The sequence below is a fragment of the Coturnix japonica genome, chromosome 8, assembly GCF_001577835.2.
Source record: "Coturnix japonica isolate 7356 chromosome 8, Coturnix japonica 2.1, whole genome shotgun sequence".
Lineage (NCBI taxonomy): Eukaryota > Metazoa > Chordata > Aves > Galliformes > Phasianidae > Coturnix > Coturnix japonica.
In genome coordinates this window covers 2,183,460-2,254,620 of record NC_029523.1, presented here as the reverse complement: position 1 = coordinate 2,254,620, position 71,161 = coordinate 2,183,460, and the positions used below count along the sequence as shown (strand labels likewise).

Here is a 71,161-nt window from a genome sequence, read left to right as displayed (position 1 = left end):
GCACCTGCACCACCACCACTCCATGACACATAGATTTCTTCTTTCTGCTTTTTCCACCTCCACTTCAGTTGAAGCTCAACATCAAAGTCCAACAGAGACTTAGGATTACGCCTGGTCTTCACAAACAGTGTTTTCATCCTTTCCCATTGGTGCTGCTAAGCCAAACGAAGACGTCAAACTTACACACGCAAGGAGGAAGCACAGACAATAACAGGACACTCAAAAGGAAAAAAAGAAAAACCAATCAGAGCCAGCACTGTACACATATTCCAGAGCTGGAAGATTTTGTATCCTACTCATATCTATTCAGCCCCCTAATGCCACAAGTTAGGAAGCTATTTCATATATTGCTTGTGAAATACTTCTTCATTTACTTAATACCCTTCAAAAGCAGCGGTGGTTAATGCCCTGGATTATACAGTGTTCTGTAACACTGTGCCTCGGAGATGCATCACCAGCTTCCTGGGCTGGAATTGCTTGCTATTTCCCACAGCAAAGACTGAAGCTTTTGATACATAGAGCAGATTTTAGCCAAACACATAATTGTTAAATCAGTACCTGTAACTTCTAACAGGGTTATAAATGCAAACACATCATTGTTTCACTGCCCATGTACTGCATTTGAATACAATGACATCTGAGATCTCACATCCTATTGGTGAACAAACCACTTTCCCATCAGTGCTATATAGTAAACACTCCTTTAGGAGAGCCTAGTGAAATTGAAACTATTTACCTCAAATTCATCTCTTGGCTATCGGTATTCAGAGGTAATCGGAGAACAAAGTCCCCCTCTCAGCCTGATCATGTACATTTGCAGTGCTTGCATTTTCCCACTAAGTCTAGTTGATACGCTGTAGAGTAAAAAAACCTCCAGAAATCTTGGTGAATAAAAACAAGTATTATGAGGTAATTAAACTTTAGAACTATTGATTTATATTTCAAACATGTTTTCTTTGCCTTCTATGATGTATTAAGTTGTTGTAATGGATCACTACTATTCTGCCACAGGATTATTAGTTGAGGATAACACAGAGCAAATGCTATAATTTCTATTTGATTATCATACATGACATGACTTGTAATATCCCCATGAAACAGATTAATCAAATACATACTGCTGGGACTCCAAAAAAAAAACCAAAAAAACACACAAATAACCAAACATGTTGGGGTTTTGGAACATCCATCAAGAAAGGTACTTCCTCGCTTCCCCTAACACTTAACTGCTTCCTCATCTAGTTCAGGTCAGGCTGTCTGTATCTGCTCCATGACTCACGCTGTGTTCTGACCTGCTGGCACGGAGCACCTGCAGTAACTGCTGTGCTAAGGAACGTACACTCCTCCACATCTCCAAAGCAACATTTACCAAACATAGGTCTAAATATATATATATAAATTAACTTTAAAAATAAATAAATAAATAAATACACTGAGCATTTCAAAACATTTCAAAACATCTCTCCATTTGCAGCCATTGTTTGTGCTGTTCTGGCACATTTTGTCCTAAGGAGGACTTTGCATCTCACTTGCTGAACAACGAATGCTTCAGGACGTGCTGACAACTAAAGCACACAGCTTGTGCTCAGCTGGATAACTCCTAGGGCTGATGGACCCGGGAGCAGAAGTAACATACATCAGCACCATGTTGCCCCATTATATTAAGATATAAGAGGAATGTACAGGATGCACTTCTGTTGGCTTTTAAGGCACAACATGAGCCACTCCAACCTGACTCCTACACTGCCCCATTGAGCTCCCAAAGGAAACCAGAACAGCTACACTAAGACCATGCAGCTCCTGCGCACAAATGTCATGTTTACGTAGCACAGACCCCACACCCAGGTCACCATACAGCCACAAGAACTCTCCAGGCCAGCTCTTCTGAAGTGACCACAGACATGGGCAAGCTGCGATCCTGAACATTGGCTTCCTGCAACTGAGCAACTGGGGGGGGGTTCTTAAGCATCAGAAAGTACATGAAGTACATCCACTGTTAAACCAGAAAGCCAGCGTGGCTGCTGGGTAACACTGCTGAAGAGAACACATCACAAAACATCTCCATCAGGATGCAGGATAGCACACAGAGCATTTTGCAGTGCACAGGAAAGCAGCGCCAGCCCAAGCTGAGCACATCAGCTTGCAGGCAGCTCTGTGTGAGCACAGCTGTCACTGCACGGGAGCTGCACAGAGCAGCATCCCACAGCTGGCACCAGCTCACCTGCTGCAGCCCATTCCAGGGGCTCTGAAACTCCCAGTAGCTTACTTATACTATAGTTTTAACTGGTTGAGCTCTCTGTTATCTCCAAAGCTGAAAGCATTTCTGTTTCATTCATTGTTGAATAAGCAATGCAAATTTCCTTCAACGACTGCAAGGCCTGACAAATACTGTAAGACAAAGCATTTTCTTTCGCTGGATCTGCCAGCATCCAGCAATGTCACACAGAATTGTTTATTGCAGAGGAAGATAGTGACCATTGCTGGCTGCCAGAGAACTCAAGGCATGCTGAATTCTTATTTTTGTTTGACAATAGAAAATGCTTTTGGCCAGCAACATATGTTTTTCAATCAGGCATTTACGGGCAGTTAACCCAAGCTCTTTTTTGGTGGTGGTTTTTTTGGGTTTTTTTTTAGTATGTACTGTGTTTCCATAGCACCGATTTCTATCACAACAACCCAAATGCAAGCAAATACATCATCAATAATTCCCTATAAAATACAGCATATTGTACCAAGACATGCAATTCCCTTTTTCAGTAGCTTCCTTACTGGCTGTACGTTACTTGAGCTGATGTTTCTCCCCAGCTGACACATCAGCATCATGAAGGCAGCCCTTGCAAGGCATTGCAGGGCTTTGACCTCACACAGGAGCAGATGCGAGCATGTGCATCCATTGCGTGAGGCAGGCCCATTGCCCGACTAAATGGATTTACTTATCAGCAACTCAATAGTCAGCACCTTACCAGTTCAGTTGTATCTGTCCTGGCACACAAGCACTTTCTCACCACAGCTACCTGTGACATGACAGTGCAGCTGAAATAGCAAACAATTCACCAGTCCTGAGGAAAGGTGGTCCCTTTTTGTCAGGCAGTGTCCACAACAGGAATAAGCTACCTACAAGGCGAACTCTTTCCCAAAGTCTTCTTCAGAACGTCCCATATTATGTCATGATATCATCAACTGTTTTCAGGTCTGTAAGTTACTGCATGAGATCAATCTAGTATCGTTACACAGGATCTTGTAAGTGCAACATGAAAACATAATTTATACCCAAATGCACTATGCGTTATAACCAGCACAGAGTACAGCAGTCTAACTTACCATTCTGTTTTTCCCCAAAAAGTTAAGCCTTGCTGCACAAACAGAAAACTGGAAGGCTCCAGCTACTGTTGAATCCATTTCCTCAAATAATAGACAGGAGTTCAGCACAACACAGAGGCAGCTCCAGCACCCTCAAGCAAGCAAGCAGGTCCAAAAGCCATCACAGAAGCGTGCCACAGGAAGCTGGCAGGAGACAGCAGCAACTCAGGCATCTTGTTTGTAGATCTGGTAACACGCTTATTTTAAATAAACAAACTCAACCACTTGGAATGAATGCTGGGAGACGAAACAACAACCACTGGATAGACTGAAAAGCCCAGCAGCTCCTGCTTCCTCAACACATGTGAGCAGCTTCCTGCTCGTGCTGGGCCAGCTGCTGGGTGTGTGTTGCACACAGATTCCATTGGCACAATAAATAAATCCATGATGTGACCAGCATCTGAAGGCAGATGAATAGGAATTTCTCTCTCCCTATTAGAAAACAAAATTAGTCACTCTGTCACTCTTTTCCTTTCTGAGTTTAAGGAAAAGCACAACAGTTACATCTACAGCAAAATACTTAAGCTATGATGATTATTCCTCCATTATGATTAAAACTTGACGTGAGCCTTGCAAGTTTGTAAAACACATCTGAAGTAAACACAGAAACCCAGGTGCTCTTTTCATATACAGTTTCACACTAGGAGCCAGATTATCATCTACAGCTGAGTACCCACCCAAATTTGAAAAGAAATTAGACCCATGTTCAAACTGAAACAAATGTCATCCAAGGGAGTTCTTCAAGTCCCCTTCCTAATTAAGAGTTTCATACTTGGACAGCACTGTTCACATGAGGATTGCAAGCTCTGCAGATGAAGACTGCGTGACTGAAGCGCTGCCTTGGCTTCCCCAACTCGGGAAGTCCAACACCACACCCCAAATCTTGTTCAGACTTCCTCCCTCCCAACACCACCAGTTCTGCTTTTTCTCTTCTCCTTCTACATTAAGTTCAACATCAACATTTTAATCTCTTCTCCTAAACCAGAACTGTAAGATATAAGAAGCCTTCATCTACACAGTTTATTAAGCTCCAAATGTAGAACCACACCTCCAAAATACATAGAAAACGTCAAAAGTAGCTGTCAGTTACTGCTTAGAGCATTTTTATATTTCCCATCACTCAGAATCTCCCATTTCAAGTATGTACCAGTAAATATCATGCTTTTACCTGGATCCTAGAGTTACAATGAGGTTGACTACTATAAACAAATAGAGTTTATTTACATGCTGCTGGCAAACAAAGCACTATGCACAGATTACATTACAACACAGTTATTTTAAAGACTAAAACTAGCACTACCCTGGGACAACTTATTTAGGCTTCACAGTTTTCTTTGTTTGGGACCCGCTTGTTTTCAAGCTTCCCATTAGCAGTCCACACAGCAGTTGTCTCCATTGTCCTGACCCGGTTTTACTGTATTTACAAACAGAATGAGCTTTCCCAAGCCATAAAACAAGCATGTGTGTACTGCATCCCCACTAGAATTACAAACAAGAAAGGAGAAGTAACTAAAGAGAACATAACTGTGAATCAGAACAGAAATCCCATGCTTCAGCTTTGTCAAGTCAGTGCTAAAGAGAGGCGTCATACGCAAAAAACACTACAAACCTTGAAAGCTTAACCAGTCTGCAAAGGTTTTTAGACAGATTTCAAACCCCTCACACATAAAAGACAAAAGCCATTGAACTCCATACAAGGACAGCTATCAGCAGAGCATTTCTTCTCAAAAAAATGACAAACTTTGGTGCAAGTGGGACCCAAGCACAGAGCGTGGGAGGGCAGCAGAATGCTGACATGAGCCCAGAAAAATTTGTGAACTCTTAACACTTGTAGACACAGACAGTTTGAAAGCCTGCAAACTGCCCCCCAGGCAGCCATCTCAAGCAGTTAAGTACCAACATGAAACTAAAATCAAAATCAAAATTGGAAAACACAGAGGAGTTTCAGCTTTTATACTGATGGACTGCATCACACAGTACCATTTGTCATTTGGGGTTCGTGTTTACTTTCAATACTACAGGTCAATTCTACTGAATTGCACACAGTTCTTGCAGCACATTACTGCTTATTCCACCACAGTTGGGGGCTTCCAGCTCCCCCAGCCCACCCGCCCACTCCAAGGGCTCCTCTCCTCAGCAAGGCATAGAGGCAGGGGGAGCACATCCTTGACCTGCTGTCACACTCACCAATCCCCCACCCACACACCCACATCTACACCCACCTCCACATTACGCACATATCCAAGAATATCTTTCAGTTAGAAGAAAAAAAATCCAAAGGAAATAAAGCACTGAAAAGCATCGACTTTCCTCCATGTTTTTGCTACTGCGAGGAGAAACACAAAGTTAGAATAACTAATCTTCCTTCTCTCTGCATCTGAGGAAAGAAAGAAAAGGAGATAAAACATCAAAACACCCATCTTTACCACAGATGCAATACTGAAGTTGATTTAATTGTATTTGATCACAGTTCTACAGCACCCACTCTTTGCTAGTCACAGTCCAAGCCTACATGAAGACATCGTTCATACTCTGAAGAATCTTCAGATTATAAGGAAAAACTTCAAGCCTAACAAATCAACTTATTTAGGCATGAACACAAAGCTTTAAATTATACAGACAATTGCCAGTCATTAAACTTTTACAGACACATTCCACAATTGTACATGAGAGAGCCTGAGCCACACTCAGGCTTACACACTTTAATACTGACAAAAACAATGCCCAAACTCCATCATTACACCTGCATCTGCTCTCAAAACACCTGCATTGTGCTGAACCATGGACTGAGCAACACTCATTGCTGGTCAGTCAATAACCCTGTGGAGAAAGCAGACTAGATGAAGTGCCCCCTTCCGAGCCTCCTGGCCACTAATACAGGAAAAATTCAACAGCAAAAATAAGAAAGCATTATGTGGAAGTGGCACTAACCTGAAAATCCAACCCATGAGTTTAAAAGGGGCACTGGGGTGGTTACATTTAATGAAATGGCTAACGAGTACAGAAAGGAAGCCTTCAGTTTTCATACAAAGTAGCTACATTTAGAACTATCATCAGATAGTCCCCGTTAGAAAATGGTGCCATACAAATTAAGCATCTTAACTACCTATCAGTGTCAAACAAACTTTAATGTGGTATGAAATATTTGAAAGTCAGAGTCTACAGATAAATAAGATACTGTTAAGAAAATTTATCCAATTCATAGCAATGTACCTTTGCTCTCCATAATCAACTGAAAAGCAAAACATATGTGAACAGTATTAGAAAGATCTAACTTTGGGTAGAAAAGGGTTGGCGATGCAGAAGAACTGAAAGTTTTAATCACTCTTAAAAAAGAAATACTGCAGGCTTCTCGATGCATTACACTGATAGAATTATCTCTCTAATCAGGTTTAAGTGATGCTCTGAAAAAAAAAAGGAAACACTGCAGAGGAAAAGAGTTATCTGATCAGAATGTCACACCCACAGGCTCACAGTGTGGTTAATAAACACCTCTCTACAGTGAAGAAAACAACTACTGGAAAAAAAACTAAAACAGTGCTTGCTCTACCACAGTCCTGCAATCAGTTGTGAAGGCACTTAATGAAAACCCTACCAAAGTAAGACAGGTTACCTACAAACTGAATGGCCAACCACATTAACCTTATTCTTCAGAGTCAGGACCTTCCTGGAACCACCTGTCATATTAGTGCCTTACAGATAACAACCCAACCCCATACAATGAACTCTGCATTTCTGGTCTAGTTACTGAACTTCATTTAGAAGGTGTAAAGGTGGTGTAAAGGTGGCTAATATAAAGATGTTGACCAAGATGGTGATAAATAGTCAAAGGTTATTAGTAAAGAAAACTCACCAATGTTGAGGACTTGACCAGATAGCTGAGGCAGTCTCCACTGGGGAGCAATCTCCAAGAGATGCTGCCTCTGTGGTGGTCAGCCCTTAAATGAGGTCTCAGAGGAGGTGGAGTCAAAGTCCATTACTCTCACCTGTGCTCCCACAGCTGACCCAACACTTGCCTCAGCTAATTAATCAGTGGTTCAAGCTGTGATTTCCCATACAGATGGTTATTAACTCTACCAGTACAGAATTAAACCAATTTCCATTGCTTTTCCTTGAAAATTCAGCAATAAAAGCAACTTCTAAAGAAAAAAAGGTTAAGTTCACTAACATTTGTCATTCTGGTACAGGCAGGGCAAGCGCCTTCACCAGAAATCACACAGCTAGCCATAGGGGAATAGGACCGCAGTATTTTAAGAGGAAGAGAAAGTAAAGCAATCAAATTTCAAACCTTGTCCAAACAAGGTTTAACAGAAAACAAACTGCTATTTCTAAAGTGTTGTTAATTCTTGAACAGCTTCAGTCAGGTCTAAAGAGTCCTGGACTCGGACTGAGACCGTCAGTGCTTAAATTCCCTGAATCTGAAAAGCACATTCACAGCAGAGTCTTTTCAAGCCTAGAACTCTCTCTGTTGCTTTGTGTACGTGCTACAATTGAAAAGAACAATGCAGCAAACTGTGCTCTTAACCACACAAACCAAAACCAGTTTGAGTCACTCCTTCTTGGGAAGGTGTGAACAAAAACGCAGAGCATCTTCAGTTCACAGCAGCTGTTGCATAGAGCCACCTTTCTACTTCTAGGTGCTCTACTTCTATTGTCTCTGTGTTGGGCTTCTGCAATCCAGCTTCAATGAAATCAACCAATTTTATAACTTTTCCTTCGTATATATATAAACAAAACACAAGTTCAGTTGTACACATGCATATACATACATATATATGTTTACACATGCATAAATATAAGATATTCCAAAAGATAACACTGGAATTATTACTCTGGGCACATCCCACATTAAGAACTCAGAAACACGAGTTTCCCAGAAATGATTTCCTTCCCACTATGGAAGACCACGTAGTAAAAATATAACAATAAAAGAGACAAAGAAGTCACAGGCTGCTTTGGTTAGCTAATGTGGAGGCTCAGGTGCAGTAAAACACTTCCCAAAGACAGGGCAGACAGAATGGTCCTGCTTTCCATGCAGCTGCCATACCATCGTGGACCAACAGCCTCACACGTGGCTACACACTCCAGAGGACTCTAAGAGTGCATTACTTCTGATTTTTAGGAACTACCATTCAGCCCAAAGAGCAAAGATGGCATAACTTCTTACCCCAGCCTAGACAGCAGTGCTAGTCTTAAAACACTCTAGTTTCTATATCTGCTTCCAAGCAGTCCTTGGGCTCTGTCAGAGACAGCTTAACAGAGAAGGCCAACTGCTGATGTTAGAACACACAACTACTTTAGCTGTTATTTTGCTTGTTGTTCTCCCAAGGAGAAGCGTAAGAAAGTCTTAATGAAAACTTGCAGGTGCCTGGGAGACGATGCACGACCTTCTGCTATACAGTGCTACCAATACTGCAGACCAGAGCTGTGGCTGCAGCCGTGGGCTGTCGGAGCAGCTCACCTTGCTGTCAAACAGCAAACAATAGTGAGCAGAGGTCAGCTGATTCCTAACTTCAGCCTGAGCTGCCTTACAGGTTTCCCAAAGAAGCCACAGTGCTCAGTTACTTGTGTTTCAACACGCCATGAATTGAGGATTACAATTTTGACCAGGCTGCAGAGAACTGGCAACTTTGACGTCTGCTATAATGTTACTTCCCCAAGTCTTATTTCCCCTGTTGGAGTACATGCTTCACCATTAAGCCGAAATGCAACTTTCAAGATTCTTAGAAGCGGAGTAATATCAAAAGTGAAAATAGAGTAAGCACCATCTCCTGAGCTAGTAAGGGAACCACATTCTGCTTTGTGCCAACAAAAAGCATTAAGCTCTCCTAATAAACTTATATTTTTACTTTAACACAAGCAAAGAACAGCGGATATCAACAGCAGCAATGTCAAAACCCACACTGTTAATTCAATGGAGCCCTCCGTCACAGGAACACGCATTTAAGAACCCCTCTCTTACCTCTAGCTCCACAAATGATTGTACTACTTCTACTCATTTAAGTCTAGCAGTATTGTGATGTTCCCCCACAGCTTAAAGAGACATAGCAAGAGAGCAGCCCCAGAGCATCCTCCACTGTCAACAACATGGTACTGAAAAATATATACTCAGCTAAGTAATGCTCATGTGGCAGAAACCAGACAACCAACACCAAAATGCTAACAATAGGTCCAGCTTTAACTAATGCCCCAATAGCACCATTAAGCCTATAGCCAACGAGGAGCTACCTGCCATGTGTGGAGCGATACATTTATGCAAGCCCTGAACAGTCTGCACTGAGTAGAAAGTGCTGTAAATCGTTAGTGGAATGAGTTAGGATCAAATTTCATAATAAAAATAAATGCTTCTATATTTCATGTATGCACGATCCTTTGGAGCCAGAAGAGCCCTGGGACATATTGTCAGCTCTGGAAAAATTAGCATTCTTTGAGAGCTCTGCTTTAATTATGAAGTTACCTAAAATTAGTCTTCCAAAGAGCATATTAATTTCAACTGCTAAATTTTTCCTCGTGTCCATTAATGCAGGCATACAGCACACTAATAAAAACATCATCTTACTCACAGCCTCACAGTCAGGAGAGCTACCACCATTTTCATTTGCTACAACAGCTAAAGACTGGCAAAGGGAAATTAAAATTCAGGAGAATGCATATTAGAGCAGAGCTTGAACAGAAAAGACTCAGAGATACATAGGTCATGTTAAGGTCTTCCCCTCCGCTAAGGCGGCTTCTCCTGCTGCTCGCTCATGTGGGGAGATCATCATTTTGTGGCTGTGTTATTTCCACGGCAACACTGATGACAGTGATGTCACAAATTCAGCCCTGACACAGCTCCAGGATCAAGTACAGGAGCAGATGGGATGCGAGGGAAAAAGCCCCTATTTAAACACAAATCTCTTTCATAAGAAATAAAGGCTTGAGCAAAGAAACAGGTGACTGGATCACGTCTTCAAGTATGATATATTCAAAAGATTATCCTAGCATGAAAATCTATTTAAAGGCAAGACCTACAATGCAGGGTAACTGTCAAATTTGTAAGGCCTTATAATAAACCAGTGCTGAAAGCTCCCTGTTTAGCATGACCAAGCCTCGTGCTCTGTTTCCGAAAGGACAGTGCAGACAAAACACTTGTATCCCTTATGCTACTCCCTTCAATAACTTCTATGTTAGGATACATTGATTTGATACATTACTGTGCTTGCACTACCACGTATAAATACAATGTCAGGCCCTCACTGGGAAGTTCATTACCTGAATTAGATATAAAAATAAAAGAAATTAAGAAGAATCCCACATGGCTCACCAAGTACAGGAGGATGGTAACCTGTACACCCTACCAGCACAGTCTGGTTGGCAAAAGAAAACCACACAGGTCCTCAGCAGAGGACTCTTACAAGACCCCATACAATCTCCAGGCTGTTGAGCCTCTCTCTGGTCACACAGCACAGACTCAGATGCCGACACCATCCCTCCTCATGGTCCCCCCACCACAGGCAACAAGGAGGGCTGAGAGGATAGTGGTCAGGGTGGAGTTGGAGAGGAAGTACACACAGCACAACCACAAAGGCAGCCCTGTGCCACACCAGCTCACAGCCACGGCTACATACAGGCCCAAGCTGTTCCATAGAAGGCAGCCCACAACCAACACAATGTGCCTGCCTGGGCAGGCAGGAGAAGCAATCCAACCTAGAGGTAACAAGGCAGTTCCTCACAGCAGTTGAGGCAGATGGTTATTGGTTCCCAAGAGGGAAGGACAAAAGAGAAGTCAAAAAAACCTTTGGTGAGAGGGTATCTCCATCTCTCATCTTGGAGTGACTCTCCAAAGAAGGATGTCAGTTAAAGGCACTCTGCAAGAAGCAATGCTACTAGGGGGACTAGGTTGCTCTCTCAGTCTGTTAATTTACCAAGGTAAAAACTGCAAGAGGAAGCAAGAAGAAAATGGCATGCACCATGATAGAAAACAACACAGCAATGACCCAAGCTAAGGAGACCAGCTTAACTCCTCCAAACTGTAACAGCAAATCAGTAAGGCGGGCAATAAGGAAGAATGCTGCTAGTCACAAAAAAAGTGAAAATAACTGAGGGTTGCAGCAGGACAGATGTTATTCCACAACTGAATGAGAACAGTGTTATGTGGAAGAGAAAATGAAAGAAAGAGCAAAGAAACTTGAGACATCAGTAACAGATAGTATAAAATGTAGCAGGTACAGAAAAACCAGTTGGGACTGCCAGGAAAAGAAGTAAATAGCCCTGATTGTTTAGCTTTAACAGAAGCATTCTTCATAGACATACTAGGCAGGTACCCTTTGTACCACTAATGGAAATGCTGGCTTAAGGGAAAAAGGGAAAAACAAAAAAATAAAGGAGCAGCTTCAGGTTATGTAAGTGTAGTGTGCAAGGGCTCCTTCTGGCTTCTAACTCAGTGCAGTAAACTCAGGAAATAGCATCCATTAGCACAGCAGGATAAGAAATACACTCAATTCAAAAGTGTAATTGATGGTACTTACAATTGTGATTAAGACACAACCATCACAGGCTAACAGGACTACAGCGCGACCCCAGCAAGACTGCTCTGTGTTTCCAAAAGGCCAACAACCTTGGATGATAACATGAACAGAGTTCCCCCAAAGCAAGTGACAGAGGTCACGTCCATTTCAGCACGAGTCACCTCCTTCCAGAATACGTAAGAAGCCTCTCTCAGATAAATCCCACAGTACAAGAGCTCCTCACCACACACTGGTAGAGATGCAAAACCAGTGACTAACACGAGCACATGCCAGTGCTCAATGCTGCTTGCAACACATGCCATGCCAAAGCATCTACCTAACACAAGCTACAACCAAGGTTTCTGCCTGTTAAGCAGGGAAGAGCTCACTTTGCACTGCAGGGCTGTGACAAGTCCACTGACAGGCAGCAGTCAGTTGTTCATATAAAACAAAGTTACACACAAAATCAACATTTACTTAATAACTGTAGCAGCTCCACTTCGAGCCCAAGCTTCACAAGTTAATCCCTCAGAACAAAAATACTCCATAACCAAACAACCAGAAGTGATTGTATAACAATCAAGAAAACGACAATAATAAATTAATGCATTAGTAGATTAAAAATAATAAAGCAACCACAGTCATTTTCTAACACAATCCAAATGTAAAAGCAAGTCATAATAATGAATAAAACTAGAGTGGACAAAAAAAACAAATAAGCCTTTTCCATCTCTCATTTCTATGATATATTGGCAAAGACCGTACGTTATTACCTTCATTTTCAGATGCTTGGCATTTCACCTTCAGTACCAAATCAAAGGTACGTTCTGGATTTTCCCTAGAAGAAGCAAACAATCATATAAGTGCTTCAGACAACATAAATCATTTCCTACAGAAATATCAGCACAACAGAAAGATGATACAAGAGCTATAATGCCAAAGGGACTAAATAAATAGAAAGCTGTTATAACTGAAGGACAAGAGGACTGCTTGCCCACCTCCAGCAAACTGAGCTCATAGGGCAAAACCTCACAAAGAACGGATCTCCAACCAGAGATCCTTCCCCATGGGCAGTCAGCCCTTAATAGGGGTCTAAAAGAGGTGCAGCCAGGCTCCAACCCTTCAGCTCACACAGATGAATTGCTTTCACCTGCACTCCTAGGGCCGACCGGGTCCTTTCCCCAGGTGATCAATCAGTGGTTCAAGTCAAGACTTAACACTTACCATATAAGCAGTGTTACATCTTTTCTATTCTATTTGTCCAGACAGCATTAAAATAAATTAAAAGTCAATTAAAATAACACCAAAAATCACATTGGTTCCTCCTTAGAAATAACAAGTCAGGCTTCCATGTACAGCCTTAAAAAAAAAAGAAAAACCAACCAAAAAACATGGAAGATCAATACACCAGTTAGCTTGTCTAACTGATAATGCCACTGCCTTGTACACCAACACAGTTCTTTGGAGTTTCTACCATACCATGCTAAACCCCCCCCCCCCCCAAGCCAACCCTGCAGCAGCCACCCACTCGTGCACCAATGCCTTGCAGCAGCACACACCTGACAGTAACAACTGCAGCACTAATTGCAAGGAACGCCCAACCTAATCCCAAACCAAGCAGTATAGAATAGCTCAAACTGTCATTACCGTACTATTGAGCTCTCTCTCTACCAAGCGCACTCCTATTTATATTAAAAACAAGTGGTATAACCGCACCCATATCAATTAGCTATTTAACCACATAAAAGGCTCACACTTGAGCTCCCTCCATGAGTAATGCCCCACTGAGGTCAGCTAGGGTCGTAGATAGATGAAAAATACAGGATTTGGGCCCAGGTTTATGGGACTTAAACCGAAAGGCACAGTGAATTAATACCCCGTTGTTTCTTTAAAGGGAGTTCTGACTAAAATCCAGGAGCAGAGTAGGGGGAAAACCTCAGCTGTCACAAACTAGTGGATTCAGGCCACGCTTTTACTGACTGCAGCAGCAGCATCAACTAAGATATGCAATTAAATTCTAACAGGATAGAGAGAAATAACCTGCCCAAAACGTGGTCTTTCTTTGCATCATTTTTTGAAGTATTTACATGGGAAGATCCTGCAGGCAGGAGAGCAAATCCTGCTCTGAGTTACAGAAAACCAAGCCCAGGATCTCAGAGCTGTAACCAGTGCTACAGCCAGCTCTTGTCCCTGAAGGTTTGGGATGGAAACGATGAGGCCTGGCTGTCTGGAAAAGCAGCCACAAGACCATTCCTATAAGAAAAGAGGCATTTCCTCACGATGATACCCAAGCTGAGGTTATTTACCCCTGCCCTGTTTCCAGGTGGTGCCAAGTGCAGGAAGCAGGACAGCACTGCCATGTGGAGTACAGCCTGAGGGATGCACCAGCAGCCACCTCCACCATCATCTCACACCGCACCAGCTGAGCCTCCCCAGAAGCTGCTGCTAAGTTTACTCTCCACATCCCACTATGCTCAGAAGTGTCAGAAACGTGTTAGAGCAATCTGAGAATTGTCAGACTGCCATTTCCTTTCCCGCTACTACTCCGTGCCCACTCATTCAGCATCCCCCCACACCCAGATTTTTGTCAGCTCAGAAACACACGCGTAACATCTCTCGGCTCCGTCTCTGCACAGGGACGGCTTCGGCGCAGGTAGCGGAGCAGCAGCACGGCAGCCCGTGCCCGTTTCTCGCCCTCCGCATCCACCTGCGGCAGCGCGGTACCAGCACAAAGGCCGGAGCCGCAGAGCGGATCGATGTCGGGCAGCGCGCGGGGCCTTTGTGCCCGTACGGCGGCACGGCGCCCCGCCACCTTTCCACGGCGGGCGGCTCCCGAGGGCACGACCCGTCCCCGGCGGCCGCCAGCCCGTCCCGGAGCCGCGGGGCGAGCCGGGGGCAGGAGCGGGGCCGCCGGAGGGGCGGAGAGCGGCGGCGAGGCCGCGGCCTCCGCCTATAGCCCCCCCCGCTCCGCTGCGGGCAGGGGGCCCCGCGCCGCCCCGCTCCCCTCGCCCCCCGCTCCCGGCCCCGCCGCCTCCCGCCCGCCGCTGTCACTGTCACTCAGCTGCCGCGCCCGGCCCGGCCCCTCGCACGCCGCCGGGTGGGCTCCCCCGCTCCTCCTCCCCCCGGCCCGGCGGCCCGCGAGGCCTAAACCCGCCGCGCCGAGCCCCCCCTTCGCCGCCCCCACTCACTTGAACCTGCTGTCCATGGTCACATCGCGGGCCCGGCCGGCCGCTCCGGCGCCCCCCCGAGGGAGAAGCCCCGCGCCCGGCGGGGGAGAACACGGCCCCTCTCCCTGCGGCCCGGGCCGGCTCAGCGTCGCCGCGGCGGCGGGCGGCGGCCCATGGCTGCTCCGCTCCCCCGGCTCTCGGGCCGCGACTGCACGGAGCGGCGGCACCGCCTCCTCCCCCCTGCTCTCAGTTCCTGTTGCCGCGGCTTCGGCACCCTCTGGGAACCAGGAAGCTCCGCGGCCGCCCGGGGAACCGCCGGGGCCGCCGTCAGCCGGACGTGCGGCCGCCTCAGCGCGCTGCTGAGCCCCGTGCTGCCCGGCACCGGCCTCGGCCAGGAGTGCGGGACGGGCTCGGAGCCACCGTGCGCCGGAACGCGGCCCCGTGTTCACGCTGCGCCCCGTGGGCAACAGCCGCCCGTGGGCCGGCAGCGTCCCGAGGGGAGAACGGGGTCACGCTCCGCTCCTGCCCGGCTGCCTTCCCGTCCTTCCCGTCCCTTTGAATTCGCTCCACTCGGAGGAAAAGTCAATTTCTTGGTGCTAAAGGTCATAAATTCTAATTTAACCCGCGGTAATTTGCTTGGCTTCGCTTCATACCGAGCTCTAAACGCTCTCCTGAACTGCTGAAGAAGTAATGCAGTGAGAAGAAGTGTTGGAGTGAAGGCGCAGTCCTGTAAACACAGATGAAAGGCTTTATACCCCCGAGTACTCCCACTAAGTTTGGAAAGGGAGAAAAAAAAACATTCTCCTTGAGTGCGTTCCAAGCCACATTCTCCTGCGATGCTCTGAGAGCCAAACTCCCACCGCCACCGGCTCCCCCAGCAGCACAGCAGCGAGCAGCAGCTGCCAGCAGCCAGGCCACAGGCACAGTGCTACTCACTGCACTGCTCCCCCAACAGCAATCCCTGCAACAGCAGTTTAAAAGGCAGGAAAATTCAGGCCAGTTCTCTATTAAACGTATAAAACAGCATTAATGCATTACTGTGGCTAAAAAAAAAATAAATTATATATATATATATATATATATATCTTTTTAACTCGAATAACCAAAAGCCAGGAAATTACATGTACTGGATTTTCCAAAGCAATATTGTCTTGGCTTCGTTACACTTCCTACACACCTCACAGGATATAGATTAAATAATAATAAAACGTGGAGAATGTGCAGTGAAACCAACTGGAAGCTCCAGCAGAAATCTCAGCGCGGGGAATTGCTTCATTTTCAAGCACTTACTTTCCCAGCTTTCCTTTTACATTAATTCTTGGCTACCTTTAACAGACAGCATTTGCAACAACGGCTGAAGTAGGTGAACAGGTCTGGGGCTTTGCATCCTTAACAAATCCTCAAGCATTTCATGTAGTTTTTGTTTCCACAAAAATCATCACCCTGGCACTGTACACCAGGAGGGGCCCTCGCAGCAAAGCAGCATTGGCACATGGCTGTAAAATTTAACTTCTCTGCTAAGATCAGTCTGGACTATCAGGCAAGAAGATGAGAGGTTGGAGGCCGGGAGCCCCAGGCTGGGACTCACGTGCAGAAGCACAAGGTGGCCACATCCTGTCCAGTGGGGAAGTGGGAATGGAGAGGATTTGAATCTTGCTGCATGTATTTCTTGCCTCCCTCCCAACCTACATCTCTGTCTCCACGTGTACTTCGAAGCATGCAGAATTCAGAACTTATTGCTGCCCAAAATAGCCAACAATTTGGTTAGATGGAATTTGGGTCTGGTGGTTACCAATACAGCGAGACATTTTGTTCTCAGAGTAACTCAGTTTTGGTTGCAGAAGAACAACAATACACTGTTTTCCAGGACATGAGTATTTTGGAAAACCTTAAATATTTTATAAGGCTGTTGTGAGTTTCTTTCTCTCCCCACCTAAGCCGATGCTGCTTCTAACAGGAGAAAGTTAGGGCCTGTTGGACGTCTGCAGTGAGGTCCTGCCAGCCACAGGACGGGTCTGTGCAGACATGGGCATCAGACCTCTCAGAATGGATTTTACTGTAATTGGGAAGAAAATAGGTAGGGTTTCTTTCCCAGAGTAAATAGGCTCCTTGACACAGAGGAAAATGACTGCACCCTCAGCAAGCATCACACTGTGTCACGCCCTGCCTGCCTGCAGGAGTGGTGAAATAAGCAAAGTTCACCTGCCAAAGAGAGGGCACATGAGACAGACCACTGTGCAGATGAGTCTCACATCTCTCCGAGCCATTATTTTGGGCTCTGTGAAAGCTGAAGGAGGCATCTATGCCCAGGGTACATTTGGGTCATGTTTTCAAGACTGTCTCACAGGCACAGCAGCTAGAGAGTTACTTTATTACAGTAATTTAATGAAAGACCATGTTTTAGGAGAAGTGCTGCTGTTCAAAACCACCTCTTCCTGCCTTGTTTGAACTCTGGGAAGGGGTTAAGGCAGAAGAAGAAACCGAAAGAAGACTGTAATAGCTATGCAGAGAATGTATGACTGCAGTGTGCTCTGAAGTTCTGAACATCCCCATTTACCTTTCTTTTTCCTTTCCAAATTAGAACACAAAACCAGCGATATTTGGGCTTTTCAGAGTTAGCGTTCTATCAGGTAACCCAGAAGACACAAAGTGTTTTCCTTTACACTTTGTATAACTCTAAAATGGCTGAACACTGCCTGAATTCTCCCTAAAAGGTCAGCATAGGGACTGCTGTAGGAGGGTTTGCAGAGGGTGGGGGAGGATGAGCATTGATTGTTTAGGTATGAGCAACTCAGCACTATACAGATTCCTACTCAACCTTAACTGCAGCTACCTGGTAGTGAATACTTATTATTCATCATCACAGTGCTGTGATGAAGAGGAGCAGCTATAAAAGTCAGAGGTGCATATAACCACAATTCAGCTCTTCTACCCCTCTGTAAAAGAAGTGTTGATGCTAATCAATTTGGACCTACAAGACTCAATTTTCTCCCAAAGTAGTTAATGCATCTCAATAAGAAAGAGCTTGCCTGAGAAACAGACAAAAACCTGATTAATCTGCATCAGATAAGGAGAGGATGGAAATGAGTCAGGGCAGCTCCTGCTCAAGGATCGACATACCCAAACGTATAGCAAGTATTTTAGTTTACAACCCAATTCAATATGGGAACAACAGGAGATGTAGTTGAAAAACACCAATCAAAATTCAAAAACAAGCATCCACATCCTTTCTAATACGGAGCACTCTGCCATTCTCTGCCAAATCGAAACCACATGCCTTTGGGTCTATAAAAGTTGTGCAGAGTGCAGTTTGGATCTCAAAAAGGGATATGAGAAACAGACAAGGAATGGCCACACATTGTGCCACTTGGGAATGGAGCAAGTGGGGAGAGCTACGTGAGAACCCCGCCACTTTTATGAAGCCGAAACCATTATATACACACAGTTGGTGATTTTATCTTGGCAGGGCAAAGGGGACAGAGAGAAGGGAAGAGATCACAGCCTGAGGAAACAACAAGGTCTCTGTTAGACATTTAGCATGGAGTGCATCTGAATCCTCTCAAAATGAACCACAAGCAAGTGTGCTTCATGGGAGGAGCTTGAAGGGAATGGAGGGAACAGGATTCCCCCTGCAAACTGCGGCAGTCCTGAGAAATGACGGGGAGGGGGGGTAGGGATCACTGCCTGAATCCAGCTCTGTACAGGTTAGATTCCCCACCATTAATGGCTTCGTGAAAACTTTATCATTTTCTTTTTTCCTCCATCCTGTTCTGAATTAAAAGTGAGCTCTTAATTCATTGTCTCTTACCATATCCATAAGCCAGAACACGTTTCATGACTCGAGGGATCCCAAATAGTACAGAAGCCTTCCTTGGTCAGGTGTACTTCATTCAACAGTAATACAAATTACTGCTGAGAAAAAGAAAAAACCAACATCATCAACAACAACAAAATCCTTCCTCTTAAATGTTACTGAAACCAATAAAGGGATTTCCTGCACAACACTGTCAGCAGAGCTTGTGAAAAATAAATAAATAAATAAATAAAATGGCCCCCCGAGAACATCATCAACAGGTTTGACAAAAGTGGTAAAACAGAAAAGGTAGAACTTCCCATTGTATGGTTACACCAAAACATTTCCTGGAACATATTTGTATGATGAACAGCATATATTATTGCACCAAGAATTGCTTCTTCATTTACCACAGAGCCTGTCTACGCAGGGATCTCTTTTAGTTTTCATGCCCTCACAAGGATTAACCTTTTTTAATGCTATCTCATCTGCTACCAGTGCATTTCCTAATGATGTCATCATCTGATCAGACCTCACAGACTTGGGAAGCATCTCTTAGAGCAAAGTACTAAGCTCACAGAGAGTTTGCTTTTCATTTAATGGGATCAGAGGTTATTTTCTCACCCCTTTGTCTGAATCTTGTGTGTACCCCTCCCAAATTGTAAATGCGGAGATGCTGCAATCTCCTTATGCAAAATCTTCTAAACCTGCAAATTCACAAACCGATTAAAATTCTCAACCGTGATACTAACAGGAGACAATAGTTGAGAGAAAATATTTTACTTAAGATGAATTAAAAAATCTACACCAAGTCATTGCACAATACAGCTTCTTCAAAGACAGGGGTGCCAAAAACCAGTATCTGACAGCAACCGTCAGCAACGCTACGTGCAAAGCCTGTCTGCTCCAACATGCTGCCCAGGTAAACAGAGTCATTAGTTAATCAGTGGGCACCCAGGGAAAGATCACTACTTAGATAGGAATAATGACTCCCTGCTTTGTAATCAATACGTCCTAGCACAGAACCCAAGAAGGCAAGTCTTCTTAATCAGGCCAACTGATCTAGCTGTCAAACTCACCATGTTACACGAGTAGGCCAGTTTAAAATGAGCACTTTCACCATAACTAGCTACAGACCAAATCATTGCTCAGGAACAGTCTGACCTCTATGCATTTTCTGTGCATCACTGTCATTTCTTTTGATTCTGAAATCAGAAGCTCCTATTTAAGTTGTAATTAGCAAAACTTTACATTGTAAGTTTAACAAAGAGGCTGAAAGAATTTGTATCAACTCAGACCGGAGTTTGAAGAGCTAAGATGCTCAAAAGGTTAAATGCTTACAATACAACTGTATTAACATTTGTTTACAGATAGTATTTTTAAATGCTCAATCTGATCTTTATAACCTTTTGTTATTAGCCCCATGGTCAATGGATAACATCACGTGTACATCTAGTAAAGCATGAATGCTTTAGCAGAGCAGTGGGGTTAGATGGTACTTTTCAACATGCATATATGCTGTAGAAGGAAGTTACTCATTCTGGTCATTTGCAAGTAAGAGTTGCTTACCAGCACCAACATATTCTTGCTGAATAAAAGCAGTTCTTCTCTTTAGGCAAGAATATAATCCTCACACTTGTCATACATATATTATAAATGTTGTCAGTTGTCCACTACCGGATTCATCTGGCACTCATTCAAACTACCATGGAGCAAGGTATTTTTTGCCATATTTGAAAAATATATTTGTAAAGCCTTTGTATGGCTTTCTACACTGTCTCTCCCACTCTCCTTGTAGGTAAGCTTAGGAAATGTGGAATAGATGAGTAGGTGGTGCAGTGAATTGAGAACTGGCTGACTAGCATGGCTCAGTGAGTTATGATATGCAGTGCAGAGACTAGTTAGAGGACCATAACTAGTGGTGTTCCCCAGGGGCCAGTACTGGACCTAGTCTTGCTCAACACCTTCATCAATGACCTGGGTGAAAGGATAAAACACATCTCAGCAAGTTCTGCAATTACGTGAACTTGAGAAGAGTGGCTGACACACCAGAAGAACATGCTGCCATTCAACAAGACCTAGAAAGACTGGAGAATTAGAGAGGAATCTGATGAGACTCTTCGAGCAAGTGCAGAGTCCTACACCTATGGAGGAATAACTGCACGCAAATTCAGGCTGGGGGCAACCAGGACAAACTGGAACATAACAAGTTCCTTATGAATGCGAGGAAAGCTTCTTTACAGTTAGGGTGACACAGCACTGGAACAAGCTGCCCAGATATGCTGTGGAGTCTCCTACTAGAGAGATATTCAAAACCCACCTGGATGCTTTCCTGTACAACTTGCTGTAGGGAACCTGCTTTAGCAGGGGGTTGGACTCAATCTCCAAAGATCCCTTCCAACACCAATGATGCTGTGATTTGGTAAAACACTTATCAGCCATAAAAAAAATTTATTCTGTTGTAATTTGAATGTGGCTTCTTGCAGTGAGGCCAAACTTAAATAAAATTAGGAACTGAGCTTTATTAAAATGAATACACCTAAGCAGCATGCTGATACTCTTCTAATGAGAACAAAATGACGACTTCATGTGATTTGTGAATTGTAACATAGAAGTATAGTGAACTTTCTGAAGAAGACTTCCTGCGCTTCTGTTGCTGTAACTCTTAGTTATGCAATTGAATCAAAAATGCATCACTGGAATAACCCATATGTCTTCTGAGCCTTTCTTCATACACATTTTAGGACAACAAAGAAGCATCTCAGGCAGATGGTTTTAGATCCCTATATATTTATTTGCCATTACTGAGTCACTAGTGGATCAGATACCAAATGCACTAAAATGATTGAGATTCTAAGCACAGCAGATGTAAGTGTAATCTCCAGTAGTTAATTAATACACTAAACTGTCACGATTATCTGGATACTTACTGATGATTGAGGTTAATAGCTGGCTATAATAAGATGGTCAGAAGGGCATGACAGCTGAAGAAAAGCAGGGCCAGCAGGACTGTCCTTGGGCAGTATGGCCTTGCAACGGACAGCAGGTAATACTGCTGGAACAAGTCCAGCTGCTTATTCTAACCTCTAGAGCTGTGGGTCCAGTATACGCGCAGAAGCATAGTAGGATTCCACACTACTTGGCATTTGGGAAGATGGTCTTGAGAGAATTCAGAAAGACGGCAGCAGATACCTCAGGGCAGCCACCCCGCTCACCATCTCATAGGGCTTCAACCCTCACCATTGGGAATACAGCCTGCTCAGCAGTTCTCAAGTGCCACTGTAAGGCTGACACCAGATCAGGTCATTTTGTTCTCAGGGACCCAGACAAGCACAGAAATCAAATCATACTGTCCTTATTTACTCTGCACAAAATTCTCCAGCTTTTCTAGATCATTCAATTAGAAAGTCATTTTCTTCATACTCTACTATATTACTAACAGATGCTGGAGCAGAATGCATATGAATTCCTAGGACAGTTAAAAGTATTACTGAGTGAAAACCTCATACTACATCAACCCATCTCCCTGCCATGTGAGATGCCACAGGTAGAAAGGGACCTCCAGAGGGTAGGTTTTGGTGGAGCAGCTGCTCAAGGCCTCATCCTGTTTGAAGTATCCCCAATGGTAAGGATACTGCAGCTCTGCCAGGAAACACACCGAACACTTGATCACCTCCACATGAAAACAATAAGTTCCTGTGTCACATTGGAATTGCCCATGTTTCAGTTTATCATCATGATCTATGTGCCCCACTCAGGAAGGTCTGGGTTCATGGGCCCTGCACCCCCCCAGCCCCTTGGTAGCTGCAGATGGGAGCAAGTTTCTCCCTCAGCTTCTTCTCCTGTAGGCTGAGCAAAAGCAGCTCCTGGAACTCTGCTCATCTGTCACGTTCTTGGCCCCACACTGCTCTGCTGTTCAGAGGCAGATACTGGTCACTGCTTACAGGCTTGATCCAGACCTCAGCACAGACTTGAGGTGGCAGCAAGCAGGGTATCATCTCCCAGCTGGCTTTCCTCAGTACAGCCCACCTACCCATTCCTGAGGCTGCAAAAGTGCAGGGCTTGGAGTTTACATTCTGGGTAGAGCTGGGATGCAGGCTGCATCATCACACCTCACATAGCCCCACATACACTTCAGGACAAAGAGCAGAACTCAGTGTGCACACTATAGCATCACCCAGCAGTACAGAGCAGGAAATGCAGCTAAAACCATTGTGCAACTACAGTCAACATGCCAGTGGGGACTGACACAGTGAAACAAGCCTTTGAGTCATGATATTGAGATATCAAGCAAGAAAGCAGCACCTTTCTAAGTCCTGTATGGGTTTCTGGCTCTGAAGAAGTAGCGTTACAATATCTTTCTCATCACTACCATCCTTGAAGCAGTTCATCTCTGAATGAGCTTTCTAAAACTGGCTTTAGCAGTAATATAGCCCATCAGTTTTCATGTAAAGGATCATTTTAAAACACTCATTTACAAGAATCAATTCTTCATTCTGTTTCAATATCCTGAAAAACCCAAGAAACACCCAAGAACCTTGCCCATATTAACACTGCACTGTATCAAATAGCACAACAGCATGTTCTTACTGCTCTACCAATGCCTGAGCTCCTTTGATGCTAGCTGTTAAACAGTGTTGTGTGTCCAGGCTTTACCTTACTTCTAAGTCAAAGAATTATTTATGAGCATTTCAAGAAGCATTGTGAAAGACATCATAATTCAGAGCCTCACATCATTAGCTCATCTCATCTGGCATTGATTATTAACGTTCAGTTTGTATAAGTTCATCAGGGCTGGGCCTGTTCCACAGAGTATGGATCAGTTGCTCTGAAATTTGCCAAGTGAAAATACTTTTGATAGCTTACTAAATATTCCTGGTACCATCATTTGTGCTTAGAATAAGCATATCCATTAATGACTCATGACACCACAAATTCCATCATTCATTCCACTTTTCATATTAAATTACAAACTATTTTTCACTCCATTTTTTCCCCTCAAGTTACATACACTGTGCTTGGCGAATGGGAAGACACAGGGAATAGTTTTACAAAACAATGTGCCATTTTTCTTTCTCGAAGAACACATCAGCCACCAGCAGACTCACGAGATCTAATCCATATGAGAGTTCCTTAAACGTGTTACAAATGGCAGGCAGAATCTTGCAAAAGAATTTTTTCTTCAAGTTATAAACTTGGGATAACAATTGGGTCTCATCTATCATTCATTATAGCTAACAGAAAAGAACTGAAAAACCTGAAGTAAAAAATCCTTTATCTTTTGCTCTATAGTAGAATTGCAGGATACTCCCAGGCAGTAGTTCAGTGAATGAAACACATTTGGAACTGCAAGATCTCCTTTAAGAGCTTCTAGCTTTGCCTGAAATAATGGTATACTGTAATTCTGATGCAACATAGCTCATTTCCAGTATATTAAATCTATGTGTAGTACAAAAAGTCTTATGCAAAATGTTAATGGACACAGCAAGAGGTGCTTAAAATACTCGGTGGTGTCCATATATTGATCCAAGGGGCTACACATTGCTTCTGCTGCTTTTGCAAGACTGCCTCTGTTGCATGTTATCAGTGAGCAATTAACATTTCTTATCATGTGATTACAGATATATATCAGCAGTAACCCAGGCCTACTAAGGAAGTCAGTGGGTATTTTCAACAGATCTGGGCATCTTCTGGATAACCAATGCAACTTAAACATACAAACAGATCCACATCCCCAAACTGTGTGCTGCCCCTGGAACAAGGCTGAAGGGGTACAGCAGTGCAGGCTCTGCTGCCACAGCTGCATTTCCATTGAACTTTCCCAGACATTACCCAGTCACCCATGCTGACACCAGCCAACTAACTGGGGATGAGTGAGGTGCTTCAGATAATTCCCTCCCCCATTTCCTGGCAACCGTTTCCACAATCAAGCATCCAAGAATAAGTATTTGCAGAACCGGGCCATGGAAATATCTGCCAATGGAGAGTCTTTTCCTTGATGCTGTAAAACTAAATCTACAACCTCCTCCCAGCTTTAGAAGAAGCTGTATTGAAAACATATGTACTGCAAGGCAAATAGGATACTGAGCAACTGGGACAACATATCTGACAGGCAGTCCTGCCCACAAGTTCTTTCTGTTGCCTTGCTTCCTTTGCTGCCTCCCTTCTTTTAGCAGAGGGGACTTGCAGAAACATCACTGAGAGAGTGGGTGCTTAGGAAAAAAACAATATGGCCTAAAGCACCAGTGGGGAGGGATCTATCAAAGCTCTCTAACAATAATAGTCAGTATGTTTTATATGGCAAGAAACAATAGTAATATGTGCAGAAGTAGAAAAACCCAACACATTATGATAAATCAATCCTAAAGAAAACACAAAAAAACCTGTCCTTAGCATGCCTTCAGATTTCACTATTCATTTCTGTCTACGGAATACTCACAGTCTATAAATGTTTTCCCTGCCTGTAATGTTCACAAATTAAATGGAGAAAGCCAATCAGCATTTTGTGCTTCATAGAATATTTTTCTTGCTGTTCAGAAACTATGCAGTATTGTGGGTTAAGAGGTTTACATTACCAGATTTCTTATGCAATCAACATTCAGAGAAGGAACCTTGATCTGACTGCATTCCATTTGGCCTTACCCAAGATATCCCATTTTTCCCCAAATATTGACAGTTATTTTCCTCAGCGCTTTTATTTCTTCCATATTCTTCTGCTGGCAGGTTACTCCTGCAGGCAGTTCCTTGTCCTCAGTCTGCCACTATTGCTCCTGCCATCAACTCTTTCTGGGCACAGGAGAGAAGAACACAGAGGTCTTTTCATCAAGGTTCCAAGAGACAGCTGCCTTTATCCCTTCTTGATGCTCAGAATGTTTCCCCTGGCCTCCCAGCTAAGGCTGCCAAATCTCCACCCCCTTCATATTCCATGCATCATCTCACTGCACAGACCTTTCTGCCCTCAGCATTTGTCTCATATCAGCTTTTACTCGCTGTATCCTTGCAGCCTAGTCCTGGGGAGTGGATCGCTTCACCCATGAGACGGCTGTTACACAGCAGGGCTGCCTTCCCCAGTGAATCTGATGAATTTTAAGATGAGGCTATGGGCTGTAAGCGTTAATCTCTGATCTTTTTGTGGGCAAAGCTGTCTGGTCAGATTCTGTCAGCAGGGAATCACAGCCCAAGTTCCCGTTGAAGATTATTGCTGGTTTGTTTTCTAAGCACTATAGCACCAAAAATAATAAACCTAAACTAAGAGGTCAACAGTTAAATTTGGCAACCCCCGTAGTTAGCTGTTAGCAACAGAGAGAGCACTCCAAACCAGAAAGCTGTATGTGGTTGCGCTATTCTTGTCTGCTGCACCTTCAGACACTGGAAGGTGTTTGTGCAGCAACAGGAAGCAGTTTGTGCTCAGATGCGCTGTGTTACCAAATTAGTCACTGCAGCCATCCTCCCTCCCTCTCCTGACAGAGGTTTGTTTGCCTGCTGTTTTCATGGTTTTCACTTTGCACACGAGTATGTTTTAACATCCACTTTAACACTGATGATATTACAATACTACATTGATAACATACATCTATTTCTCAGAGCAGCCTCATGGTTTTTATTTCAATTACCTTAATTTCAAGGTAACAGGCTGCACTTAGAGGCAGGACAGAGAACTGCTGAAGGAGTCCGATTTTGTCCCAGATCTACTACCCCCCAGATCTCTACCATCAGTTTATCTTCCCAGCAGTCAGGTGATTCATGCCAGCTGATGTTTTGGCTCTGCATTTTAAGCTTCCAATGAGAAACTACAAAAGCAATACTGACAGTGATCCAGAGTTATTTAAAAAAGACATTTTGAATTATTTTAAGATTTCATTTGTGCATTTTTGCACAAAACCCAAACTCTTACTTACTGGGTCAAGGCATGCGCCTATTCAGGAGCCATTGTTGAATAATTTGGCAAAATTCTCAGCTCTGCTGTAGTTAATAGCTCTTTCTGCCAGACCGCTCTGTCATTTTCCAAGCAGAGTGTATTTCTTGGACTCCTTGTCCTAACCGGCTTTATTGGATTCCACAGCTCACCCTTCCAAATCACTGTTCCAGCTCATTGATGATTCTATCCAGTGCTGGTTACACACCATGTTGCTGAAAATCGTCTTTCCTTTGAAAAGCCATGTGTTGACCAGTATTTTTAGTTGACAGACATAGTTAGCCAAGCTGACAATTTCCACATTTTCTTCTTGTGTTTTCTCCACAGAAGGCAACGAGCTGTTTTCTGGAATAAACTCTTCTGTTTTGCCCATACTTATGGCCACAATTCACACTCTAAATCACTGTCTACATTATTTTAACATAAATCCACTTTCAAATACCCTTCTAATTCAATGGCATGCTGTAAATCAAACGCACACTATTATAACTGCCTTGAGACTCAACTAGGGCTCTTCAAATATACTCTTTAAAAGCACTCAGTTTATGACAGTCTTCAGGGTAAATTTACAGCATGACACACAGAGACTTAGTCACAGGATAAAACCCTGCATGCAGGAAAGCTTAATAGTTTTGCTCTTCCCAAAAACACAGGTGGTTCACTTTAGAAATACATACAGTCCCACTGAAGTTAGTGGAATTATGTGCAAGCTTAAGGTTGAATATAGGCTTAAGTATTTTTAGTATCCAGTATCCCATTTATCTAAAACACTACACATTTAAAATCTTAACTTCAGCGTGCCTCAAGAGATTGGGTCTACTTCGAAAAAGTTTTAATTACTGTGACTAAGTGGACCAGGGCAATATTTAGGCACATCTCAGCTTGCTTGTTAATGGTGAGGAGGTACACTATTGGTTTGCAGAGTTTTATTAAGCAAAAGCAAGCACAGGCAAAAGGCTATGGCACTATCTTCTCCCTGAGCCCGTGAAAAAAAAAAACTACCAACAAGACAGGCAACCCAGACATGATTTCCACTCCCCAGTGACCACACAGAGAAGCCTGCCACTGCCAAGCAGCCTCCAAGTTGGGATTTCTCTGTTTCGCCTGCATGCCTAAGGCTATGAGCCCTTACTACCCAGTTGGTTTGAACAGATATCAAGTTGACAGCCATGATGAAGACCACAAGCAGCACAAATAACAGTCCTCATTGTCTGATATCAAGTAATAAAATAGATGTATTCCAAGAGATCTCTACAAGTGCACAGGAGCTCCACTGTAAATGTGCAGCTGGGTCTCCAAGTACACAATCACAACAGCAAATCAGTACTAACTGTGGGCAACAGCAATAGGGAACAAGCATTCTACGCTTCAGAGCTCAACTTTCTGATCATCTTGTTGGCAATAACAGTCTCTGCAAGAGACAGGGCGTATTAAAAACTCTAAAAAAGTTAGACTGGCTAATATTTATACAGCAGTTTTCTCTTGGCTTATGGTACAGCAAAACATCTCAATGTACATGCCTTCCAAAGAAGTCCCAAAGGGAGAGCCCAGATTGCAATTCATGTCTAGATTGCCTGATTTATTAAGCTCCTCATCTGCTGAATTTAGCTGTCTGCAGAAACTAATCCCAATACGCTACCTTTATGAGATAGCAAATATCACATTCTATTCACCAAAAAGAGATCATAAAACAGGGAGGTTAAACAAGTCACTGTACAACAAGGCAAGATGCTGGCAGTCACAGACCCAACTGATGCCATTTCTGCCCTGCTGTTTTGGGTCAGCAATAAACTCCATAACAAAAACACTGCTTTATTTTGTCTGCAAAACAGCTTCTTTTAATTCAGTAAAACTTAAATACTTAAGTAGATCCTCCTGCAAGCTTTCCAATGTTCAGTAGGTCTCCCCAATAGATTAATGCTATAAAACAGTTAATTAACACCTATAAATTTTAAGGCATTCTAAAGCCACCTTAAACAGGCAAAGATGAGGGGTGCTAGCTGGAGGCCTGACCCAATGACTTCATTTCCATAGATAACTTCTGGCAGCACATATCCACTTGGCCGTCAGTGAGGCTGCACGTCTGACAGACCCACTCAATTGCCATGCGTAGAAGCACAGCAATCAAGCTTGACTTCTTAACAGACACCAAACATCCAGGTCGTAAATCAAGTTTTGAGTGGCTTATATGGATGCCTGCCTTTACTGTCACTTGTATGATGTCAGTAACTTGAACAGAAGTGACTAAACACATAGAATCATAGCAAATCCCAAGTTGGAAGGGACCTACAAGGATTCTTGAATTCAGTTCATGGTTCCCCACAGGGCCACCCAAAATCCAGACCCTATGTCTGAAAGTACTGTCCAAATGCTCTTCGGACTCCAGCAACCTGGGGCTGTGCCCACAGCCCTGGGCAGCCTGCTCCACACTTGCTGCTCCCCAGGGCAGAACCTTTCTCTAATCCTCACCTGATTCTCTCCTATGCAGTTCCACATCATTCCCTCAGGCCCTGTCTCTGCCACCAGAGAGCAGAGATCTGTGCCATCCTTCCTGATGATGTATGTGAAATACAGTTATTGAAAACCTAGGGAACACGCCACCCTAACTCACAGCCATGTTCCTACAGATGGTGTCTGTGAAAGAACACCATTAAGGATCATCTACTAATGTTGAAATAAACTCTGAAGACATAAGGATAACAATTGAAATTGAAAGTTTTCTTTAAACATGGAAATATGAGGAGTTCTAGAGAGACTATGATAACCTGCTATTGAAATACACTCTCTCATTATTAGAAAGCTGATACCAACAGAATCCTATAACACTGTCTTAGCTTATAAGAAGTGGTGTTTCCTTCTAGAGTCCTGTCAAAGTTACTCCTAAACATGGCAGCTGACCAATTACTTCATGAGATCATTATTGAGCTGACAAACAAAGCTATATTTAACTTCATATTAGAAAAGATGTTATAGAAAAGTTGCACGCGCAAAACTATTTTGAATTAAGCCATCAGAATTTGACTCTGGTTAAATGGAACCAAATGTAGACCTATGGCTTGTATTTCAAAGGAGCAAACAGTGAGGAAGAGAATCCAAGCAAACTGTTTTGAAGAAAGCAAAAATACGAACACTAAGGAGTCTAGAACTTGCTTAAATGAAATGTGCTAAATCTGACTGGAATCTGTAAGTGGGGAAAGTTTAGAAAGGGGCTTTGTAAGTGGTCAAAAGACAGCAAGCACCAAATAAGTTTGAGAAGCAACTAACACAAACCAGTAATGCAGACATAGCTGTGAAAAAATAAAACAACCAGCACTACTTACAGGTGGTCACACACCAGGTGAGGCCCTTCCAGTAGAGACAGGGCAGTGGCTCAACTAGTTGAATGAAACAAAAGCTGCCAGGACAGTTTATCAAAGTTACCCTACTCTCCTGGAAATCATTAGTAACAACAGCTATTACCTTGATTTATACTACCAACAACAATGCATATGGGTTAAAAACAAACAGGTTTCTTTCTAGGTTTAGAGAAAAAGTTTTCTTGAAGAGTTTTGAGAGCCCTCAGTAGGGTCTGAGGGAACAAGCACGGAACTTGTTCTGTAATCAACCGTGAAAGGGTAACTTGCCTGGGATAGACAAGGCACTGAACAGTGACAGAAGGGGTCATTCCAGACCTCCATCTCAGGCTCCTATCTTTAGCCTATTGCTCTGCCCTATTCTAAATACCCTAATAAGTAAATGCACTTTCCTGCAGTTTACGAGTCATACAGTACATCTTCAGGGAAAACAATAACCAAGTTCTTGAGCTTTTTTTTTTTCCCCACATTCAGGGATTGAAGCCATGGCATTTGGATGAAAATATCTTTATTCTTGCCCAGTTTTCTTCTGTGGAGCCAAAGTGTCTGATCATACTGGCATCCAGCTTCAGTTCTGATTTCAGTCCAGCAACCTGGTAACTCTGGACCATCATCTTTCACACTGCAGAATTTTTCTTATGGTCTCCACAGCCAAGTTTATCATCGTCACCTCTCACAGTGCACAAGTGCTGCTGACTGGGTTAGGCTGTTTGTAACACTGCTTTCTGGCCTTTTCATCCCCAAGTTCACATAACTGACACATAAACTGCTATTCTCCTTTGCTCCTTTATTTCCCCAATAGCAAAAAATTATTCTGAAGAATCACATCATCTGTTTCAGTCATTTTTGCTTTTTGGCAAGTATGATTCAATATCCATTTCCTGATCCTTATTCCTAAATAATCATATATAGAAAAATGTGAATATAAATATGCCAGTATGAAGTCAACACCAAATGACTCCAGTGTCTCCAGTGTCCTATATGGTAACAACACAATCAACATTTCAAACCTCACAAAAGGGTTTTCACATTTGCATTGTGATGGGGAGCTGTGTGAAGCTGAGTGCTGTGCTCGTGGCTATGCAGCACACCAGCCCACCCAACTCAAAGATCAACCTGGGGATTTCAGGCTCGGCAACTAGAAATGAGGCCACATTTCTAGATTGCAACATAGGCAAATAAATACAAAACTGACATGGGTAAGCATTTCTTATCCCAGGGCCTGAGAGGAGAACCAGGGATAGAAACATCCGACTTGGGAAGGAAGCAGCTCACACAAGCACATGGCTTGTTATCACTCCAACACAGATTTCCACATTGCTTCAGAACTACATGCTTTTAATCTTTTCCTAATCCATCATTTACTTTCTGTTTTAGCATTTCATTGGCTGAATAATCACTTCCTTTTGTCACTAGATGGAGAAATCAGATTCCAAAATCTCTCATTGGTTAAGAGAGAAAGAAGGTACCAAGGTAGCATATGTGGCTTAGCATTTCTCCAGGCCACCAGAAAACAGGAAAACAAGAAGTCTGCACCAGCAAATTGATGTTAATTCTCATGAACTCCAGCTGTCAAAAGCCTGTCTAATGCACATTTCTGATTTTATAGTGAATGCCTGCATTGCATTCACCAAATTCTTACACAGATTTAGAGGCCCAGATTTTATATCCCGTACTCCCAAGGATTTTTAGCACACCTCCACATACCTTGCAGGATCCTTTCACAGCAGGTTGGTAAGGGTTGCTAACTTGCTTTGGATTTTAAATGATTTTTATGAGTCCTGGCATATTCTCCAGTTAACAAGATTCTCAAAAGCCTTAATGCTTAACAATCAGGATCCTTTGTAAGGAAGTTCAAAGTATTATGACTTTGTTTACTCCTACCATGGGGAGGGGAAAGGATCCTAGCAGCTTTGTGCTAGCACTGGTGTTCTAGTGATAAGGGAAACTGCATCTTTTCAGATAGTACATGAGCATGCTCACGTAGAAGAGGCTTATGAAAAGAGGGTTTTGTTTGCTTGTTTAATGGACCCAGCATCCAGCCAGGCAGTTTTCAGCACTGGCAAAGGAGCAGCAGAACCACCTCTCACAGTAGTGAGGAGAGTTTTCCACAGAAGTTGGAAGGGACTGAAAGTCACTGCTGAGAACTGTGGACTTGAGAGCATAGGATAGTTCCCTTGGTTGTTTCCTCATAAAATAAATTACAGTGCCCAATCAGTTGCTGTGCTGCTGATTTAAAAGCACCTTATTCTGCATTTGACTAGAACAGACCTCAGAGAGAAGAGCCTGCCTGGGCACTTGCTGCAAGGAAAAGGCCCAGCAGCATTGCCCCAAAGCACCACCACTTTCTGGCATCACCTTCCAAACCAGACTCCCAAGACCCACTGAGCTCCAGAAAAAGGCAGAGACTTCCACACTACCAGGCTGGGCCCAGTGAAGACTTAGCCATGCCAGGCCCAGCCCCTTCTGCAGGAGCCCACACCACCCAAAGGGAGGGTGAATTTCATGTGTAACACAGCAAAGCTGAAAAACCACTGTATTTCACAGACTGCGTTGAAGTTTCACTGCTTAATTCTGTTCCAGTGCAGAAATTTCACAGTCAGTTTCCTACATGCTGCCTTACAGAGCAAGGAGCTGTAGAACTGCCCCTGGGGCAGTGCCTGGATGTCACTGGGCACCAGAATCCCATCACAGCAGGCTGGGCACGGCTGTGGGACTAACCTGCTGCTGCCATCTCACCAAGGGGGCTATAAAAAGTGCTCAGTACCACTAGCACTGTAAGCATAACCAGTCCTATGAAGCACAGGCTGTTTCAGCAGTGCTATCAGCAGCAATCTTTTCCCAAAATGGAAAATACAGTTGAGATTCCTCCCCTGATGCCCCTACTTAAATGTTAATTTGAACCTCTGATAAGCTCCAAATTTCTTATCAGAGCCCTGAGCACACTACCAGGCTGGGCAGCTCCCTCCATACCAATGCTCAGCAAGCACCCTGTAGCGTGTAATGAACGCTAAGGCTGTACTTGGTTTTGCCCAGGTCTGAGTGTGCCTTAAAATGTCTAGTTCTGTTTTGGGCTTTCTTGTTTTGGTAACATGTGTTTTAGTTCTTAAAGTCTGACCAGTGGCTCAGGGAGGATTCCAGCACTGGTGTTACACTTTTTTTTTTTTTAAATATGTCAACTAACCACTTGTGTCTCAACTCAACCATGAGTTGAAGCAGAATAAACCCCATTACTACTAATTCCACAGCTGAGCCACTGACAGGCTGTGGTTGATTTGCCCTCCCCTTGGAGGCAGAAGGAAGGTTCCCTGTCTACTCATCATCTAGATGAGATGCAAACCAGAAGCCAGGGCCCTCTACACTTGCCTTCTATTCTTACTAATAGTGCTGAGATCCAGATATGCCAGATAAGCAAGCATATTACCAATTATTCTGTAGCATTCATTAATTCCAGACAGCATGGATACATCATCTTTTAGATGAATTCTGAAGCCCAAACCTTAGTCTAACCAATACAACCACAGACCTATAACAACCTTTCTCTATCTTCCAACACTAGTTTGCATAAATACTTCCAAAATCTTCAAGGCTTGTCAGCTCTAGGGCTAATTTTGCCCAATCACTTTACAGATGAGAACAGAACTTTCTCAAGGCTACTAGCTGCCTCCACACACAGGTAACTGCTCAGCATTTCCAAGGAGCACATCCAAAAAGGTTCCCTTGGAAGCACTCATTTCCTTCATCATTGTTGCTGTGGAAGGTCACATAAGACAGTTCTGATTTTTTAAGCAGCATAAGTTCCCTCACATTTTTATCATTCCTGAGGCAAGCTTGATTTGACTCAGCTTTGACTTTACTAAACAAAATACTCCAAATCCAGAGGCATTAAGTTTAAGTAGTTATCATAGCTTTCAAGCTCCACGCAGGCTCTCCCCTGCTTTATCCTCAAGAAAGCATACATTCATAAAAGCCCAAGGAAAGAAAAGAGAAAGAAGTTGCTTCTCAATTCACTTTTTCCACCAGTGGCAAACACTGCCTACAAGCATGTTAGTGGGGACTCAGGAAACTTGAGTATCATTACCTCAGTCTGCAAAGCAAGCCAGAGCTAGCTAATCCAGGATGACTAACTGCTCCACAAAACCCCAGAGGTCAGTGACAGAATGGCTGGTTAGAGTCAATGGGATGATGACTGGAACAGACTGTAAATAAGCATCGACTCCCAAAATACATACTCCCATCAACTAGTGCTTCCTGTAGGCATACAGAACCTACCAGCAAAAGCACCTTCAATAGAAGTTGCAGATACAGTAGACCAAAGAGAAAAGTCCATCCTACAAATGACCCCACTGGCATTTTCTGCACACAACATTAGCAGCAAAGCTAACATGGGAATTTTCAGAGTCATTACTCAGTTGCAACACTAGATTTTGTGAGCTGTTTGCTGAATGCTAGGCAACTTTACAGTGTGCTACACTGAAATCCTGAAAGCTCTTCACAAAACCTGACCAGCCTTCTACAGCTTCAACTCCTGGCACACGCACCATTTCACAAACATTTTACAAGAGATCACCTGCTGAAGTCCATGCCCTTCATCACTCACTGCTGTTAGATCAGCAGCACAGCTTACAAACCTGCTCAAACCCCAGGACCACAGGGCTGAAATAAAGAAGGGCACAATAAACCACCTGAAATCTCCATTTTCTTCTGTAATTGTGAGAAACTATTAAGTCTGTGGGATAAGAAAACAAGGATTCTAGCAGAGAACACACAAAAAAAAATCTTCTCTACTATTTGCTAGCAGTGTATTCTGATAAATACATCTTACACTACACACAAATCTTAGATTGATTATTTCATTATGAAGTGAAAAAGTGCATTTTTGACATGTCTCCACCATTTCAAATGTTCTTACTCTCATGGGATTCAAACAACAATGCAGATGTAGGGAAGATCTGAAAAGACTCATATACAAAACCTCCTCAAAATTTTCACTAACTTTTAAAAGCAGGAGATCATAACTAATAGCGTGTATCTAACCTTCCAAAATGACACTTTCTGATAATGAAGGAAAAGCATAAAAATAGTTTCTCTTAAGTAAAAAAAAAAAATTATCTGAAGAGTCACTGTAGCATTCAGTGAAATCAGTGCAATGGACGGATGGTACAGAAAAAGTAATGGCAAGGGAGCAGTGCAAAGGGAAGGCATTACAAGGGAAGGACAAAAGCACAGCTCACCCATCTCCAAAGAACTAGGCTCACAGAGGAAAACTCCACCAAGGAAGGATCTCCAGAAAGAGATCCTTCCCCAGTGGCAGTCAGCCCTTAAATGAGGTCTGAGAAGGTGCAGCCAGGCTCCAGCCCTTCTGGTCACACAACTCAATTGCCTTCACCTGTGCTCCCTGGTCTGACTGGGTCCTTTCCACAGGTGCTCAATCAGTGGTTCAGGCCAGGACTCAGCAGCTCCCATTCGGTTGCTCACAAGTCACATTTATTTCCTATACTCATAGACAGGATTCAGCCATCAAGTTGAACTTGCAAGTTCTATTCCACATCTCATCTTGATTTCTGTGGAGTCCTTCTAAGCCTGCAAGCCAAGTTACAGTCTTGTGTTATTGTTTTCCCTAAGATTTTCAATTACAAGAGACCAAGAAAAATCAAAACAAAGCAAGAAGCATCTCTAACATGGTGTAAGAAGTAATGCAGCACCAAACAAGGTATGAAAAGACATTAATAAGATAATAATTGGCCAATGGAAAACATATCTGTAAACAGTGCTTTCCAGCTGCCCTGAGCCCAGCAACTCCCACGAAATGGTTGTACGTATAATCTTCAAAGAAGCATTCATACACTATTTCTTTTGCTCAGAATGAGTTTTAAACATTCTACAGCTCCTATCCTCTTTTCAGCCTATTTTCTGCTCACTGTTTGCTACAATAGATACTCCCTTTCTCTGTGCTTCAGGAAGAGCCTCGAACTGATGCTCAAGGGCTCTGGATACATTTCAGTTTGGGATATTTGTTTGACAGTAAAAGACAAGCTGAGAGCATAGCCAAACCCCAGTATTCCAATGAATTAACATCAGATGACTTTACACAGTGGCTGTGACATGCAATAATTTGAATCCAGCCCTCATAGAGAGGCCTAATTCTGCTCAGGCATAAATTGGAGCAACTCCAGTGAAGCACATCCAATTTGCTGTAGAGATCAGCAGAGTAGCGACATGCTACACCCCAGCTGGGGACCCCAGCAAGGTATGGCAATGCATACAGACACACAGGCTCTGCTTTCTGTAGGAAGCCTCAAGTGATGTGAGAAGATTCACCATCTCTATCACAGAGACAGCACCGCCCATGGGGGACAAGCACCAGCCCAGCTTCCTCCCACAGCAGCAAGTCTCTCTGCAGAGACAAAGCTACTGCTGTAACCAGAAGCTGTCCTGACACCACTCAGAGCTCCTGAGCTGCAATTGCTTCTCCCGTGCAGCACAAAGCTGCAGCACTTCCTCCCAGACACTGGGTGCTGCAGGTGTGCAGTGCTGGGTCAGGAGCTCTGCCAGCCTGGGCCACCACAGCCCTGCTGCTCCCTGCCACCTCCTGCCCAGCCAGCAGAGCTGCACCCAGGGCTGGCAGCAGCTTGATGTGCTTTAAGGGACAGCTGCTGGAACTCCATCAGAAAAAGAACGCTTTAAATGGTGAAAGACTTGTTAAAAATATATACTTTTTCTTTTGTTTGTGTCCTACTCCTATGGCTGAGGTGCAGCCTGGGTGTATCTGCAGCTCCAGGAGCAGATGAGGTTCAACAGGAGTTGAACCAACAGTTCAACTGTGCTGTATGCAGACCACAGCTGAATTTCTCTGCCATCCTTGCTCGTTCTCTCCCTCTGGACACACGTTAACTTACCAAAGGCAACAGGATACATTTCCATTTTGGCAAAATCTCTAAGGCAGTTGTGTTGTCACCTACAAAAAAATAAAATAATTACTTGAGCAATTTGCATATGTAAATCAGTCCCCACATTTCATTAATCTGTTCCCAAAAATGCTGCCAAGGAAGTGGGAGGTCTGTTTAAGGATAGATTCAGAGGGATAAATTAGTTATTTAATAGAGAAATTCTCCCTCGTTTATCTAACAGTCCCCCCCTCACCACTTTACGCCATTAGCAGATTTAATAACTTTTAATCAGGCTATCACGTTATTGTATTTTTGCATGAACTGAAAAATGCTTAATGGGCTCTTAAAAGATTCCCATTACAGCAGATTAATGCTATGAAAAAAAAAATAAAAATCTATATTAGTATCTCTGCAATAAAGGCTATGAATTAATGGATAGATGACCCAGTTACAAAAATGCGGGGGTTTTAGAAAATTCAATACGATGCATTTTTAAACCTCACGCTGTAAAGTCTTTGAATGCACTTCAACAAAGAAGCCTTCTGTTATGCAAAAATGTTGTACATCCTGGCACAGAAACACAAATTCAATTTTAATTGAAAGGAATCCTGCCACCCTCTCACCTAGGAAGCAGGCTTGTACTTTGTAATGCAGGCAGCGTGCGGTCAGATGGGCGGTATCCTCTGCTGTCTGCCGGAGCTTTAGCCCAGCAGCAAGCAGAGGCTCTGTGGCTGTGGCAAGAGGCAAATGGCTGGTGGGCAGCACAGCCAGCATTCCTCCAGGGCAGCTGAGCCACTGGCACTGCCACCAGAAGGAAAAGCAGAAGGGAAATCATGGTCAGTGCTCAGCACTTCCCATCACTCCCACAGCAAAAGGAAAATCGTGTGAAAAAGAGCATCATCTACCTCCCTCAGCCTTCACCCACACTACAGCTTCAAGCACAGTAACTACAGTTTCTGCATTGCATACCGAAGCAGTTCTACATTCTAAGAACTAAGATGAGCACAAGTTGATTCTCAAAAAGAACTAAATACACAACTAAGAAATACTAAGAAAAAACACCTACATCACAAGAAAGTATTACTGATTACAGAACCTTTCCTACTGAATAAGTTCTGCTTGCTTATCCAATTATTCCTCCCTCTTCCTACCACCTGCCTTCAGCACAGCCAGGCAGCAGTTACCTTTTCTTCATCCCATTGCTACTCCAAGTACACTCATCTCTACTCCCAGGGAAGCTCTGAAATAACCATCTTCAGAGCAGGATGTTGAGACAAGCGGCACCCAGCTCACGACTGGGCCTTGCTATGTCTTAACAATAACACCTCCTTACATGAAACAGAGGTTCCATCCAGTATGTAGCGTTTTCCAGAATTAAGGATTTCTGGGGAAGACTGGAAGTAGACAGGAGAAAGTAAACCAAGATGTTTTGGTTTTTTGCCTTCTCATGCCATCACAGTGAGTTGGTAGTTGTGAGGTCTGTAGATGATCATGTCCCACAGCATCTCTTTGGTCACTACTCAGCTGAGCTTTTCTAAATTATTTAAGTAATCATTCTCTGTCCCTGTTAAAACAACAGATGGAATCGCCAACCTTCAATTTTATGCTGGAATTCAGGAGCAATTTATTAACAGATTGAACTCTGTTCTCGAGGGTTTAACCTGATGGTTGAACCCAATTACATTACAGTCCTTTGTTCACCAAGGGACGTATGTAGCATGATATTAAACAGGAGAACTCATTCCTGAATAACACAGTCTTTATGATACAAATTGACAGAGTATAGAAGCCCAGATTTCAAGCACACTCTTCTTAATTCTGAACCTACTTCACAAAAATTTAGGACTGATCCCATTACTGACAGCAGATTCACATAAAACTGGAGCACATTAGCACTAATCTACTGTTTTTCTTCGTCCTATCTGACTGTCAAACCACTCTGAAATCCAAGCCATACAGCCCAGGCTGGGCTTTGATTTCCAGAAATGAGTAAATTTTTAAATCTGAGCGCTCCTCCTCCATCTCTCTTCAATCCCATCACTACAGCCTACAGGAGCCCCTACACACACAGTACTCAGCCTATTGTCTCAAGCCATTCCAACATAACATGGAAGACTCCCTTACATAGCAAGAAATCCTGTACTTTGCCACAGCAGCTGTGTTTGTCATGGTATTTTTAAATCACTCCTTATAAGTTTGACTGGGTAACATTGCTTTCTTCACTGTGAATCTTCCCTTCCTACCCCACCTTTCCTCATTGCTGCATGCTACTGGCCTATCACACATTGCTGTGCCTCTCCCCACCCCCTCCAGTGACAAGGCATGAGTCCCATGGCAGCCTATTCACCTCCATTGTACCTGTGCTCCAGGTGCATTGCCACTGCCATGCTACAAACAAACATCAAAAGAAAGCGATGATAGAGGTCAGTGAACATCTGAAAACTAAGCAACCTTACACATACAAAATGTCATCTGCTAAGGAAATGCTGCTTATTTTGAGATAATTATATTCCATTCTAAGACAGAAGTGTCCGGCTGAAACACAGCTGCAGAACAGCTCCCTGGAAGTGTGGGGAGCAAAGCGCACTCTTTTTAACATTAAACTATAATTACAGTGGCAAAGTGGTATATTGTGAAACATCCCATGCACATAAATGAGCAGGCTGTCAGTGTACTTTGTGCACAACAGGAGGGACAAGGCGGATGGAGCTGCACCCCCTGGACTGCAGATCCCTGAGCCACGGCTAAGTGGGCCAGAAGCAGCTACAATCCATGCAGAAAATAATCACTTTAGAAGCACAAATAACTTTATTGCCAGAAAGATGTTTCACAGAGATTAACTGTACTTGAAGACTACAAGAACCTGGCTCTAAGCAAAGTAGGTGGCAGCTCAGATGCAGGAACCTGCAGTGCAGGTAGCCTAACATGGAGCAAGTGATCCCACACAAACTCAAGAGCAACAAGCTGGAACACAGCCAGTTGCCACAGCACTTTGAAATATCATTTACCCTGACCACAAAGTCCTGCTTGGATTCATATTAGTTGGGACATTTTTTACTTATCACATCTAGGGAGTAAAAACAGAGCATACAGCCCTGTCTTTAAACAGTTACAGGCAGGCGCAGGCACTTAGGAAGGCAGGAAAAAGGTCAGAAATGCACTTTGTGCTCCTTAAGAAAATAACAGCATTCACCTTGCAATTACAGACTTTTCTTTCCCATGTCACATAATACTACTGCCATAATACAAAAATATTGTTGCCTGTTGTGTATTTTTTCCATACACACAGCCAGCAAGAGAGCTCATGATGCATCCTACCCTGGAGCACTACCCCAAGGAAAAAAATGTTTCTGTATCAAGCTGGCAGTTTTCACATGAAATCCATACACCACTAGCACATATTGATCCCTCTGAGTGAGAACTAAGTGAATTTCAGTGATCCAGGCAGGCAGGTGGCTTATCATCCCGTTGGCAACAAGGAAGGGGAGAAAAGCTCTCTGGAGACCAGATCTGGCACAGGGGCTGCAGAGGTTATGAAGACAAGGCACTGGATTAGCCAAGCTAACAGGGATTTTGTTACTAAACAGCTCTGCGGTGCTTTTGCCAGACATGGGTAGAATTCAGGGAAGAGGCAAGTTTTAGATCCTATATCTCCCAAGTCAGACATGAGTACAGATGGGAAAACTACCAGAACTGCCACAGAAATAGGAAAAGGAATCTGTAGACCTCAAAAACCTCTGTCCATCAACAGTGACTCAAGATCCCTGAAGAGTGCAGTAAAAACAAACCTCTTATTACTTCTTTCTTCTGTTTGAATAAGTTCAAGGAAAAAATAAAATCAGTCAGAGCTCTACTTTCCTTAATGTACTATTGCCACGTGCAAGCAATCAATATTTTAGTCTGTTAGTGTCCATGCTAACCATTTAAATCCTACAAAGAGGATTGCTTCCAGCTCTTGCCAAGCTAATAAGGTCTGAAAGGAAGCTGCTCCAGACAGAGTATGGAAGCACTGGGCTGCTGCTCAGCACAGGCTGAGCAAAGAGAAGTACAGGAAAAGCTCCACAGTTATATTTCATAATTCCTGGGGCTTCAAGAGTGACACCCCCTTCAGGAAAAGGCTATGTAAAAATCAATTCAATCATCATATTGTCTGTGAATGCTTGAAAAAGACTTAAATGCAACCATTCTCAACTCATGATAAGAAAGCACAGATATTATTGGAAAGGTTAGGCAGGGGCAGAGACACCCTAACAGGTCCAGGAGCAGGTGCCCCACACTGGGAAGGAGCAGCAAGGAGAGCTGCTTGGTTTGGTACAACACAGGTTTGTGCCATCTACAGGCAGCAGCTCACATGGAAGAGCTGACTTGTCTCATGCTTCTTCCAGCCTTTTTCCTTCCCACTCCCAGCAGAGATTGAGAGCTTCTACAAGGGCAACCAAGATGCATTAAGGGAAAGGTAATTTATAAAGTGGAAACCCATTAAAAAACTTAACTCCACATAATCAATCACAGCACTCATTTTTCAAAGCAGGAAGATCTCAAAAGTCCCAAAGAAGTGTACATAAACTGTAACTGCACCTAAACCTACTCAGGCAGCTGAGACGCAAGAGATTTTAGGCATGGTAAAACAGCGTTGACTGCTTCTGCAGAAAGTTAAAGGGCTCAATGGACAAATGTGCACTCTCATAGGCTACAAGAGTGCAGCTTCAGCCAGCAGACACCAGATTACATGGATTATAACTCTAATATATGTATCATTAAATGATATTCCCAGCATGGCAAAAGTCAGTACTTTCAGAATTACCTTATCTGATAAGCACAATTGCATCATTATATTTGCCTGCATATTAAAAGAACAAAGGTTTGTGTTGCTTCAATCTATGGCTTAGGAGAAGTTTGATGCTGGTTTGAAGTAGAATGAATTGGGTTTTTACTAGGCATACAACAGAAATAATACAAGCATGATATTAAACAGTTAAAATAACACAAGTATGATATTAAACAGTTAAAATAACACAAGTATACTATACAGCTGTAATAATACAAATAGAGTCAAAATTAAAAGCCAGAGGGTAACTAAGAGAAAGGACTCACCAACTCTAAGGCCTTCAAGATAGGTACTCACCAATGTCAAATCTCATCACAAAAACTCCACAGAGAAGCAGACTCCAGAGATGCTGTCTTAGTGGTGGTCAGTCCTTAAATGGGATCTAGGAGAGGTGGAGTCAAGTTCCACCCCTTCCAGGAGCACAGCTGAATTACCTTCACCTGTGCTCCTGCAGTTGACTCATCAGTTGCCTCAGATGGTTAATCAGAGGTTTGGGCTATGATCAACTGTTTCCCTTACACTAGGTTACTTTATTGTTTATTGTTTAATTTTTTTTTTTTATTTTTTGCTTAATTTAGTCCTAGAAATTGTCCTAGAAACCTATGAAGTAATGCATCCTTTCCTTTGCTCCTTCCTGCCTTTCTTCCTTCCTTCATTCCTTCCTGCTTTCCTTTTTGCCTGCCTGCCTCCCCAAACTGAACTAAACTAAACTAAAATTACGTGGTATCTGTAAGTCTTCTACAACTGCCCCAGATTATTTTCTTTCATTCACTACCTTTAAAGAAATAGTCTTAAAAGATTATGACTTTTTTTTCAGTTAGGGAATAGAACCTTCATCCAACTTGCAGACGAAAGAGTCGCTCCTCCAAATCGGAGCCCTCTGCATTCCTGTGTTCCTTATATGAACAAAAATGATGACTCCTTGCAAAGAAAATGGTTGCAATGGACTCCCTCCATGTGTTCTAGGGAAAAAGCAATGAATCACAGGGGAAAGCAAAGGCTGAAGCAAGTCACACTGGATGCCACTGCATACAGCATTTCAATTAGTATTGATACTATGATTTTGTCTGTTGGTGACTGCGCACGCATACATAACAAATTACTGCAATCAGCAACTGTTGAATAAGTGTTTCTTATTCATTAGCTACTCCTTGATCTAAAACTGTATTTTCCTATTAGCAGCTAAGTACCATAAATGTGCATTAATTCAAGTGACATAGGCAACAAGCTTACATAACATGAGGAAAAATAAGGAGAGCAAAAAAGAGCAGCAGTGAGTGAGCATGTACTGAGCGGCATCTCCCTTCATGCTCTTTCCTTTCCTTGATTGCAAAACTGGCAGTGGGAGGACTTGGTGCTGCACTGACAGCTCCTCAGCCCCCAACGATGCTCCCCTGCATTGTCTAGCACAGAGAGCTGACGTGGTGAGAAGGCTCACTAAAAAACTTCACCAAACTTTCTTATTCTCTTGAAAGAAAGGCAAGTTCATAACAAAACTCGGAGTCTATTAAAAGATGCTCAAGAAGCTCTATACGGTGCATACGCTCCAAATGTCTGTCACAGATGGCTTTCTGTTTGTAACTGTGATTTGAATAAATACTGATCTGTGCTCCACAGAACACATGAAAAAATATAGAAAGAAGTCAGTGCCAGCCACTGGAAGAGAACAAGCTCCGCCGAGCCAATTGCAGAGCTGTAGGGAGCGCTCCTATTACTCGGGGCTGAAAGTCTCCCAGCAGCCCCAAGAAGGGGGCTGAGCAATGTGAAAGATGTTCACCATGGCTTCGTTTGGGGACTGCAGGGCTGGGAGTGCTGCCAGCTGAGGGGGAAACAATGAACAGGAGGTCAAAATGCTTAGTGCTGTGGCTTGCAACTCACATGTAGGAGAAGCCCATAAACAAACACATACACAGTCCAGGTTGTGTGTGTTGAGTGCAAAGGGGCCAAGTGGAAAAAAAAAAAAAGAGACATATTTCCATTGAGATACCACAAAAGAAACCACACAGAGGACATTCTTCTTGACAGGTGATGCTCATTTCCAGTCTCCCCAAAATATGCTGTCAAGACAATGCATTCTGCAATGCATCTATATAAGCTCAACGTCTTCGGGCACACCAAAGCTTTGAGGGTGTAATTCCTCATTGTCTCCTCAAAACTCCCCATCATTTCCAAGGGACCATTACAATGGGGAGTTTATAGCATCTCCAGATGCTCTGCAGTGAACGTGGCCCTCACCTCACTGCACAACGCAGCACCGTGTGCAGACACACAAAGCCAGCAGGAGGTACTGCCAGCTGAGAACAAACTTTGGCGACACCTTCCCACTGAAATACATAGTTCAGATTCTGGTTGTGATGATCCACCTCGAATTCAGTCACCAAAGCTGACTTCAAGTCTCTCACTGCAGAAGCCTCATCCCTCACAGGGTTTCCCAGCCAGCCCCAGAAATTCTGGTGGGACCTTCCTGCTGCACGGGCACAGGACCACGTGTTGGGAGCAAGTAGCCAGCACTGCCCATCTGAAGCTCTGTGTCTCAGCAGCACTCACTGGCAGTTCTCTGAGAGCAGAACAGTGTGCTGCCAGCTGCAGGCATTTCAAGCCAGGTGGACAACACAGACCTTGCCCACCAGTCCCTCCTCACCCACTCAGAATGTAGGGTGGCCTTGAATAAATAAATAACACTGATTGCTCGTTTCATTTGTTTGTTTGTTTGTTTGTTGGGTTTTTTTCTTTTTCCCCTTGAAAAAAATGAGATATTGTCAAGCTGTTGCTGCAGTTACATGAGACTAGGATTAAAGAACTGGAACCAACATCTGCAGAACAAGCCCGGTTTCATTGCATTGGTTAACTGGAGTGTACAGCTCAGCCAGCTGTGAAACGGGCTGCTCAGCTGGGAAACAACACGTCATCCATTCTTGACATTTTAGAAAATACAGATTGCCTTAAATTAGTTTTTATGGTCAGAAGTGCTGAACTGCATGGTCCACCAGCTCAGTCTGCACAAAGTAAGCGGCCGCCATCCTGCACTCCCTGACCGTGATTCCAGCAGCTGCATGTTTGGCACAGAGACAACACACTGGAAGCAACAAGTGTCAGGCTCACTCCTTGTGCCACACAGGGGAAAACATTTCTGGAACTGGCCAAGTCTTAAATGGTAACAGAGCCTGTTTCCATGTACCCGTGTATCCTGCTCTGCCAGCTGAGTGGGTGCAGCCAAACTCTCTGATGTCTGTATTTCCGTTGGACTGCCCAGATTCAAGGGAATACGTTACTTTATCTCCCGTTTTCCTTTCAAATAGTTTGTGTTGGTGTCCCCCCAGAACTATCCTGTCTGGAAAGGCCAAAAGAGGGTGTAAAGAGGCAAGCGCTGCCTGGAAAGGCAGTGGGTAAGGAGGCAAGAGGGGAGCTGGGGCACCTCTAGGCTGGAGAGGTGGGACAAAGTACACAGGGCTGGAGAAGGCTGAGCAAAAGGCACAAGGCAGAGAGCAGCACCGGGCTCCGGCGCTGTCAGTTAGCGCTCTGCTCCTCGGAGATAGTGACCAGAGCGAAGGAGCTCGGTGAAAACAGGGCCGTGGGGCCAGAGCTAAGCAACCCGGCACGGGAACATGGGAAACTGCAAGCGCTTGGTGGAGACGGGGCCGAGAGCACCAAGAGGGGTGTGAAAGGCGAGAGCGCGTCACTGAGCTCAAGCACCACGTGCAACCCGAGACCGTGCTGAAACGCGGAACGGGAACGATGTGACCGTCCGTCTGTAAATGTTACCCAAACACAAGGCCACAAGGACACACTGTTGCCAGCCCTTCCCGTGCTGTGCCCTACGAGCTCCTCCGTGCGCCCCTCGCCGCTGCCACCCGCCGGGCACAGCCGGGACTCGGGCCCGGCCCCCGCTCTCCTCCCTTCCGCCCTCCCCGAGCCCGGAAGCGCACGGTGGCCGCCCCAAAGGGCCCGGCCCGGCCCGGGAGCCGCCACGGGAGCCGCTCGCAGCGCCGCGGCCGCCGCCGCCCGCCCGCCGCCCCCGGGGCAGCCCCCGGCCCCGCAGCTGACGCCGCTGGAGAGGCGCATCGTGGAGCTGCACCGGGAGGCGGCTGCGGTGAGAGCGGGGCCGCGCCGGGAACGTCCGCCGGGGGATCCGGGTGGGGGCCGCTGGGGCTGAGGGAGGCCGAGAAACAACGGGCCCGAGCGGAGCGCTAAACCCGGGATGGAGCCGCGCAGACAACGCGGGGGCTCCGCGCCCGCCCCGCGCAGCTCCGGGGCCTCCCGTGTGCGGCCCGTCCCGGCACACCGAGCAATGCGTGCGGCGCGGATCGGGCGTGGCTGCGGATCCAGGAGATGTTAAGCGGTGCAAGATGTCAGGTGCTGTCCGATAAGTGCGTGAGATGGGTTACAAGTAAAACGCGAGAGGCTGGAAGTTGGAAAGGGAAGAGGAAATAGCGCAGGAAGGGAAAGCAGCCTAAGTGCGCTTCGCTCCCTGCATCCAACCCGCGTGCGGTGTGGGACCTCGGGGATCCGGACGCCCTCCGGGCTGAGCTGCGTGTCTGTCCCCAGGCAGGACGGCAGACATACGTGGACCCGGCCACGGGCTACCAGGTGTTCACTGAAGTCGCCCACTTGCAGAGAGGTAAATGCTGTGGCTCTGCGTGCAGACACGTGAGTACGAAGCTGTGTCCCCAGCCCACCTGGGCACCCATCCCTGTGACTTGTACATTGTTGGTGCAAGGGCAGCAGGAGTTGGCAGCACATCTGGTGTGTCCTGCCCTGCTGTGGAGCGGGTCTTGGACATGTTAAGTCTAGGGGAGGTTATTAGCAGATTTTCTTAACATATTGGAGCATTTCCCACTGACGCCATCTCTTAGAAATAGCATGAAGTGCCCTGTGCAGGAGTTATTTCACTGACTGTTGTTCTGGTTTACAGAAGTTCTGTACCCTTTCACAAGTCCAGCAGCCAAGGACAAGAAGCAGTGTATCACAAAGCCTGTGTCCGACAAACATTCCCTTTTTGGGGACATGAGATGGGATTTGTCTCAAAGATTGCTCAGTTTTCCAGGACAGTGCTTAAAACTTTAAAAGTTATGTTTTATAGGAAGACTGAGAAGTGACGTAAGGTGCAGGAATTGGTAGCGCAGTGGGTGAATGTCATTAAGCAATAGGATCTGGCACTCCGTCTGTTGAGAGCTGCCAGTTTGTGCTCTGTACACCCAAGGAGCGTTGGAGCTTCCAGTGCACACAAGGCCAAGGCCGCAGTCATCACACAGCCAGGCTCTCATTACAGCTGTGCCTGAACGTTCATGTGGGTAACACTCGGGGTGCAGTATATAGGGGGCCGGCTGTGGTGCATTTAACCTAAAGATCCCTCTGAAAGCAGTGGAGAAAGAGGATGAGCACATGTGATACACAGTTCAAATGTGCGCAGCTGATTGTGGCTGTACTTTAGCTTTTCCTTTTTAAAGTTGCTGCCCGAGTGGCAAAGACTTGTTTCTTCAGTGAGATCTCTCTCTTCCTGTAAGGAAGCTGTCAGGGCGCAGGGCTTTGGGGACAAAGAGTTTCAATTGATCAGGACATGGTTACAGATGTACTGAGAGCCCGGGATCGTGCTGTCCCCCCTCTGCTCCTGGTGCCGTGCTGTGCTCTCAGCTGAGCTATTCTGGGAGCTCCGGGAGTATGCACAGCATTTCTGCACTTACATGTAGAATAAAGAAGTTTAAGAACAAAAGATTGTTCTGGACAGTCAAACTGGAATGAGTTGGAAGGACACATTTAGGAAGTGGTTTCTTGGACGCTAATTAGGACCATTTGCTTGGGGTTGCCATTATTTTCCTTTTAGTCTGGAGGGCACAATAGATCAAATGATTTATATATCATTAACAATTCCTGTTAACCATAAGCCGGGCCGGGCTTTTCCATACTGATTACTAAGCAATGCAATAATGGCTTGTTTTATTTCTTCTGCAGTGTCCATATGAGCAAGTTAACGTAAAAGACCAGTCGAAAAAGAAGCGCTTCAACTCTTATTTCTATGTGTGACCATGAACACCTTTGCACTCAGCCAGGACAGCTGCAGGACATGAGCACACCTTGTAGCTCCGGGTGGCTGCCACCAGCAGCACTGTCATGTGCTGTGCCTGCAGCCAGCGCACAGTGACTGCACCTTCATTGCAATAAAGCACAAACTGAACCGTGTGTGAGTGTGTTTTGGCACAGCGCGATCGATCACCCCTTCCTTTTCTTTTGCACTACAAGTAACAAACGGGTTTATCTGTTGTTGGGTTGTATCTGGTCATACCATGAATTTCACTTGGAAAGAAGCCATGGAAAGCAGGTGTATGCAATAATGTACATCCTTCAGGTGTATTTATAGTCACTGTTGCATGCCGTGCAACACGTAAGAATTATTTGGGTACATTTAGAGTTTTGGTTGTTTTGTGGACGGGTCGGGGGACAACGACACTGCACAGTGCGCTGTGCTACATGAAGGCAGTGCTTCCACAGACAGCTGCCGCCAGGGGCAACCTGTCCTGGGGGCTGGACCCGGCCTGCAGCACCCCGGGAATGCCACGTCCCTGCTGGATGCCGGGGAGCGGACCGGGCCGGGCCGAGCTTCCAGCTGGATGTGACCCGAAGCAACCCCGGGGCTTCCCCACACACCCGCACTGGGCTGAGCGCCTGCCCCGAGGTAGGGGTGGGAGGAGGACCGGCTGGGCAGATCGGCCTGGCTTCCTGAATAATTTACATTCTTCGTTTTTGATTGAACATCTATCTGATCGGTGTCCGAATTTGTAAAAGGCTTTGGAAGACAAAAATGTTCTATTTGCAAGCGTAATACGAAGTGTACAGTACGCTACAGAAACCTACGGGCAGCCGGTAGGTGCCGAGCCCTGCTGCGCGTCGGACGGACCCTCAGCGGGAGCTCCTCCGCCTTTGTTCCGCGCACACGCCAGCCCCTCTATTTCCTACTGCAGCCGCTGCTATCTGCGCTGCTGCTCTTACTGCCTGGCACAGCATCTCCCCCAGATCAGCTCCCAGACCGAGCGGCACCGGGACGCGTCCCGTCGCGGTTCTGATGGGCGGCGGCTCCCAAAGAGCCGCAGGGGAGCCCCGCCCCGAGCGGCCCCGGCCCTTTGCCACGACCTGGCGGCGGCGTCCCGGGGTCTCTGCGGAACGGGACGGGACGGGGGGCACGAAGGGCCGCGCTACGCTACGCGGAGAGGCGTTTTCCATCTGCGCACGTTCAGACGAGGCGGGCGGTTTCGTTTGGGCAGAAAACTATTGTCAGTTGCTCTGTGTCCCATTTTGCTCCGTCCTCGGCTCCGGTTGAACGAAATGTCTCGAAGCCTATTCCAAAAAGATGCTCGTACAGGCTTCCAGATGCTAAGATTTAGATCATTTGAACGTCAGCGCAGCCTTCTGGTAACACAACACATCCAAATGGATTTCGTCCGTCAGACGGGAAAGAAGAGTATTTTAGAGCTGAAGTCTGTCCCGGCCGTGTTAGCAGCGGGGCCGCACGCCGGGCGGGGTGAGCCCGGAGTCCCGTGGCACCGGGGGCTGTGCTCTAATTCGGGGCCGGCGCAGCCCGGCCGTGTCCGCGGTGGGCAAAGGGGACAGACCGCGGCCCTCGGCACCCCGGGCGCGCTACCCGCCGCCTGAGGGACCCTCCGGCGAGGGGCTTTGAAGCCGCGGGCACAGCGCTGGCAGCAGGTGGCTCTTCTCCCGGAGCCCGGCCCGTGCCCCTGCATCAGGGAGAGGGGCTGTTCGCCTCGGAGCGGGGCTGGGCACCGAGCTCCCACGCAACAGCCGCCCCGCCGCCAGCCCGGGCTGCTCTATCCCTAGGGTCGCCCCGGCTTAAACTTTCCGCCGAGGAGCGATTTACCGCCACCCGAGGGATCAAACCTGCCCGGCCCCGCAGCGGGCGCAGCGTACCCCGAGGTCACCTGCGCACAGGGCCCGCCCTGCGGGGTTTTCTCCGCGCTCCTTCATCCAGCAGCGCTGTCCCCCACCTCCCGACACCTCCCCGAGCGCTTCTCCGGGCGCGCTGTCGCTCCGCGGCCCCTCTGCTGCCCGCGGGGCGGAGCGGGCTCCGGGCGCGGCTCCCGGCGGGGCCCCGCTCGCTGCTTCCCGGGAGCGGAGCGCTGCCTCCGCCCGCCGCCCGGTTCCCTTCTATGAGCAGATCATTAGCATCCCTTGCCGGCTTTCCTTCTTCTTCTTTTTTTTTTTTTTTTTCCCCCTTTCTTTTTATATGAATAGATCACCAAGCTGGCCACGTCGACCTGGCGGTCATACGGCTCAGGGGAGAGGAACTGAGACTGTCACAGGAGCTCAGAGGAAGCCCCGGGGAAGGCCGGGCGGGCATCAGACCGCGGGGAGAGCGGCTCCGGGTGTCAAACGCGAGCCTCGAGCCTCTATTTTTCTGTTGTTTTGAGCCGGTGGATCAATTGTCATCAGTCCTGTCACCTAAGAAGCAATGATTCCGATTCAACTTGGCATCTGATTTTATTCTAATGGGTTAAATTGGGTTCACTTTTTCAATTATCCCAGGTTTGACTGCGTAGTATTGCATGACAACTCACAAATTCATCGGGTTTGGCAAAGCGAGCTTGCTCCGCGAGTACGTATATCATATCACATCAGATCAGGCTGAAGTTTGCTGTTTAGCGACTCCATTCGCGAGTCGCTTGTAGTAGAAGTGGGAAGGGTTGCTGCAATCCGCGGCTGGTTCGGCACGATTCGGGACAAAAATAAAAGAAAAAGGAAAATGCGGCGAGATGGCAACAACACGGGGTTCGCCGCTCAGCTGTGAATAAGCACAGAACGAACCAAGCGACACGATGGGGAACCGCTCCGCTCGCCGCAATATTTTTAGCAGCCTCTCAGCCCTCGCCTTTTTTTAATTTCCTAATATGCTCTTTGCTTTATTAGTTTTATTTACAACCGGCTCCCATTAACACCTCACCTGATTACTGAGGAGCTGAGACAGCTAAGCAGAAAAACCCAGCAAAGCGGCCAAAGCTGAGGAGGTGGGAGCCGGTTTTGTTTTCATTCGTTCTTTTTATTAATATTTGTTTGTTTTGTTTCGAAGTAAATATTTAGAAGCGGGCAGCAAAGGAAAGGCAGGTATACGTGTGTGCCGAGGGGGTCAGAGGTGACAAATTCGCGTCAATTCCGTATCAGAGGCGATGTAGAGAGGGGGAGAGAGGCGAGAGGGAGAGAGGGAAACAATCCTTCCACGCAGCAGCTTGTTTATTTTAATTAACATAGGGATCCTCCGCCAGGAACAAGGACCCACCTCCATCTCTCGGCTGAGCACCGCGCCTCTCCCCACCCAGACCCCAGCCCTCGCCGCTCATAAAGGAGGGCACAGTTTGGGAAGAAGCTCCTAAGGTCGCAAGGTAAGGTCTTGCGTGAGCCCCTGTAAGCGGTGCGGCGATTCAGACCTCACGATGCCATTTGCGGGTGTTCTTTTGCCGTCGTGTTGTTTTTTGAAAGCCAGCAGCCCAGAATGGTCGCTCCCCAGGTGCATTCGCAGTCAGCGTTCGGTTGCGGGTGTTTTAATCTGGACAAACAGCAGCCTGGGAAGTCCGAGCCGTTCTGTTTAATAAATACAGACCTGCGTTCTTTATTCCTTTTTCTTTCTCATCTTATTTTTTTTCCTTCCCACGAAGGGTTCCCCTCACCTGTCCGTGCACGTAGCCTTTAGGAGCATCCTTCCCCAAAGCAGCAAAATACGGTGCTTTCCGACGGCTACATCACGCCCGGAGTGCGCATTCGATGGGGGTTACCGGCAAACCGCCGAGGACCTGCCGGCTGCGCTCCGGAGCGGTGAGCAGAGCCGCTGTGCGCACACCGCGATCCGGCTCCCTGCTCGCTGCTGCCTGGCCGCGGGGACGTGTCCCTGGCAGTGCCACGCTAAGCGCATCGCGGCCGGTTATTTCAGTATCACCTCCTTCGGCAAATGAATACGCGGCTCAGTGCGGGTTTTCACATTACCGGGTGCTCTGAGCTTTGCTTTTTTTGCGGCGCGATGCTCTGTGCGCGTAGCACAGCTCCGCAAGTGCCCGAGCTGCACCGGGCAGCGGAGCGGGGTGTCGGGGCGCTGACCCCGAGAGGCTCTGGCCCGGGGGTGCGGGGATGGAGAGAGTCGGTGACGGTAAAAGGTGTTATGGGCACCAGAGGGGAATTTAAAACAATACTAGATACGATTAAAACACTGTTAGATATATAATTATAAAACAGTCAATTTAAATGCGGAAAGCAAGCTTGGCTATATTTGGTGTCACCGCCGAGAGATTCGACTCTACTCGAATTCTCTGTCTGCGTGCCCAGACTCTCGTCCTAGCCGCCGACTCCACGGAGCGATGAGACCGAGCGGCATTAGCCCCGTGCTCCGCAACGAGCTGGCAGAGCAGAAAATAGAGACACGGTGCGAAGCCAGACCCGGCTTCGAGCGCCCGGCGCGGGCAGCAGAACCGCCATTCGCTGTCGCCGTTTGTGCGCTCCAGACGCGATGTGCCGGGCAGCGCCAGCGGGGCTCAGGTGCCCGAGCGGGGCCGAACCCGGTGCCCCCCCGCGGCCGTGCTCCCGGCTCTGCCCGCAGCGGGGGGAGGGGGCTGAATCAAACTCATTCTGCCCCTGCTCCCTCCCTGCCGCAGTGCCCTCCCTCTTCTAATTATTGCTGGTCAATTATTAATTTGCATGTAGACGTTGTCCTAAATCCCCCGAACTGAGCGCAGGATCGTTCACGCTGTAATAGGCTTTAGCCTGGAGCCCGTGACCGAGAAGAATGAGAGCTCTATAGCGGAGCGGTGCCGGCATCGCGTGCCGCAGCCCGCCCGGAGCGCAGGGGGACTGCGGGAGGGGGAGGTGTGTGCGGGGGGGTGACTGATGGCAAAGCCAGGCCGGGAGGGCGGGCCGAGCCGCTGCGGGCTGTCCGGGCTGCAGGGTCCCACGGCTGAACCCCCCCACATCCCACTGGTTGGGAGTTTTGCAAAGGCCGAGCACGTACTTAAGGAAAGGAAAAATACGGCGCTGCCTGAAAAGCCTCGAACGTTGCCCATCTGATGTCTTCCCAAAGTGCTGCGGCACCCCGCAACGAGAGACTGCTTTCGGAGGCCAAGTGCTAATGCGAATGGTTTCATAGGGGATGAAGAGCTCGATTTGGGCTTTAGATGCCCCGTTGCGGGCTCTCCTCCCCCACTCGAAAGGCAGCGGCCCCCACAGAGCCCGGCCCGGGGCGCCCTCACCACCCGCCCGCAGCGGAGCGGTGCCAGGACAGCGAGCCCGGTGTACCGGGAGCTGCCGCGGGCCTTCGGAAATGGAGAAGTCACGTCTGATGCAGGCAACAAACTTTTGATGTCCCTTTAGGTAAGCAGCCCGTTCATCAGTAAGCGCTTCAGAAACCTCCGGCCTCCGTTAGCGGGGCAGCGGATCCCTAACGCTACCTGATGGAGCAGAAGGGAAGGGCCCTAGCATTAATTAAGCGCTCCCGCCAGGAGGAGGTTCCGTCGGTCCTGACTTTGCTTATGAGCCTGCCCAATTATTCCTAACGGAGACGCCGAGCCCTGGTCAGAGGTGGCAATGCGGCGCTGGCAGAGAGCGGCTCTCGGCCCCGCACCTGCGGCACATCGCTGCTCCGAGCGCCCGGCCCGGCAGGGACACGGAGGGACCGCGCAGGGAGGACGAGGCTCGAGGTGCCCCTGTCCGGTACCCGAGAGCATCGCTCGTGCTGTACGGAGCGGGGGAAAACGCGGAGCCAACGCGAAATTGCTCTCTGCTCCGGGGTGGGCAGAAATACAAAATAGCTGAACAGGAATAAAGGACCATTTCGTTGGCAGGAAAAAAAACCAAACAAATAAACAAACAAACAAACAAACAAAACCCACTAGCAGTAAACTAACCCAAACCCTGAACGTGCCACCACAGTGGAAAGATTTCACCGCAATGACTAAAACTAAACTCGTCTCTAGAAGAGATGTTGCGCTCACCGCAGGCGCCCGCCGGGCAGGCGCAGGGCTACGCGCAGCCGGACGGCAGTGAGCGGGGCGAGAGCTCCTGCCCAGGGTTCCCAGCCCTGTCCCTGGCTCCGGCCGCCCGCTCTCCCCGCTCCCTCGTTCCTCCCGGGCCGCTCCACGAAGTGGCTGCGCAGCTCGGCCCGACTGGGCTCGGCCGCAGGGCACAGGGGCATCTCGAGGGAGGGGGCCCGGAACGGCTCCCGGCCCCCGGATCGAATCACCTCCTTTATTTTTTCCTGATGGCTCATTGTGCTAATTGACTTGTTTTCTCCAAGGAAAGCCCATCTCTCCCTCCTCCTCCTTCCCCCTCCACATTTTTTTTTTTCTCTTTCTTTTCCTTTTTTTTTTTTTTTTTGTTCCCCTTTTCATCTTGAACCGGGACTGCTCCGCAGGACTCCACTGTTGGTGGGGGTTTCTGCCCGTTTTAAGGGAGATTCCCTCACCCCTTTGAGCTTCGTCGATTTTATAGCTATTACTCTTCTTAAAACACACACGCACATACAACGCATTGATTTCCATCCAAAAGGGCTAATTACATTACTTACAGTAAATAGCAGCCCTGCTGTCCGGGGTCTAGTGTGCCAACAGAGAAAAAAAATCCCGGCTTATTTCACTTGATTGACTTCATCTTTGTGTGAAATTGTGTTTTATGAGCTGTATTCTGGCACTCGGAGGAATGTAGCAACATTCAATCTGCAAATAACATTAATTTTAGCTACTTAAGGGGAAAGAGAAGGGAGGAAACCGGCAGCCTGGATCTTGGGTTACATGGAAGAGGAGCCCCCGAGGATGGCTCCGGGATGCTTTGCAGAGGAAGTGGGGGCTGGGGCACTCCTTCCAGCGGCCGCGCTGGGGCTCGGTGTGGAGCGTCCCCCGGGGAGCGGGGAGCGCAGAGCTGCCGCCAGGAAGATCCTTCGGTAGGGATCGAGGTGTCAGGAAACAGCCGGCAGCTGTTCCAGGGGAAGGCAAGGAAGAGTAGTGTGAAAAGTAAGTAGGAAAAAGGGGAGAGGAGGGGAGGGGGAGCAGGAGAGAGATTAGCCAGGAAGGAATGCGCCGCCCGGACCCCTGCGCGCAATGACCGCTGGCAGCAGGAGCGGCGAGGAACGGGGGCAGGCGAGGTCCCGTTTCGGCTGAGGGCGGGGGTCTCGCGGGGCCCTCGCTGCCGGCGACGGCGGGGCGGACGGTGCCCGAGGACCCGTTCGGGACCTCAGAGGAGCCCCCCGGTTCCCGCCGCCCCCAGAGCCCCGATCCCGGTCGCGCGGAGTCTCCGCTGTACGGAGCGGCCCCGGGGAGCCCGGCCCCGCCGCCGCCTCGCGGGACTCGGCGTTTGGGGGAGGTAATAAAGCCCACCCCACCCACAGGCCCGGCTGCGATGTTTGTCTCTGCTTGCCCATCACTAGGGGTTGAGAGGAGTATGACAGGTCTTTGTTGTCTGAATAAAAATCAGTGGCGGCTCAAGGGAGAGAACTCCTCCTACTAAATTATCAAAAATGGGCTGGCTTTAGTCTCTTAACAAATTGGACAGAGCTCCGGAAGGCAGCAGTCCCAAATCCAACCTACAGGCACTGGGAACTTTAAAGCAACCAGGGACTGCTTGAAAATAGCACTTCTTTTTGCTTTCTTTGTATTCAAAACTATACCCTCTCCCGACCGGTTCTGCCGCCCCAGGTCCGAGTCTCTCCGGTCGGGAGCCCCGGCTTTCCAGAACAGTAACAGATCCTTTAGCTCGCTTTTCTTCTTTGATTTTTCAAACTAATTATTATTACGTTTTCTTCCCCTTGTTTGTTTTCCGCACACCTTCAGGAAGCCCTCGGTGCTTGAGCAAAGAGAAGCTCCTATTGCAACCTCCTTCCCTGTGCCGTGCGCCTCGGTGTAAACATTTTGGATGATCTAAAGACTCTGGGGTCTGTATATGGAAATAGTGGGGTGCAGAGCAGAAGAAAATACTTGTCCTTTCCGTCCCCCAGCCATGCTTTTCCACGGGATCTCCGGAGGCCACATCCAAGGAATCATGGAGGAGATGGAGAGGAGATCCAAGACCGAGTCCCGCCTGGCCAAAGGGGGACAGATGAACGGCCGAGAAACGGTAAGAAAGCAGCCGGCCCTTCTGGAAGGGGATCCCTGCGAGCGTGGGCCCGCACGGGGCAGTCCGACCTCGGGGAAGGGAGAAGCCGCCCGCCCCCGTCCTGCCCTGCCCCTGTCCCTCTTGAACAGCCCCGCCGCTGTTGCTGTAGCGCAGGGCGCTGCTTCTGCCGGGCTCCGTTAGACGTTTGTCTCACAACTGCTGCCGCGCGTGCTCTCTGGAGTAAGGGGGCAATGTCTAAAATCGCAGCGAGGACGTCTGTAAAGCCGCTGCAGCAGCAGCCCGGGCCGGCCGCCGTGCCCGTGGGAGAGGGGCTGCAGGCGGGCTGCGGGGCTGCGGGGCTGCACGCACTCCGTGCCCCCGGCACCTTCGGACGGACCCGCGACCCGCGGCCGCTCGCTGTTCGGATCCATTTTTGGTCTCGAGTGCGGGACCGCTACGGAGGCACCGCTCTTTCCGTACGCAGCGCCGGCCGGTTATTCCGCTTAGCGGCATCTCCCCTTTCTAGTGCCGGGTTCGATGTTTTCATTAATGTCACGGCCGATGGAGAACGGGATCCTTCCCAACTTCGTGGGGCTTCCGCCCGCCGTGCACGAGGAGCAGCGCGCAGAGCAGCGGCCTGCAGCCCGCCCTGCCGCTACAGCCGCGGGGTCTTCCCCTTTCTCTTAAATAACTCCCGCTTTGTTCTGTGAGAATTTGCAATGTAAATTCCACTCGCTTTTTTTTGAATTGCTCTACAAGGGAGAGAGGAAAACCACTTCAGATTAAAAAAATAAATAAAATAAAATGAAGGCGGTGCTGCAACTTTAAAACAGTTGCAACTTTAGAGCAAGAAGTTCGGGGCTGTTTTTATTTTTTCCCCGTCCGTTTCTCAGCAGGCGCCGCTCGGAGCCTCCCGGCCGAGCTTTTGTTGCCGCGGTTCCTCCACACGCCTTTGTCCCGAGCGTTGCTCCCGGAGCTGCCCGGGATCCCACACTGCTTCGGGCCGAGACACTCGCGGTGGGGGTGACCCCGGGCCGTGTCCCCGCCCGGCAGGGCGCTGAGCGTCCGCCAGCGCTGCCCTCCGCATCGCCACCTGTCACCTTTCTTTGATTTCTGCTTTAAAGTGCCCGGTTTTGCTTAGCACGGGGTTAGGCTGTTCTAAGCATGGACAAAAATTACCGGAAAACTGATGTAAGTGTGCACCCGCTGCCATAAACTTCTAGTGTGGCAAAATGGTGTTTCTCTACTTGAAAACGCCTTTCTTCGGGAGCATTCTAATATCAAAATGTGAAAGTGATGGGGAAACTACGGACTTAAACTTAAGAAAGCCTAAGAATCGGCTTTCCTCCCCTCGCTGCGGCCTAATCAGCAGCTTTCACGTATTGCAAAGACACGAGCTGGTTAGGAGCGGAACGATAAGACAAACGTGAAAGCTGAATCCCGGTGAGCTGAACTCGGCGGCCCGGGCCTGGGAGGGTCCCTTTGTGCAGCCCCACGGCCGCCCCGCTCCGTGCCTGATCCCTGCGCTGTTGTTTTGCAGAACATGCCCCCCATGAGCCCCGAGAAGCCTGCTTTGTGCGCTGGGTGCGGAGGGAAGATCTCAGACAGATATTACCTGCTGGCTGTTGACAAACAGTGGCACATGCGCTGCCTGAAGTGCTGTGAATGTAAACTCAACCTGGAGTCCGAGCTCACCTGCTTTGCCAAGGACGGCAGTATTTACTGCAAGGAGGATTACTACAGGTACAGCGATCAGTTCTCACGGGTTCAAAATCACGTCCCTTCCCCAGGCATTATGAACAGAGCCGCTCTTTTCTTCCTCACGGGCAGCTCGCGAAGTAGCTTTTTGCGGCCAGCGACCCCCTCACGCGTCCCCTCGGAAAAGTCCCGCACCATTATCCAGCGGGCGGGCGGCCGGGGGAGCCGAGCACGTGGGAGCACAGGAAAGGGCGAAAGAGCCGAGCCTCGGGCTCCCTCCGCTCCGAGTGAGCTCAGGAACGCAGCCCGAAGCCCGGCGGAAAGTTTTCCTCCCACCGCCGCGCTCCGTTTCTCCGTCTCGGAGCGGTCGAAGGGCGGCGGGCAGCGGCGGGGCCCGCACCGTGCGGGGCCGTGCCCCTCGCCCGGCCCCGAGGCGACGGCGGCCGGCGTTTGCAAGAACGTTTCGGCTTCCCCAGGGCTCGGATCCCCGCCTCCTCTCCTCCGCGGCCTTTCTGGTCTCTAAATGACCGAAAGGAGGGGGGCGCCTCGTTTTTTCCCCGCCTGCGTTTCTCTCCGCGCTCACGGCGGGGAGTTTTGCTCGCCGTACGACTTAAGCGAATAGGTCAACCGGGCGGAAAACGCAAGGCGTTTGCCCGACGGCCGCGGTGCCGGGGGACTGCGGGGACTGCGGGAGCCGTCCCGGGGCGGGGAGGGACGCGCGCGGCCTCGGACTCCTCGCCGACCTCCCGCGGCAGGAGCGAGGCGGACAGCGGCGGGGCGAGGTGTTCCTTGACCCTTCTAGTTGATGCCAACCGTTCGTTTCCCTCAGAAGGTTCTCCGTGCAGAGATGTGCCCGCTGCCACCTTGGGATCTCAGCCTCTGAAATGGTCATGAGAGCCAGGGAGTCGGTTTATCACTTGAGCTGCTTCACCTGCACCACCTGCAACAAGACTCTGACCACCGGCGACCACTTCGGCATGAAGGACAATCTGGTGTATTGCAGGGCCCACTTCGAGTCTCTTTTGCAAGGAGAATACCCGCCTCAGCTGAGCTACACCGAGTTGGCAGCCAAGAGCGGAGGGCTGGCCCTGCCCTACTTCAACGGCACGGGCACCGTGCAGAAGGGGAGGCCCAGGAAACGAAAAAGTCCTGCCCTGGGAGTGGACATCGTCAACTACAACTCAGGTGGGCAACGCACCCGGCCTCCCCCCCCTCGGCACGGAGCACTCTCGGGCTTCCCCTGGGCCGGGCGGTGCGAGGGGAGCTCAGGCGGGCCCCGGCTCATGTAACCATTGGCAAATCACACCAACAGCCCTCTGAGGGCTGGAGCGTTTGTAGGAAAGCTAACAGCAGCCCTCCTCAAAGGCTGTCTGTGCCCATTAATGTCAAACACCCAAACTTAGCCGCTTCCCAGGGTAAAGACAAAAAGAACAGAAAAAGCAGAGAAACACCACACCGTTCTTTCTCTACAGAAACCTCGGAGATGCAGTTGCCATTATTTGTATTTCTCTAACGAAATTTCTTCATCATTTAGATTTTAAATTATAAGTGTCCAAAAGGCTCAGCAAAAAAATAATTTCAGAGCAAAAAAAGTACAGAACGTGGCGAGTGCGGTGTGCAGGCAGTCAGTGCAGCTCTCCGATTCATAGCACTCAACTCTCCAGGCTAAACAATCCCGGTTTACTGGCACTTAAACGATCAAACTGCTCGAGAGGCCAACGAATAAACGTTGTTTCCCGTAACTAAGCCTTAACAAATGTAATTAACAGGAACGGTTTCTGCTCTCTTAACGGTAGGAAAGAAACAAGTGTTGTACTCTATTGAGTACAATCTTAACTCCGGCCGCTTCAGTACCCAGGCCGTGCCTGAGGCTGGAGGGAAGAGAGCTTTACGCGCTACCAGGCGCTTTAAGAGTTTCGTTAGACGGAAGCCGAAAGTAGCGAGGACAAATCCGAACAGAAAGCCCCCGCCTCCCCAAAAGCTTGGGGCGGAAGGGCAGCCCCCGGGAGGGGCGGCGGGCTGGGAGCGGGCAGCGGCTGCCCCAGGCGAGGCGACCGAGGGAGCTCAGCACCCGCCTCAGCCCCCTCCCTCCGCCCCAGTTCGGGCCGCTGCTCGGAGATCCGTGAGCAGCCCTCGGCTCCCCCCGCGCAGCCCGCAGTCCTCCCCGGCACGTCCTCTGGGGCTGCTGTGAGACGGGCCGCGGCTGGGAACGGGGTGGATGCACGAGGCTATTTCATCTCCTCTGATGCGTAGACCTTGGAGCTGGGGTAATCACTGCGCTAATTGTTCCTTGTTAATTGAAGATGACATTGGAATCCCTGGCTGCGGAGCGGTTTTCAATCAGTCCTGAAAGCTGCTAAAGAAAAGCGAACCTGTGGCACAGCCCCCGTTCATTCAGTGCTGGCCCCTGGCAGGGGGGTCCCCATCTGCCTGCTCTCTCGAACTCTCACTTGGCCATCCGAATTCCCCAGGTCCCCGAGCAGAAAGATTTCTAAGGACAAGTTACCATTAGAATTAGGATTAGAAAAGTTGTGGGTACGAGAATACACCCCTTAAGTACTTGGCAGATACATGACTTGTGAACCCCATCATAGTTTTTGGGTGTGAGTCCCGAAAATCTGCTTCATTGCAAGCATAGGGGTTGGAAGATTCACCGACTGCAAAGAGAGATTAAAACTCACTGCCCAATATGAAAACATAGCCTATTTCATCGAGATCTCACATAATTTAGAACAAACGAACAGAGAAGACTACTCTAATTGGATGCCTTACACTTCATGTAGACTACTGAGGAATTTGATCTGGTTGGGCTGTACTTTTTGCTTTAAGCATTATCTAGCAATGTCCAGTGTTGACACACAGTCTCGAGAAAATACAGCCTGCAGCCAAAGCACGCATCCGGTGTGAACGAGTCCAGTCCATTGACCTGCTGTGCTGCAGATCCAAGGGGAGGAAAGCAAGCCTCTGACAGTTATGAAATGAATTGCAGTAGATGAAACTATTTCTCAAAAGAGGAGAGAGAAAAAAGTTACTCAGCAACTATCAGCCATTTCCTACATGCGTTTCCCATCCCTTGCCCTGTGCTCTGGCTGCTGTCCTTGCACATCCCATCTCCCAGGGGTACCATCCTGCTGCATGCCCACACAGTCCCACACAACCTCATGCCCTGCAGCCCCCATCACGTATCTGTCCTGTACCATGTGCTCCATGTCAGCAGACTTGGTTCATGCTCCTACAGCTCCCTGCTTCTTGGGAACAGAGCACTTTCCTTCCCAGGTAAAGTGAGGCAGAACTGGCCTGATGAAGCTGGCTCTGTTGGTATGGCAGGCTGGTACAGAAACAAATCAGGCTTCTGAAGCCAACCGGTGCAGCTGACCCTGATTAGGCCAGCAGCCCCACTGAGCTGTGCACAAAAATCCATGTATTCAAAAACAGTCCCAGTATCAGGCTCAGACCTGTGCATGAGTTTTGTTTTGGAGAAGCCAAGCATGGGGCCAGGGTGGGAAACGGGCTTCTGCTGCTGCATCTACAACAGCTTTTCTATTTTGCATGTTGTTTAGCAGTTTGATTTCTGCTTCTCAGCTGTAAAGTGGAAACACAACAATAAATAACTCAAAATGTTGTGAGCTAAAACCATTCGCGCTTGTGAACTGTCTGCAATTAATGTGAAAAAATGGAAGAAACTATTCAAAAGTACTTAAAACATTCAAAGCTTTCTCTATATTACCTCTTATATCATAGAATTAATATATATCGAGGCAACTGTGTTGACTTACAGCTCACAGGATATAGAAATGAGATGGTGAAGAAGATTTACCTTGGAAAATATTTTACACAGCTGTTGCTCAAAGAGCTGCTTACTTTTCTTCGTAATAAATATGTGTGCATGAATAACTAAGAAGAGTTCTCTTGAAAAATTCTTGGCAGTAGAAAGCAAAGAGTCCTAGCTCTTTCCAAAGCAAAATTAAATTAGCAACTCCCTGATCCCATTGCAGTGAAATAAGCAACAATATCTCGCCTAACTCTCTGCTTTCTCCTGGTTCTCCTGGCGATGGTATAAAGTTCTGCAGCATGATGTGGCAAAGCTACACAGTGCTGTTTCAGCCGTGTAAAACTGAGATGGATCTGATCACTGTATGAACAGGGCTTGTCTGAGAATGCTCTGAGCCCTGTTCTTGCTTTCTCTTGAAAATAAAAGTCCAAACTAAGTAGATCACAGATGGAAAAACAAAACAAAACAAAAAAAGCAGGACAGAGGAGTGCGAGGAAGTTTGCTTTGCTGTTGGACACCTGAATGATCCAAGAAAAGGAAACACAAGCAGCTCACAACTGTCTGATGGAAAACTGGGAGGTTGAATTCTGGTGATCTGCTTTATGGCAGCTGATGAGTTACTGCCCACACAATTTGACTGAAGGCAGTGTGACTGCTTGTGAAAACAAGAAGTAAATACAATCCCAATCTAGCCTGAAATTGTTTTTAAGTTAAACTCCTGGTGCTTTCTGAAGTGTCACTTTGCTTTGTTTGAAAGTGCAGATATACTTCTTACCAAGACTAGAAACAAATCTAACTATAATTAAATATTCACCCGATTTTCTGTCAGTGTTGTCTTAACAGTGTCTGTTCACGTTGACTTGTCTTATAATTCAAAAGAGAAAACACCTTCAAGAAGCTTTCTATTTTCTCTTGGTTTCAAGTTGTTTTGTCTCTGCTTTTAGCTCTGTCAACATCAGTCTCTCTATTGTCTGCTTTCTCTTTCTTTCTCTCCTCTCTTTATTGAGAAATCCAGATCAGCTTGGCCTAGTAAATCATCCACTATCTGGGATCCAAGAACTGTTCAAAAATTCAAATGATCAACTAATGAAACTTGGTCTAGTTTGCGCATTCTGAAATCTTTTCAATTAGCTGTTCAGTCATTAGTACTCCTTGCTATGATTATGTGTTCAATTTTCTTCTGTTTAAGTGAGCTATCGTTACAAAATGGTATCCTGAAAGTAATCCAGTTGTTTTTAAGCCAAAGAGAAAAATACAGGCCTTTTTCTTCTTCTTTTTTTTCCCAATATTGTCATCTCATTCCCCAGTGCTAAGTGGTGATGTTACAAGTCCATGAACTGCTGCCACACTAGGGTACAAGTCACACTCATACAAGTGTAATCTGGAACAAAATAATCTTTCACAGATGCTTTGGAAATCTGAAATCAGAGAAATCAGGGAAAGCTGAGCCACTATTTATTTTGTTGCTTGCAGAAATCTCTTTAATCAGTACCAGCTAAGAACTGCTGCTGGCTGGGACTGAGATGAATGGCCTGAATCAAGCCTTGACCAACTACTTTCTAGAGATGCTTTACAGAGGAAAAGTTTCCAAGCAGTACACTTAAAAATCTCAGGCAGAGTCCAAAAGCATTTATTTTAAAAGCAAAGAAGTCCAGATTTTCTGCTTTCCTGATCAACTGTCATAACAAACTTTCCTGCTGTACATCTTTTTTAAAGGTTCTTGTGATTTGGAGGAAGGCTTAGGAACATTCAGAATGCTGGCTTGACCTTTATTCTTCTCTCAAGCTAAGAGTGTTTCAATGAGTGAGATTTCAAAATCTGAATGAGATTTCAAATGACTCTTTGGATGCCCAAAGCAAAACCATCACCACAGAGAAAAGAGTTGTTTGAAAAATGCCAAAGTAGAGATAACTTTCTATGCCTGCCCTTAGTAGGTAAAGGCCTAGGGGACATAGCATGTTTTAAGTATAAGAAAAGGTCATCTTCTAGTTCTTTTTGTCTCATATAGTTATCACATCCATACTTAGTCTTGCCCCATGTTAGCTCTTCTTCCCTCTCTTGCTCTCTAGCTTGCTTCCTTCCCCCCAAATAGTAAGTTAGCCATGATTGTTGCCTAGATTCCTTTATCATATACATGAGGCGCAGCCACTAACTCACTTCTCGCTTTATCGAACAGGTTGTAATGAGAACGAGGCAGATCACATGGACAGAGACCAGCAGCCTTATCCCCCATCCCAGAAGACAAAGCGCATGCGCACCTCCTTCAAACACCACCAGCTTCGTACCATGAAGTCCTACTTTGCTATCAACCACAACCCAGATGCCAAGGACCTCAAGCAGCTTGCCCAGAAAACAGGCCTGACCAAGAGAGTTCTGCAGGTAAGAAGCCACCATCACAGGCTTGACAGAATTTTCCCCTACTGCTGCCAGTCAATAGCATTTCCCATATGTGTAACGAGAGCAATATATAAATACTTTTGCTAGCTGTGTCCCTAGTGGGTGCGAGAGGGGTATGGTATTACATGACAGGAGTGCCAAATGTATACCTGAAGGCAGCCAAATACTGAAATGTGATTTATAAGTAGTTGCATCTTCAAGATGAGGAAATTGTCTCCAGAGTCTACAACCTGGGAGATATTCTGGGATCTGTAGTCTCTTTGTGCTGACCTTATTAAGGACAGAGGTAGCAAATCTACTCATTTTACACGTACTGGGTGAAGCCCTTGGGCTCCTGTGAGGCAGTTAACGTGGCCCCTCAGCGAGCAGATCCTCAATTTACAGGAGGCAAACTTTGACCAGTACGATTTTCCAGGACCAGCTGTTCCCTGTTATTACCAAGGGCCTCCATAGCAAAGTTATTTCCCTGTGAAAGAGCCCAGCAAATGACATTAACAAAATCTGCATAATGGTGTGTGCTAGCTCAGAGAAGTTAAAGTGAGGTATGTGTTGTACAGTGTGTGCAGAGAAGGGCAGCCATCTAGGGACAAAGAGAATCTATTAGCAGTGATTGCTTGTCTGTGTTACAAATCACCTGAAACACTTTCAGTGAACCCTGTAGAAAAGAAAGACTAGGTAACCGACACCAACAAGCTGCATGACAGGGACGGTGTAATTTCCCCTCCTTCCTTGTCAGCCTTTTAAAATGGTTTAGATAAACTTTAAGCCTCAGCTAAAATCTGCTCATTCACCCTTTGCCTTCATCTTTGAGTCTCGATCCTAAAACTCCCCAGGTGAAACAAACACCAGAGGCCGTGCAAAAAGCCGCCTGTGTTGGGCAAGTGAGTGAGCAGATTTCCCAAGGCTTGGCACTGGTCCCTGGGCCTTTGTGCAGGGCCTGCCCGTGAGCCAGTACCACCAGTAGCAAGCCAGGCTGTTGAGCAATGTGGGCAACGTTGCCACGCAAATCAAACATCAAAAAGATGACGTAAAAGCAAGAACAAAGACAAACAAACAAACAAACAAACAAGCATCGGTAAAGAAATCAATTGGGATTGGTTTGCAGGTTTGGTTTCAAAACGCAAGAGCCAAATTCAGAAGGAACCTTTTGCGGCAGGAGAATGGGGGTGTCGATAAAGCGGACGGCACCTCACTTCCGGCACCGCCCTCCGCAGACAGCGGCGCTCTCACTCCACCCGGCACTGCGACCACTTTAACAGACCTGACCAATCCCACTATCACTGTAGTGACATCAGTGACCTCTAACTTGGACAGCCACGAACCCGGGAGCCCCTCACAAACTACCTTAACGAACCTTTTCTAACATTGCCGTTTTTTTGGTTTTTTTTTTTGGTTTTTTTGTTTTTTTAATTCTTACTCTTCTTTATTATTATAATTATTATAATTATTATTATTATTTTGATTATTTTCAAGCCTTTTTTTTTTTTTTAAACAAAAAACAAACCCACAAAATATTTGGGAAAATAAACAGCTTGATGTGTAGCATCTGCAGCCACTTGGCAAATGAGTTTGAAGTAATATGTTGCTATAATAAACGAACATTTATTGTTGATAAATTGTACTCAAATTTTTTTAATTCATCAGACAACTGAAGTTCTGAATCATTCTAATAAGTGCCTCTTAAAATTGTATGTTACTTATTTCCACAATCTTGAAAAAAAACCACGAATACCACTACTACTACAAAGCCCAGAAGTTTCTTTTCCCTCCCTGATAACCAGATAAAAGTCAGTATAATTATAGACAAAAGAATGCTGCTTTCACGATTGTATGTTCACTTCCAGAACCCAAGATTTCCTTTTATTTTTATAACACATCTAAAAGTTTTGTACGATTTATTTTTTAAATGTAGACAAATAAATACAACATGGATTAAATGGTTGACGTAGTCAGACTGCCAGTCCCAGTGCTTCTTTGTAACGCGTTAGTGCCAAGGCCAACCCCACCCCCATGGGCACTCTGGGAGCCCCGCGGGGCTGAGTGCTGCCTCACAGCCCTGTACCCAGCCCACACCGAGGGCTGCACCTGGTGGGGGCCTGGAGTGGGGCCCATGGAGCACAGCCGAGGCTGTGGGTCCCTGAGCTCATCTCTGCAAGTTACAGAGGGCAAGGGTGGGAAACGCTCTCCAGAATGAGCTCGCTGCTGTAAGGGTATGTTAGAGCAGAGCAACAGCTCCAGGTGGGAGTCCCTCTGATCTGACACATTGCGCAGGGAGGGATTTTCATTCTGCTCTGCAGTCAAACAGCACAGATTCAGAATTAAACAAAAAAAAAACCAAACAAATGAGGGCAGTTTGCTACTCGGCCTCCATGCCGTACTACTAAAGCAAACGAGGTCATCCAGCTACTTTAGTGAGCACAAAAGTGATTTCCAACGTTGCACAAGCATGTGCGCTGTTAAGAGAAGCTTTTGATAAATCACAGTTTTTCAGGGAAATGGAAATAAGCAAAATATAATTTGTTAAGATGTTTAAGGAACATGATCTTAGTACCATTTATTCATTGCTATTTTGAATTTACTGTAGCTGTTTCCTGAGATTGTATCGGACTCTTTGTTTAACACACAACATCTTTAGTTCCTTGCTATCTTTAACATACTCTTTACTTTTTTTTTTTTTTTTTTAACCTTTGTATAAGAGGAGAAAATGTTAGCAAAAATTCTTGAAAATTGGGAATTGGCAGCGGATAATTTTAAAGCAGATAAACTCAGAAGCCTTGTGGATGCTGATCTCAATACATTTCTTAGTTTACAATAGCAAACTTTTTTTTTTTTTTTTTTTTTTTTTAATTTTATTTAAGCTAAAAGTCTGAATGGTCTGGGCAGTGGTGAATGTTCATTTGTATCCTTTTATTGTAGTTGAACATCAATTAGATTGTGGAGAGTCTCAGAAACAAAACCGAACAAAAACCAGTCAAGATCTATGTCTTGCTCTTAGTGGATTGTTAAGAATAACTTTGCACATATACCCCACTTTTTAGACACCATCAAATATCTTTTTTTTGGTGGTCAAAGTGGCTATTTAATATATTTTAAAGGTGTCCTTTTTGGCTGTATAAATGTGTGGTTACATATTGACAGTTCACTGCCCACATTAAAGTGCATTATTGTAATTTTTGCTCAGGGTTTTTAGAAAATTAGCACAGAAAAGTAGCTTATTTTTAAAAAAAAAAAAGATGATGGAAGAGATGTTAACACTGTAATAGAAGAAAGGTGTGTTTGCCATTATATATTTAGCAAGTATGGTTATCATCTTCTACGGATATTAAATCTTGACTTTTCCTATTTCTATTATCTTATGGGCATTTACCACTAACCAGACCAAACAACCTTGGTAAGGCTGAGATCTTTATTAATACACTTTTACAGGTAAAAATATTGATACTTATAAATTTTGTTCTTTGACAGAACAATATATGGTACTAGAGATCTACTTTATTAAGTAGACTAATTAAAACTCAGTTCTACTATGTGCCTTATGATATACCTTGGGAGTAAGTTTGTGAAAAATCAGGATATATGTGTTGTTTGTTAAATTAACTGTTTTAAGCCCTTTTGACACCTCACTAGTTTTGTACTGTTTTACCTCTTATTTCTGAAACTCTTTTTATGGTGTATCCTGTTAGAGGGGACAAACATGTCATAGAAAGCAGTTGTGCACTCTTTCAGATATAGTTGATAAATCCAATAATCTTATATATTGAGCTTTGTGTTTATAGTACAGTAAGTGGTCTAGCAAAATTGTCCATGTTTCTTTGTTTATTGATAAATGCATTGTATAGAAACTATTTCCCCTAAATATTTATGGACCAAACAATTGTGATATATCCTATTAAATTTGTGTGAATAAACCATTTTGAATCTAAGGAGTATTATTTCCCATCAGTTTTTATTATTATTTTTCAATTTAAACCTACGTGTTCCGGAGTGTCTCTTTGCTTTTACGGTACCTGCGAACAATTGGTATTAAACATGGAAACACGGCCTTTAAAATATTCTAAAATACGGCTCCTTCTTAGGTTTTCAATTTCTTCCTATTCAATATATGTGCTACTGCTGGTGCGATTTAGATGTTAGCCTCTTAGCCCCCTTTTTGAACGTGACAAGTAATGCCCCACTGATTTGATATGGAAACCCCATTTTAGGCTTCTAAAGAAGTCAGAGAGCTAGCAGCTAAAGTAATTGCATGATGAATATAACCTAAATAATATGATGAAATGAAGCAAGATTTAATGCTAGGTGTATTTGAACACAAGCTAGAATTGCAGACCCCGAGAAGCCAGGTTGCTCTGTAGTTTAATAAATTGTCACTATGATTTCTTACAGGGAGAACAAATCATGGGGCATTACAGCCAAACATCCCGACGTTTGAAAATTCCCTAAAGTATTAAAAGAAGGGGAAAAGTTTGATCGGAAATCCACTGCAGTGAAGACAAAGACAATATTAGGTTATGATAATCATACATTTAAAAATCTATCGAGCCAAAAAATAAAAATAAAAGACTTGATGTCATTTCCTGAATGTTAACAAAACATATGTTATTTTATGGTGTCTAATTAACAGAACCGGAGGCTTCAACAAATTGTGTGGTATTAAAAACAAATTTAGAGAAACTATGTATAAAACCAGAGCAACCTGGCAGCAATCTACCCAGCCCATATTCGAAGAAAACTTTTCTTTAAAAATATCACATTTGTCAAGCACAAGTACTTGTAAAATAAAATCTGAGTGCATTCATTCCACTTGCTTGCTAATGTGTACTAGTCATATCTGTTAAATGGATTTTTGTAAATTCAGAGAGAACTTTTCACTCATTCCAAATCATAGGAATCAAAACCCAGTAACTTTAGTACTATTGTTTCTGAAACCTTTTTTTTTTTTTTAATTTTATTTTTAAGTGAGACAACTCTGCATGCACTTTTCCATCTGTCACATATAGTGTACATTTCTGTATGATGAATTTCTCCTTGATGTTTCTTGTATAATAGCTTTCATTAATAAACATTTTATTTGATGCAAACATAGTTAACTTTATGTAAGCACTTAGCTAATTGTTCCAGCTAATTTAAACTTTTCTTTTGAAAAGAAGCAGTACAGCACAGTTCCAACGTGTTACGTATATAAAATCAAAAAGAATGAGGTAGCAATACTGTTACACAGCGAAAAGCATTTCCTTTAGTGTTTACCTTTTATTTTTTTATCCTGCTGTATAAAACTGACATGTCTTGATAAATAAAATCCCATCAGCATCAGCAGTAAGACAACCCCCAAATTCTTCATCAGTATACGAAAACATAAGCAGTATGTAAAACTCTCAATGACTTTTAGAATACATGGATATAATTTGTGGATCCCTGAGCTGTTTACAAGGTCACTATGCAACGAGCAAGCACATTACGAATAGTTGCTCCTGAGATTCCCAGTCTAAAACAAGGATGACTTTTACGAGCCGACAAGCAAGTGTGACAGTAACCGATTATTAGGAATGAGGTTTTGTAAGTGTTAAGCAACTATTTGCAGAAAGATTTTTTAAAAATATATTCCTATTTAGCTGTATAGCCAAAGCGTATGTTAAACAAATTAACATATAAAAACTTGCCAGAAAATCTTTCATTAAGATGACATTTTTATTATATAATAATGAACCCTATGTAAACAATGTAACTTTTATGAATGATGGACATTAAATATTTCACTTACGTGTATCTTCAGCATTTTGCATGTTTTCTTAAACTCTTCCAGTTTCTGCATTCGGAAAAGAAAACCATACAATTACTAACAATGTAAGACAAAGTTACATACAGATTACTGCAGCGATCTCTGGAAACTGGTAACCAAGAGTGTTCTAACGGCAATAAAAGGGTATCATTTATTGGTGGCAATTATGGGAAGTATTGTTTAAATAACAGTTTTATAGTCTGTTGTAAAGTTCTGTTGAAAAAGGTTAGCACGGAGGACTTAATTCAAATCAGCTTGATCAGAAATTTAAGTATGCTGTGAAATTCTTAAACCGAGCCTTATGTGCATTTATTACTGCAGAAAAGAAGTAAATATAGAAAAGTTATTATTCGTATCGCAGCCATAAGGTGGTTTCCCTGTGTTGTCCGCAAGAAAATATTACGACCATTAATTATTAAAATCAGTAAAGATTTAGGGTGGTGCTTAGGGCACTGAGAGAACTTACTCGTGACAATTATTCTTTTGTAAATCACTGCATTCTTTAGTCAGTTGGATTCCTTCTGCACCACTTTAATGTGCACAAACATATTTCTAATCTAAATTATTGTCCATGTGTTGCTTTGCTTATCTGATTAGCAAAATAAATGAATTAAATGCTCCCGATGCAAAACAATCACCAGTGGAGTAAATGGTAAAATTAAATTAACTGATTAAAGGGGAATTTTGCATCTCCTCGATGATTAATGATATCAAGGTTTCATTTTTTAACAGTGCTATTGTTTGTCTGGAGATAGTCCTGCACACAGTGCTCTGATTCGTTTGAGCAGTTGCATTTGCCATTCCAAGGTTTTTCACAACATAACAGTATCTGTCCCTTGCATTTTGAAAGTAAACACGTTGAATGGGCAGTTCTGTACCGGGAAGAAAAGTAAGGAATAATTTCAGACAAGATTTAAGAGTATGCAAGGCAAACATGAGTTTTCATTTGTCAGAAGTGAAATGTGCTTGGGTTCTTCCTAGTGGATGCATGCCCACAGCTACATGAAGCATTTTTGTTCACTTCTGGTCTCAAAAAAGAAGTCAAATTGTGCACTTCTAGAACATCTGACTCAGAATTATTCACCAGAGGAATGGTTTGCAGGACTGGGTCAAATGGCAGAAGGCTGACACCAAAGCCCACTGGAATCGGTGAATTTTCTCTCCCCAGTCCCGTGGGCTTTGAGCCAGGAGCTGAATGAACATAGAGACTAAATTATTCTCTTGTCTCTTAAGAAAGCATAACCTTCAGAATGAGATAGAATGTATAGGACAGCGATGCCGCTCTGTGCTTTAGATTTCATTCTTGAGAGCTGCTAATCCAAGCACCTGGCACATGCATTAAATTGACTTCAAAATATTTCTTCCTCCTTCACCCAAATACAGGACACAAATTATACTACTGGAAATTCCAGAAGCTATTATAGTGTTGGAGACTTTATTCAGTTATTCTGCAGTGCTGAACAATTCTCCTGCGCTTCTCAATTGACACAGACTTATCTTGACACATACCTATACACATATCCTTGTCTTGCCTTCAGATAACTAGTACTTTCATATCTATTTAAGTCACTCAAACCTATAGGAAGTAACTCTCCAGGCTTACACGTTCTAGCTAAAGCAGTTGTCATAATTTTTATTTTGTTGCTCCTCCAAAGTAAA

The 71,161-nt window shown here is 45.8% G+C and overlaps 3 protein-coding genes and 1 long non-coding RNA gene across 13 annotated transcripts in view; 2 read left to right on the top strand and 2 right to left on the bottom strand.

The window, feature by feature from the left end:
* DENND1B (DENN domain containing 1B) overlaps nt 1-15,470 on the bottom strand; it is a 140,582-nt gene extending 125,112 nt beyond the window's left edge. The window contains exons 1-2 of one of the 4 annotated variants that reach the window (XM_015869353.2): nt 15,035-15,470; nt 12,620-12,684 (exon numbers count right to left, since the gene is read on the bottom strand). In XM_015869353.2, the coding sequence (XP_015724839.1) occupies nt 12,620-12,684; nt 15,035-15,051 (82 nt within the window). In that variant the 5' untranslated portion in view covers nt 15,052-15,470. Of the gene's footprint in view, nt 1-9,817; nt 10,192-12,619; nt 12,685-12,844; nt 12,998-15,034 lie in introns of those variants that run through there. The other 3 variants (XM_015869351.2, XM_015869350.2, XM_015869349.2) reach the window with 3 other exon arrangements.
* Nucleotides 15,471-35,488: 20,018 nt separating this feature from the next.
* LOC107317102 lies at nt 35,489-42,301 on the bottom strand. Its single transcript, XR_001556741.2, has 3 exons — nt 42,090-42,301; nt 36,974-37,032; nt 35,489-35,657 (listed from the first exon to the last, which is right to left on the bottom strand). It is a non-coding gene; the product is annotated as an uncharacterized LOC107317102 (long non-coding RNA).
* Nucleotides 42,302-45,532: 3,231 nt separating this feature from the next.
* On the top strand, nt 45,533-47,969 carry C8H1orf53 (chromosome 8 C1orf53 homolog). The gene is given in 4 exon segments (XM_015869365.1): nt 45,533-45,590; nt 45,593-45,882; nt 46,338-46,439; nt 47,742-47,969. Coding segments are annotated over 4 exon segments (507 nt in total). The 5' UTR covers nt 45,533-45,547; the 3' UTR covers nt 47,814-47,969.
* A 1,550-nt stretch (nt 47,970-49,519) lies between these two features.
* LHX9 (LIM homeobox 9) lies at nt 49,520-69,495 on the top strand. 7 transcript variants are annotated; one of them, XM_032446234.1, is made up of 7 exons: nt 49,520-50,803; nt 51,059-51,175; nt 55,762-55,880; nt 57,400-57,602; nt 58,387-58,742; nt 63,506-63,708; nt 64,832-67,934. In XM_032446234.1, the coding sequence occupies exons 3-7, from the start codon at nt 55,764-55,766 to the stop codon at nt 65,087-65,089; spliced, it is 1,137 nt and encodes a 378-aa protein (XP_032302125.1). In that variant the 5' UTR covers nt 49,520-50,803; nt 51,059-51,175; nt 55,762-55,763; the 3' UTR covers nt 65,090-67,934. The 7 variants fall into 7 exon arrangements, with proteins under 7 accessions (XP_032302125.1, XP_015724844.1, XP_015724842.1 ...); XM_015869358.2 differs by having other exon boundaries at nt 51,045-51,175; XM_015869356.2 differs by lacking the exons at nt 49,520-50,803; nt 51,059-51,175 and adding an exon at nt 55,173-55,462 and having other exon boundaries at nt 55,598-55,880; nt 64,832-65,089.
* The last annotated feature ends 1,666 nt before the right edge of the window (nt 69,496-71,161 follow it).

What these genes read in the sequence shown, in the direction of transcription:
- LHX9 (XM_015869354.2), top strand. Translation starts at nt 55,707, where the DNA reads ATGGAAATAGTGGGGTGCAGAGCAGAAGAAAATACTTGTCCTTTCCGT. An exon ending in CATCGTCAACTACAACTCAG is followed by an intron (nt 58,743 to 63,505) that starts GTGGGCAACGCA and finishes TTTATCGAACAG; the next exon opens with GTTGTAATGAGAACGAGGCA. An exon ending in TGACCAAGAGAGTTCTGCAG is followed by an intron (nt 63,709 to 64,831) that starts GTAAGAAGCCAC and finishes ATTGGTTTGCAG; the next exon opens with GTTTGGTTTCAAAACGCAAG.